Source organism: Vanellus vanellus (genome assembly GCF_965231255.1).
Source record: "Vanellus vanellus genome assembly, chromosome: 12".
Lineage (NCBI taxonomy): Eukaryota > Metazoa > Chordata > Aves > Charadriiformes > Charadriidae > Vanellus > Vanellus vanellus.
Genome location: NC_138917.1, coordinates 9,207,715 through 9,275,951, shown reverse-complemented (window position 1 = coordinate 9,275,951; position 68,237 = coordinate 9,207,715). Strand labels below are relative to the sequence as shown.

The window sequence follows — 68,237 nt, the reverse complement described above, 5'->3', positions numbered from 1 at the left end:
CCCTCCTGCCCACAGCTGCTGGGAAAAGCTTATTGGGATGAGGGTCAGTGACTCATTTTGGCTCTTCCAAGCTCCGGGGCTTGCAGAGAGAGAAGCAAACCTTCTGCTCCCCGCTGCCCGACCTCCGCCACGGCTTTATTTCACCTTTCCAAGTGGCTCTGAGGTGGGCTGGCAGCTGCCGGCAAGGGGAAGCGGGAATTTGCCATCGCTGGTTTTAATTCTGCAATTTTTTATCAGCTCCCCCCAGACAGACCCCCCTGAGCCGTGACCTCCCCGTGTCTGGGGAGCTGTGCCAGGGCCGGGAGCGGAGCCCCCCCCCCAAGGACCCCCACTTTGCAGCTATTGCGGCGGCTGCCTAAATATCAAGAAACCAGTTTTGAGGCCAGTTCCCTGGTTTTTGGCACCTGCTGGTGGCTCACACCACCAGGCGCCCCAGCTGCTCAGGGCTGGAGAAGGGTTGTGCTGGGGAGACCCGGTCCCACGGTGCAGAGTGGGGGGGGTCTCCTTTGGGACCAGACCCCCATGGCCAAGCCCTTGCAGGTGACAGCAGCCCCCTCCCCGCCGCCACTGGCCCTTAGCCCCTCATCCTTGCTGTGGCCAAGGACCAGCACCCCTTCCTCGCAGCACCGGGAGAGACGCTTGGGCAGAGAAATCCCTCCCCGCCCCCCCACCATCAGCGTTCCAGCACACGCCACCATGAAGGATTTCTGGTGACCGGTGATGGGGCTTCAACTTTGCTCCCGTGCCGGCACCGGGCCAAGAAGGATTTGCATTCCCGACGAGTTCACGCTCCAAAAACCCCCAGACACTCATCGCAGGCGTCACCAGAGCTGCGGCGGAGGGGGGATGCTCAGCCGGAGTGCGGGGCTGGGGGGGAGCCGGGGAGGGGGAGTGGGGTCGAAGCCAGCCGCGGTGCTCCGAGGGGGTGACACTTACCCAATCCCGGGAGCCGGAGGCACGATGCCCGCCGTTGCATCCCACCTCCCCACCGTGCCCGGCTGCTCTCGGATGCGGGAGGGAAGCGGGGGCGTGAGGCTGGGCGGGGGGTTCCCACTCAGGACCAGGCGTGCCCCGGGAGGGCAGGAGGAGATTGCAGCGAGGCGGCTTGGATTTTTTGCAAGGTTGGTTTCTAACCTGGTTAATCAGGTTAGTGTAGTCCCGGCTCCTCCCATCCATCCCCCCCCTCCAGCCCCATCCAAGCCCAGCAAAGCCCTTGGGTGATGAGGAAATGCTGCTTTACTCTCACCCCACTGCACAATCCTGCCTGGTGCTGAGAGAGAGGAGCAGGAGTACCCCTCGCCTGCACCTGAAGACCCTGCACCACCGAGCATCCCTACAAAGTGGTCAGAGGGGCTACCAAGTGCCTAGAAAAGCAAGTACCAGTTTGGTACGAGGGTCACACGCCCAGCTCTGGCAGAACCCATCGGCATCCCTGAGGTCCTAATATCTAGAGTGCAGCGATGCTCCCAGCCTCTGAGAGCATCTTCACCTTCTCCAGCTTTCAGAAAGGGTCCTTTCCCCCTCCTGCCTGACCTGCCAGCCCGAAAACTAGCCCGGCAGCGGGAACAACACCAGGCAGGGGGATTCTCACCACCCCCAGGGTGAGATCTCCAGGTTGGGTACCACCCTGCTGTGAGGATGCCCTGGAGAAGGCTCTGCCTCCGGAGCAGCCGCCTTCGCCTGCATTAAAAGCAGCCAGAGGCTTTTTCATGTTCACCTCCTCCGCAATTAAGAGGCGAGGCCCCGAGACAGCTCCTTTTCAGACAGAGCTGAAAAGCAGCGGTTCACATCCAGGGCGCCGGCGTGCGGGGAATACCGGCTGCACATTAAACGCCCCGCGGCCGCAGGCAGGAATGAAGGGAGAGCTTTGAACTTCGCCCGGAGATGGGAGCGAACCGATCTCAGGAGCTTGGGAGGTCTCCGGCAAGATCAGAGCCCCACGCACGAGACCAAGCCCTGCTGGGGTGGGCATAAAGGGGATCAGGGAGGGGAAACGAGTGGCTTTGCTCCGGTTTCTGCTGGCCTGGTACTGCCGCGTTTGATGGAAATCACAAATATGGAAAGGGCCGATTTCCTTCCTCATCTGGCTCCTCGGATTTATGGAATAACTGAGTTATTGCAAAGCTTCAAGCTCAGGAGCCGGGCAGATGGCACGGGGGAAAGGCTGCGGCCCCAGCTGCAGGCACCCGTCCCGGACACCAAGACCAGGGCAGAGGGGTTGTCAACCCGTGGCTCCAGTTTAGCCCCAGAAAAACAGACAAATTAAGTGGTGCCTGTGGTTTTTTTTTTTGCCTGTTCAGCTGCAAAGTCCGAGAGCTAGAGGACAAGGTCTGAGCCAGAGCCCGGCAAGCCTGGTCTTTCCCGACCCCATCCCAACCTCAGCCCACACGGCATCCCGCGGTGCCACGGACCCCTCGCCATCAGCCCGGACACTGCGGCACAAATCCAGCCTGAGCAGCAGAAATCCCCCCTCTGCTATAGCTATTTTGATGCCTCTCTCCAAAACAACCCGTTTAGCGCTGTCGGGTGAGAACAAACAGCCCCAAACCTGAGCGGGCTGGAATTAGCCTGGCCTGGAGCAGCAGTTGTTGCTAAAACCGTGAGAGCGATGGCTTGCTGCGGCAGGGAGGCAAACATAAACATCAGCCTGCTAAAATAACTGTGGTTAGCTCTGCGGGCTGCAGCACTGCTCCAGCTGGTGCGGCGACAACCTGATAGGCACAAACGCGGCGTCGCACACCCCTTCCTCTCCTCCCCGCGGGCTGGGAAGCAAAGACACCCTCGGGCAAGTTCACAGGGTGGGGGTTGGCCGCCTCGAGGTGGCTGGGTACAGCCCGCAGAGCCTCCGGTGTGGAACCCTGTTCATTACTGGAGAAAGCCCGCTCGATGACCGGCGTTAGGCAGATCTGAGTCCCAAGCATGGGAGCAACCCCGTGGACAAGACATGCCCTTTCCACGGGCACCGTGAGACCCTCGTGCAGCCTTGCCTCCACTCCACGCGCCCCACCAAGGAGCTCCCGGTGCCTGTGGCAGGGCCGGGTCAGGGACATGCTCAGCATGGCATCAGGGCAACTGGCCAAACCCCACCAAGAGCCAGCAGGCCAGAAGAGATGAGAGGGTGGGCTCCTAAAGCTTCCTTGGTGGGTCGCTAAGGAGCCGGCTGACCTCTCCGGGTGAGGATTTGTCTCTCCAGCCCAGGCAACCACCCTGGGTGGTCCTCTGATGTGGCTGGTGACTGGTTTCCAATTCTGGCTGTGGCCCTTTGGCAGCCAGGCTGCTCTTCTTGCTGGGCTCAGCGCTCCTGAACCCACCGGCCCCATCCTGCCCTGGTACAGAGGAGGGCGGTGGGGGATGAAGCATCGATGGAGGGGGGGGAGGACTGAGGGCAACCTCATAACTTCACTGGAAGAGGAAGGGCAGGGTGAGCTCACGGCTTCCCAGACGCCAGAGGAACCGCAGGGAGAAGGATGTGTTTTGCAAACGCCGGCCACAAGAAAAGCTTTGGCTGGAGATCCCGGTCGAGCCGAGCCCGGAGAGCCCACCGCGGAGCTGCTCCGCTGGCTCCCTTCAATGGAGCTGCTCCTGCAAACACCAGCTGGGCTCGTTTTAGAAAGAAGGGATGAGAAGCAGCTTTCTGGGTCATGGAGACCCAGGGTCTGCTAACGCAGGCGACACGTCACCCTGGCTCCGCACTAACAGAGGGACGAGGCAGCCTGCTCCCCCCTTCCGCCCCGGGTCGCTTCTGGCCCAGGCAGGGGAAAGGGGTGGTCCCAGCCTGGCTCCGAAATCGCCCTAGAAATGGGGCTGCAGGGCCATTGCATGGGACTTGCCGAAGCTGGAGGTGGCAACAAGGCAGTAGGTGCTGGGAAGGGAAAAGAAACTCCATTGCAGAGCCCCGTGCCGGGGGGAGGCTCGCAGCCATCCAGGGCGGGTGAGCGGTACCCGGAGGGGATGCCAGGCGTGGGAAGGGAGGAGGATGTCATGAGGAAGCAGCTGAAGATGTAGGCTCTGGGGAAACTGGAGCAGCTCCAGCATTTCCCAAGCACGGGCTCTTGGCAGGACCGGCAGACCGAACAACCGGCAGGAACCGTGCAGGCAGAAAACACCCCCCGAAGAAAAATCCACGGGGCCGTGGCAGCGGCCCTCGCAAGCAAGCCAGGAGCTGCTGCGGCGGTGGGTAGGAAGCAAAGTGGAAAGCAAGCACATACCTGAAGCACAAAACCAGAGCGTGCCGGGCTCTCCTGCCAGACCTGCATCCAGAGCAAACCGCCTCCCTGCCGGGCATGGATTCAGCGGGCGGCTGGGAGGCCGTGGCTGGGAATTGGCTTAGGGACCTGGCCACGGCTGCCGCGCTTCTCGGCTCGCCGAGCTCCACATTTAATCTCGGCCCAGCTTTCCCTTTTATCCCCTGGTACAACCTCGATACATTTTTTCAATTAAGTCCATCTTTTAAGCTCCGGAGCGCATTTCTAGGAAGGGCTGCGTTGTTTCTCTTGGCCCTCGTGGGCTGATGCTGCGCAGACCGGGACATCCCTGGCACCGGTCCTGCCCGCATCCAGCTAAAGTGCTGCCACGCTGCAGCCGGTGCGGCGCTGCCTGGAAGCACTCAAGGAGTTACCCGTTACCCCCAGCCCACCTACCGGGTATTGTTAAGAGCAGCCTTCCCTGCCTCCCTCATCACAGCTCCGGCAGATTGCAAAGCGCCGAGCTCACCGCACGGCCACGCGGGAGCACGGACCGCTTTCACCTTTCTTGTGGTCCCCTTATCGGACACCCCCTCCTCCCCCCGCCAGTGACCTGCCTCTGTCCTCTCCCAATCCGCGTCTGCCGCCTTTCGCAGGGCGACGGCTGAAAACCAAAGGAAAATATGCAGCCAGGGTGTACTTTCGGATGAGAAGGCTGGGTGAAAATGTGGTCTAAAAGCGACAGTAAAAAAAACCTAAATAAATCGATAAGGTCCTCAGCGGATACTTCGGCAAAGCGAAATCGCTGCCTTCTGCGGGAGGGCTGGTTGCAGGGCGATGGGTAAAGCAAACGAGGGTTTGCAGCGCAGGAGTACGATGCGTTGAGATGTTTAACTTGAGTCGGGAGTACCGGGAGCCTGGGCAGGATGGGAAGGAAGCAGCTTGCCCAGCTTGGTATGCCCGATCCCGGACCAGCTCGCTGCAGCTCCTACAGGCAAGGGTGGGCGACCCAGCTCTGAATTAAAAACACAAAACTAGAAGCGCAGCTCGCAAATGCACGCTGAGCGCATTTCCCCTCGAGGCCATTTTCCAAGCTGCAGTCAACCGCAAGTCCACCCCACTAACAGCCTCCTCCATTAGCATTCGCAGGCTCTTTCCATACGGGTAATGCCCTCCGCCCGAGCATCTCGAGACGTTTTACAAATAGCAGCAGCAGCAGAGTGCAGCGATTAGGCCTCGAGCCAGGGAGCAAAGAGACCCGGGTTTGCTTCCTGCATCTGTCACTGTCACCTCTCCTCGGCGTGCATCTCTGCCACTTAGATAAGAGATTCTTGAGGGCAGGGGGCCATCTCTCACGGCGCATCCCCGCAGCGCCGTGCAGAGCAGGGCTGGGCTCTGCACATCTGTCTACCCCCGGCTCCAGCTGTGCCAGGCAAAGAGGTTGCGGCTCCTCTGTCCTGCCAGCTGAACCGCTCGTCTGCTTCCCGCACCCACATCGGCTCTAATGAGCTGAAACAGGTTATGCGGTCGGTCTTTGCTCGTGTTCACGCTGACACAGGCGAGGGAACATCTCATGAGCGGCTCAGCCGGCAGATGGGAGGGGAGGAGGGGGAAAAACTCCAGCGGCAGACTGCTTCACTTGCTGAATGAAGAAGAAAAACCCCAAAGCCCTCATATACACACAGAGCAACGAGCTCAGAGAGAACATGGCACCAGTGCGTTCCCCGGGAACAGGTATCTCACTTGTGAGTGTGAACAGCTGATCAAAGACGTCCCTCGGATCTTGCCATCCATCTGCTCTTCCCACTCGTGATGCCACACAAGCCAGGACGAGCAGAGACCATTCCCGACGTGCACTCAGCCCCAAACAGCCACCGATTCTCTGAGCGACTTTAAGGCTGTCACATTTCTCAGTGAAAATAATGCCTACGGGCCCCCCAAACTCTCTGCTCCCTTCTGGGTTTCTCAAGTTGGATCTGCACATGGAGTTTTTGACCGCAGCTGGAAGAGCCCTGAGGACATGCCTCCTGGCTGCCTGGGTCCCAGGTCACTGGGATCCTTAATTTCAAACCGAATGGGTGCTTGAAGCAACGCATGTTCAAGGCTCTTTGTTCTCCTCCTTGCAACTAAAGGATTCAAGGTGAGCACTCACATGGATCCAAGAAAGAGTAGTGTTTGTCCTCCCACTCAGAAACCCAAGCACTTTGTACTGGTATTTTCAGATACTTGCTTGGTTTGTTTGTTACCGTTTTGAAATATTAAGGTTGAGAGCAGGAAAAAGAATCCCACATGGGAATAATTTTGTACTTCCAAGTGCTTGAGGTCCTACGGATGAGGTAAAGAGCTGGGAGTTAAACACCTGAGCAGGCAAATGCCAAATCTCCAAATCTTGGTGAATAGGGGGGGAAAAAAAATAAAATCCTGGATGTCATTAATTGCTAACAAAACAAAAAAGAGCGAGATGCCCATTCGCAGTGCTGCCTTCCCACCTATCATGAGGGCTCCAGCAACAGAGACAAAGATGCCTTCCCCAAGATTTCTTCCCCCAGAAGTTTTAAAAGGGGTTACCTTGAATTCCCCCGATGAATCCAGCTGATCGGCCAGCCACGAAACGAGCATTTGCTCCTGCAGCTAGGTTTGGTACATCAGCAGGAAAGGGGAACACAGCCTTCGCCGAGCCCAGCAGCTTCCTCATTCTTTCACAAGAGCCACCCGTGGCTGCAGCCTGCCTCGCTTTATGAAATTGCTGCCTTTTGTCCAGCCTTCAATGCAAACAGGACAGGTGAGATAAGATCTGAGCACTGCGGGTGCTCGTCCTTTTTGCTTAAAGCCAGCCTGGGCTTCTCCTGGTGGCAAAACACTCAAAAGACGTCATTTAAAAGCAAACAGAAGATTAAAAAAAAAAAAAAGAAGGGAAAGATAAGGCATTAAAAGCTGCTCCCGTTCCAGCAACCTGTCTCAATGGTTAGTCACAGGGAGAGTTTCCACCAGGTTGCGGACTGATGATATACCTTTTGCTTTGTCTTATGAGGGTGAGGGGAGAGTACACGCAAGGAGAAATTAGACTGTATCAGCATATATACAATCAAAGCTTGATTATGACATCTAGTTACAAAGAATAAGAAATACATTTCCTGTGGCTCAGGAGACATACCAGCTTACAGGGCAGCGCTGGCTGACAATCTCACATAACTAACGTAACATGTCTTGCAAAGATAACATCTGCCTTGGGAACAATAGGATAGATTTCATGAGGTGATTGTACAAAGCACAACAATCCTCTTCCTGCAGCGTGTGCGATTTGCAGAGCCTACTCCAAACACACGTTGCCGGAGCATCGCTGTTTCCAGGATATCTTTTCATACAACCGTGGATGTGTAGTAAAACAGGCACTGGAACGTGTTTATCTTGCTGTTTGTGAGATAGACACATGTTTTCATTGAACAAGTGAAAACATTTTCCTTTCCTGCAAGTGTATCTGACTCATGCTTAGGAAAGGCTATTGACTAAGTGCCAATCTCTTTTGTAACGCCCATCACACCTACTACTGCACAGCAGGGAGACAAACCGAACCGTTGGAGTCTTCATCTCCTCCTTGGACAGGGAGCTGATCCTCAGACCTTGCCTCGTGGCTTTGTGAAACCTGAACTGCAGGGAACCCCACAGCGGGACCGACTGGAGGCATTCTGGTTCTATTCACTGCTTCAGAACGGGATTTTAGCCTTATCCCATCTTTCACCAAGACCAAGAAGAAAAATTGTGCTTATTTAAATAGAAGCAGAGGTACACCAAGAGGTTTTGACAATCCCACCCCTCATCTTTTAAAATAAGGACACTAAGGAAAAAGCAGCAACTTGGAGAGAGGCCAATCACTTGGTGGACGTTTAGATCTTCCTTGTAAAAACATTTTTGGGTAGGAAGAGAAGGAAATCTAGGGAAACCGTTGCAAGTTGATGCTATGTTTAACTACAGTTTGACAAAAAAACATGAGGAGTAAGGCAATAAGACTTACAAAGAACTGTAGTAGTCTGATATAAAGCTTCATTGCCCAATAAACTTATTCTTAGAAACAAAGATGAATTGGAAAGACGGACAGAAGCAGAACTAGACTGTATCTAGGCTCCTTGATTCAATGTACCCAGATTGCTTGCCTTCAACTTGGAGGGATACATTTTAGACGTACTTAAATGGACACTCAGTTGAAAATGAGATCTGTTCATAAAATCCAAAAAGACTGCAAAAAATTAATAAGGTATTTCACTCGCCTCTTTTTTTGTACACTCAAACCTATTTTAGAACTTTCATTCAAATTCATTAGTGTACTTCCAGTCCTTTTTACAAATCATTACATGAATTTGGTTTTACCTTGGGTTTAACATATTCAATCAAGCAATAACTGTGGTTGTATGCCCACGGAGAGCAGGAATCACCGTAGCATTTGGGAATGCTGCTTTAACATGTTCCCCGTGGCTGTGTCATGCTAAACCACTGCAAAACAAGTGACACATGAGCATCATCCTCAGCAGTTCACATTTTACTGTGCCGACAGAATGACATTTCCAAAACAGGCCAAAAGAAATGGTTAACCTTACATTTTATGTATTTGACCTTAAAATTGCTCATCCGAGGACAAGACTGATTTTTTTGAAAGGTATTTCCATAAATTGTTAAAAAGTAATCTTTCTAAAGATTAGAAAAGCTTAGTCAAAACTTTGCAATACGAACAGTAGGGACAAGCAGAAGTAGTTCTCGTTTCGAAGGAATAGCAACATTCACTACAACTGGGATGGCATCCACGAGGACAGCTGTAACTGACAGTTTGCAGTTCTTCCAAGGAATCTCACAAAAAAAGATGGCTTACGGACACATCACTCTTTGCAATGTGACATGCCACTCCTTTTTAATCAGTCGGGTTTCCACACAAAGTACTGAATGTTATTCTATTTACATTCAAAAATAGCATTTTTCTCTCTTCAGTATGTAGTGGGAATGCCCATAAATTAGTCAGTAGAAACCCCTCTTAACACAGGTGAAGGACAGCTTTGTTGATCTCTGGGTTTGTCCAGTCGTTCCGGATATCATCCAGGTGATTATCAAAATCTACAAGCGTCTCGTAGGACTTGCTGTCCAAGAGAGATGCAGCGATCCTCTGGGCTTCGGTCCAATCTTCACAAAAATCACTAGGACGTAAAATAACCAGGAATTAAAAGTAATCACAAAGAAAATCTCCACCACCTCCTCTACTCTGGAAATCAAACCACACTCTCAGCAATGTGGTCATGGCGCTCGTATACCACTGCCTGGCCACAGAAGCCGGCTGTTCTCTCTCACTACAGCAAAAACCAGCATTAAAAGCACTGTCAGGTACACCCACTGCCCTTACACTGCCACTCATCACAATCAAAGTTTTGCCTTACTACCCGAACACAAACTCTGAAGTTTACTCACACGTGTGGGTCCTTGCACCTCCACTTGTTCTCATGAAGCTCATACACGTGAATGGCAGGTTCTACGCACTCTGTTGTAAACTTGGTGTTATCAACCTGTTGTGCAACAGAAAACCACCACCTTAGTCTCCTCCTCAAGATCCCAAGTAAAGGGATGAAATAAAAAAAAAAAAGTCAGTTTTTACAAACAGGGCACCTTACACTAACTTGTCCACTGTCCTACCTTCAAACGAGCCAAATTTTACATGTTTAAACTGCCAGCATCCTTTGTCACTGCAGCAAGGAGGCAAAGCATCATTTGGTTCACACAAGACAAGAGTTTAAGTGACATAAGGGGGTCAAAAGTCACAGATACACTGCCTTCACTCAAGCCTCACAAGCAGAGAAGGCCTCCACTTCCTTTGAGACGGCAGAGAGCTAACCACAGTCTCTCTGTAGGTTTACTACAGAGGTTACAGGTCATTGCATCTCTTCCCCAGAGCATTTGGAGGGAAAGAGAAACTTATTAAAGGATGCAGAGAACGGCATTTAAACGGTTAGTCCAACACCAAAGTCATAACATTAACAAAACAGAAAGGGGGGGTTAAATGAAGTAGTTTACCATTATGAGCGCTGTATCGTTAAAGCCCTCTGCGATTCTGGATGCCACCTTTTCCGCAACCTGGTTTGGACTGCAGCAGAAGGTAAAAGTAACTGCGTTATTTGAACCATGACATTTCAGCTGAAACCAGCAGGAAATATGCTTAAAGAGATGTGAAAATTACACTGCGTGCTTACAAACAGGAACAAGATTATCAAGCTGATGCTACATTTGATTGAAGTCAGAAGGCCAAGAAAACCCCAGCTCTACTCTTCAGCTCATGATCTGGATCTTAGCTACGCTTAGGGCAATGGGTTGTTGAACAGCAAAACACTCACTGCAGACTTTATATGGAATCAACATTTTGTGGCCTCTTACCTTCTCCCACCAAACCAAAGACCGCAGCCACCTTTGCCCTGGCAGGCATTTAAAAAAGAAACTGACTTTGCTCCCCAGTCTGCATTTGAACCCACTCACTGCCCAGCTTCTCTACCGAAATCAGATAACCTTTTAAAGAAAAACCTTTACCACGTTTCAAAGATGACAATCTCTTCGTGGTGCCAGTTATCTTCATAAATAAAATTGGAGTTTAAAAAAAAAAAAAAAAAAGGCCTGTGATATTCTTTCAAACCTCAAATGGACCAGACAAACTGTATCTTCTCCTTAAAAGTGTCTCCAGCAGATTTATTTCCCTTGTAAGGAAAGGAAAATTAATGCCCTTATCCCTGTTAGACACCTTAGTCAGTCAGTCAGTCACAAGTATTACTTAAAAAACATACTTGAGACTGAAGGATATACATGGACAAAATAACTGGGGGACAGCATAGTATTTTAAACAAGCTGTTCATATTTATTTTAAATGCAAGTATGATGTACTCTCATTAGTCCTGATACCGGATTTATCTAATAGATATGGGGAAACTACTTGATACACATATCTAAACCTATATTGTGGCTCCACAGCAAGGCTCCCTTATTGCTTATTGAGTAATTTGAGTTAGCTAGCAGGGAAAAAAATGACTAATCCTGGGGAAAATAAGTGAAAAAACCAGATCTCTGCTTGACTGACATCATCTTCCATTTCAAAAGTGTTCCTTTACCACGTAAAAAAATGCTTCAATAAAACTTGGAGACAATCAAGTAGTTTAGTAAGAATTCGGTCACTTCTGAAATACTTTCCGAAAGACACTCGGAGTCATTCGAGTTTACAAGATATGTACTGCACAAGCAAACGCGCCTGCAAATTTTGGCTATTTCCCTGACAACTGTAATTAAACTGGTTGGCAGTCATTCAAAGACTGGCCTTTTATAGTATCCACTAAAGAGGAGTGATTCTGGAAAGACTGGGGTTTCTGCACCTGAACAAAGGCCATATCCACCAGCACCAAGAAGACAATGTGAAACCAGATGACAGTTGTCAAAGTTAATCAACACGCACGATTTATGTCGATGATTTTTGTTGGCAGAGTACAAAGTACAACATAAAAGAGCAAACAGAAGGAAATATTGCACCAACACACCTGGCATCTTTCACGCGTTCATTTGCCTGGTAATATCCAGCTATCACGTAGCTATTCTCTTTGCACCAAGAGTCAATCTGAAAAAGTAATTGGAACAATTAAGCCCAGGAAAAAAAAAAAGAAAAAACCCACAAAACTAAGGAACACTCATGTCTGTCATACAAATAAAACGGCAATCGAAGCATTACAATACCTTTACCAATTGGTTCTTTAATGTATACATATTTTATATATATATATATAAAATCTATGTGTGCACTCACATGCAGAGTTTGGCCAATTTAACTAGAACAGAGAAACCAAATTGAACATTTGGAGAACGATGGAAAACATTAACCAAATGGAGCAAAACAACAAAAAGTTATCTCAGTCAAAGCCTGGCCTAAATTTGAATGACAGGACTAGTAAAGAACCTCAGCAACGCTGCCTGGGAGAGGAGTCTAGGTCTTACCTCCTGCCACTTGTGGCTCTTTTCTGTTAGTGTTCATTTGACAGAGAGACATTAGAAATTCACCATGTGGATATGTGACAGTACTGTCATTTCAAAAAGAGCTTGTTGATTTTACTTCTGATGAAACATTTCTAAGCTAAAGTGGAAGCATTTTTTACCTTAATTAACAAATAAAGCTTGACGCGAAAGGTAAATGCAAGGCAAAAAAAGTTTGTCCCATTTACCATTTTTTCAGCCCACTCCGTTACAAAAAGGTTTTTGCAATAAAATTTTTTTTCTTTGAGAGTTCACCTGCAGGGTAACTAACTGCTGAGGCAACCTATCAAACAACGTGGGTGGATTCTCCACTCTTTAAAATCTTTCAATCAAACCTGAAAACATTTCTAAAAATGCTCTCCAGCTCAGCCACAAGATCAGGGCTTGAAGAAAGAACTATTGGCAAAAATTCTCTCATCTCTGTTACAGACATGGTCAGACCAGGCAGCTCCTCCTTATTTAACACTCGTATGTAAATATTTTAACATAGGCATTTATTTGCATACAATTTACACAACTTTTGCGTTACACAAGTACAAAATTTTATGTAATTTTATAAGTGCAGTTTCAGCATGCGTACATTGCTGTTCTTTCTGCTTTATGCTGGATCTGAATTCCTCCTGCTGAGTCTGTCTTGCTTTGAAAAGAAACCCAACATATATATGATGTTTCTCCTTATAACTGAGGATATCAAGTCAGCTTAATACATGGCCCTAAAAGACAGAAGTGGAGAAAGCAGCTAGAATTTTCCTTTGCAGTCCCTAGAGAGCATGCATCAAAAAAAACCTCAACAGCTATATTAAAATGGAGTCCAAAAATACATCTGATGCTGACCTGTCACATGCTGTAGATCAAATCAATCTCATTTTTAGCAATAATTATAGTATTAGACTGCAAAAACAAAAAAAAGCCACGTGAATAATCCCTCCTGTACAAGGGATGACATGGATCTATGTCATAAAAAAAAAAAATAAAAGGCCATGTAGCCCTGCTATAGCTGAGGGCCAACTGCTGTTTCAATTACAAACCCATTTTGAGGGCTTAGGACTACGGCTTCAATTGTTAGTGGCTTGAAAGCTTGACATTAAAGCCAGAAGCCCAGACACTAAAATTAATAATAATAAAAAAGTCCATCAATTAAAAAATTAAAAACCTTGGTTCTAAATCAATTTTTGTTGTGTAACGAAAATGGTCTTAAAAAAAAAAATATGATTTTTAAGTTCTCAGTTCCCTAAGTGGTAATTAAAAATTACTTCTGTTAAAAAAAAAAAAAAGGAAGGAAAAAAAAAATCTTTTTGGAATGAAAGCTGTTTCCACCTGCAATTTCCAAACACTCTCTAACTGTGGCACTGTCACCACAGGTAGTCTTAGCATCGATTAGCCCCTGATATTTTTAGTCATGTCCAGCCCTGACAAGGGCAAACCAACAGGGGACAAATTGTGTCTCGCTTCCACATGGCGCATCACCCCTGAAAAATCAAAAGTGAGCCTGCCCTCTGATCTGCTGCAGCCACCAAAGGCAGGTGGCAGAGGGGTTTAGAAGAGCCCTGGGAGGCGAAAGGCTGTAACCTACTGCCATCGGAGCGGCTGTTCCAGGCGGTGGGGAGTCAGCCATGCGAATTGAGGGGGAAGTCCTGCTTGGTTTTTTTTTTTTTGTTGTTTTTTTTTTTTTTTTGAGAAGATGTGGTTGCAAAACCACATCAATTAGCTGAGAAATTCAAAGGCACAAAAAAACTCATGTGAAACTTAATTCACTTTTTCTTTAATGACTCCATTTTTGAAAGGGATTTCAAACCGTCAAGCCAAAGTGCAAATTAAACGCAGGCGCTTCTGCTCTCTCCTCCAGAGCTACAGACCTTCAAGCACTGCTGCGTGTTTACTAAAATCTAATTTTGTTAATTCCTTGTACCCAGGCTGCTGCTAAAGCACTGCTCGCAATTTTTAGACATTACCACACGGACAAGCGTGTTTGAAAGCATACCCTCTATATTCAGATTAAACCTGGAGACCATTGCTCCCATTTGATGTTTGTGGGATAACTCAGGTCAGAGAAGAGGAAGTGAAACTTGGTGGCTGGTTCTAGAAAACCCTCGCGCTTATGACCAGTCCACAGGCTTGACCAAGAATCAGCAGTAATTGAACTGGAAGAGAAACAGATCCCATCAAAACCCGCCAAAGCTTCAAAATCCTTTAGAAACAGACGCTTCGCTACAAACATTGAGTTTCAACCATACTAATCTTGCTGATTTATTCAGTGACCACATGTTATATTGTACAGAACAGGTGAGAGCGCCCTCCTTTTAAACATTACAACAATAAAATCCAACTTTCATAGCTGCCGTGCCAGTATTTATTGACACCTTTGCTTTTGTTTAAACAACAACAAAAAAAATTGAGCAAAAGGTCTTGGGCTCTTGACAAACACTGTGTTTTAAAGCTGCCAAGTAGCACAGAAATCATCAAATGGGATTGTAAACCACAATACATCTTAGCAAGTCCTAATTAATGTGGGAAATGCGAGGGGGTTCCAATCCTTAACTTTTTGTATCAAAAAAACAAGAGCAAATATGTAAGACTATTTCTTTGGTTCTGTAATGATTTGCTTACTGTAGATGTGGCAAGATATTTCAGATGTTACATGAAACAGCATTTATTTCCTAATAATCTGATCCAGTAGCAAGAGCTACACCAGAACTACACTGAAGGCTTTAAGTTCAGGAAAATTCACTGCCACCGACCCTGTAGAAAGACATCTAATCCCGATTTAAAGACAAACCTTACACATACTTTAAATATATTATATATGTTATTCTGTACCTCACTAGCAACTTCCACTTACTCATTCCCAGAGGAAAAACAAATTACTGTGGTTCAAAAAGGTAAAGTCAAAGCCCTGCCTACAGTAAAGCAATTGCAAACGGTATTATTACATTTTCCCAAGCAGCAACATGAGGAAAACCATAAGCAGAAAATGATAACACTAGCAGCACACATTTTTGTCTTACTCCTATGCTGTTATACTGGTGTAAATACACTTAAAAGACTGACAAATTTTATGTGCTCCACAGCAGTATGGCAAACCTAAATGGCCAGGGCTCAGGCTTAGCCCCTGTTCTATCCCTCTGGCTGGATTTCGTCATATCCAGACTTCAGACATTCCCATGGCATCATCTCAACTGGAGAAAACTGGAATGTATTTATTTTTTTTTTTTAAGAAGCAATCTATTAAACTGAGGGAAACATTTAGGCCAAGAAGTCTAGAAGAACTAGAAATTAGTTATTTTTACAGATATCAAAAAGCAATGGATTTTTTCCTGTTAATAATGACAAGTCTTTAAATGGACAGAAAACTCCACAGCTCATATCACATCCACATCTCACTTTAGTGACAGCTACATCTACCATGAAGGTGCCAAAGCACTTCTTTCCCTCCAGATTTGCACCAGGCCACTCTGACTCCCTATTACAATAAAATCCAAGCATGTTTCACTCCTTCCGTCTTCTGGTTTTGACAAAGGGACTGTCCCCAAATGCCAGGCAGAAAGATGCCATGGCCCAATGCAAGATGGCTCCTGGTTTTCTGACGAGGGTGTTGAGACTGGAAAGCACTGGCCCTACAGTCCTGACACTGTTCTCATCCTGCCTATGTGATGACAGGGGGGAAACAAGATTATCCCACAGTGACTTACTGCTCTTCCACAACAGCAGGCAAAGGAGGGGATATCGTAACAGGGAATGCTTGGCTGCCCCTGGTTATCCCATGACTAACTAACCAACAGTGAGCTTGCAATACACCAAGTGAGATTTAAAACTCAAGCCAGACCTGCAGTATGAAGGGACTTTATTTTTTTTCCTATTTAGGCCAATAGCTTCCATAAATGGGAAAATACACCAAAATGAATTAAGAAATACATACTTATAAGCATCTATACACTCTCATGTGGAGACAAGCATGCCCTTTACCAATTAGCTGATACTGCTTTGAAGTGCCTTAAAGGTAAGCTGGGAAAAGGTCTTTTTGCTGTAGAATAAGGACATTCCCTCTGGGAGTTATTCGGGGATAATAACACCAATATAAATAGCAATGTTTCCACACTGGAAAAGAAATTAGAGAAAACTATGTGGCTCTGTAGTTTGCTGCTGCTTCCCCAGCAGAAAGCTGTACAGCAGATGGGCCTCGGGGGGGGGGTGTGTGTGTTCCACTCTAGAAACACTCTGTTCACCGCACAGATTTGGCTGCCGCTAGCACAGGGCTAGCAGAGCTACCCCAGCGCCCCAAGTCCCCTCAGCACCAGCCCTTCCTCGCCCCGGCCGCACCCCCGAGCTCTGCCAGGGCCTGGAAACGACACACCACCGCCACCAGCCCCTCGCTCCCGGGCCTAGAGAAAGGCCTAGGGCCTTACCAGGGTGAGAGCCACCTCCAGCATAGGCGCCAGGGCCAGGGTACCGTGGAAGAGCGGGATACAGTCGACGAAGAGCGATGGGGGCCCGGACTGGTCACGGCGCGGGGCGCCCGACGGCCGCTCGGCCACCAGCAGCCCGTTCACGGCGCAGTGCGGGTACTTGGCGCCATGCAGCACCATTTTGCAGTAGGCCTGCGTGGTCAGCTTCATCCTGCCGCGGCAGACAGCCCCGCGGCCACCGCGCACCGGTCCCGTTCACGGTCTCGGCCCCACCACCTCCCCTCAGACCGCCCGTCGCCAAGCGTCGCCGGCGCTGTCGTAAAAAGCGGGCGACGGTCCTCCCGCATCCCGTCAGCCCCTGGGGCGGGAGCCGCTCCTTTGCGGCTTCTCGCTCGCCTGCGTCTCCCGGCGTGCACCGCGCTTCCGCTCGGCGGCTCCTTCCGGTCGCAGCCCGGCGTAGAGGACGGTCGCCAGGTCGTCGGGCCGCGGCGGGCGGTGGGGCCGGGAGGGGGGGTACGGTGGCTGCCCGCTCCCTGTCGCCGGCAGGGCGGGTCCTCCCCGCCACCTTCACCCGTCCTGGGGGGCGGCGGGCGGCTGGGGCAGTCCCGATTGGGGAGGGGGGAAGCGCTGCGGCTTTCCCCTCGCTTTGATGGGACCTCCGCGCTTTTCTGTGCCGGTGTGGCATCATATCGCGGGTGTTACGTGGTGTCGGGCGGGCGTGAGGCGTCACCGCCGTGGGTGATACCGTGGGGGGGAGGCGCCTCCCCGCGCCGTGAGCCCCACGACAAGGTCAGGCGTGGGCCGCGGACTCCGCGGTCGCATCGCGGAGGGGTCGTGGGTTTTTTAGCTGAGATCAGGGGCCCGTGAGAAACCCCTGTCCTGGAGCCGAAGCACCGCACCCGGCGAGACCTTGCATGGGCACCCGGGTCTGTGGGAGAAACCGTTAGCTGGGTGTCTGCCCTTCCTCGGACGTGTTGGCATTGTTCACTGCTGGAACGTTTCTTCAGTGCATGTGAGATGTGTTTAGACTGAGCTTGTGTAGGGCTCCTGGCTTGCACCCAGTAACGATTTGTTACCAAGTGAAACTCTCCCGGAAGGCTGACTTGAATAAGGGAATGCCTTTGAGTTCAAATACAGGAGGCCATGGGGGAAAAAGGGGAGAGAGGAAAAACTCATCTAAGTTGTGCTAGTGGAGGTATGTCCCCAAAAAGCTGGGAACGCTTTGGTGCAATGTGCTGCTCTTCAGAGAAGGGACAGAAAGCCTCTAGGCTGGTCTTTTCGTGTTGGCTTGTTGTTTTTTTTTTTGTTTTGTTTTGTTTGCTTTTCTTTTTTTTTTATAGACTAGTGGAAAATGGTGTTATTTCACCTTTGTACACTTGGTGTTTTCGCCTGACCCTGGCTTACTTGCTGTTGTTTTGTCCCGACAGGATGTTGGCTTCAAGGGCATTCAGCCTTATTGGGAAGAGAGCCATTTCCACCTCCATCTGTGTGAGAGCGCACGGACATGGTAGGTGGCAACTGCTTCATGTTTTTAGTAAGGATGATAAATTGAGCACTTTAGAGGAAGATCACAAAAAGCTACAGCTGAGGTTTGGGTAACAAAGGAATCAGGATAGAGGGGGGGTTGGCTAGGCTGTTGCCTTGCCTGGTGGCAGGAGATCTGAGCAGGCTGTGCCAGCAGATGGCATTGTGGAGGTGCCGGCAGGGCTGGCTGCTTCTAGGGAGGTGGCTGGAGCTGAGGGCCAGGCAGAAACGAAGATGGAAAAGGTGTAGAGGGCTTCTAGGTATTTGGTAGGGGAAGGGGTCGGTGTGACAGCTGCAGACAGAGATGGCCGAGACAGTAATAGAATGATAGAATTGTCATTTTGGCCATCATAAAGTCATTTTGGCTATTACCTTTTATGTAGATCCCCCTTCTGCTTTATTCTTAAGCTCTTAATATAGCACCCATTTAAAATGCTTCATCTGGAAGTCTTTTCCTCCTGGATTCCTTAACTGTCATCACCCTTTTGACTGAGCTGTTGTTCTTTTGTATTGTAACCAGTAAGAAATGTTTGCACAAGAGTCAGAAGCTTGAATGGGTGTCTCTTGTGTTCCCATGTGCAGCTGGTGTTGTCAAAGCAGAGGATTTCAGCCTCCCAGCCTATGTTGACCGTCGTGACGTTCCGCTGCCTGAAGTGGCCTTTGTAAGGGATCTCTCTGCTCAGCAGAAGGCGCTGAAAGAGAAGGAAAAGGCGTCTTGGACTGCTCTGTCTGTTGATGAGAAAGTTGAATGTAGGTAGCGGGGGCTTTAAGTAACCTTACAGCTATCAATGATGTGATGTAATCCGTTGCATGTTCATTATTGACAACTTTTATTAGAAAGACCACCACAGACAGTGTCTGTTAGGGCAGCTGTTAAACCCTGCTCTTTCCAATCGCTCTGCGAGCAAAGCCGTGAGCTGTGAAGGAGCTTTGTTAATTATGATAGAGCTCCTCGTGTGTACGGAAGCAGAGACCAGTAGTTTGTGTTCCTGGGATCCTTGGTGCTGTTTCAAAACGTTAGAAGCACTGGCTGTGGTGTCTCTTGGGTGCCTGGAGTCAAGTTCAGCAATTTCTCCTTCCTCCAGAAAACAGATAATAATTATATTTGTTTTTTGATTACCACCTGCTTTCAGCAAGCCAGAAAAAAATCTCTTCCGTATAACAATATGCAATTGTTAGTCCAGCTGAGTAAAATTAAGCCTGTGTATGTGAATATTGATGACCACTGACCTTAGAATCACCAAATTTCAGGTAATTAAAGTGCTAAACAGGTGTTTTGACTTGCAAATAAAACTGCATCATCTTCTCTAACTGCCATCATGGTATGTAAGTGAGAACCTGATCTGTGAACACTGCTCCGTCCACCTGTGTCACAGTGAGAAGGTGTAAAACACTTTTGGGAACTGCTCAAATATTTATAAGGACTCTCCAAATCTTTTGCTGTTTTGAACTTCAAAATCTTGTGGGCCTTAGTGGCAAAGCTGAGGGAAGCCTTCAGAGATGCAAGCGTTCCCACTAGAATTATTTGTGCGGGGAAGTTTTGTGGCCAATAACTACTGGGAATTGGAGGGAAGGAAGGAATGTGCCATTTCTCCTCCTGTCAGGCCTGTAATGCAATTTTTTCACAAGTTTACACTAATCCATAAAATGGAGACTAGCAGACAGACCTGGTTGGGGATGAAACACGTAAGGGGATGGTGAAATACAACTCATTTACTTTGGCACAAGTCTTGGCATGGCAGAGGCCAACTAATTCAGAAGCTATTTTAACATCCTTTTCTGTTTGGTCAGCTTTAGGCTTTGGTCACCTCCCTCTGGAGAGGGGCATGTTGCCTGCAATTTGCAGGAAAAGGGAAAGAAATTATTTGATGCTTTAACTTTTTTTTTTTTTTCAGTGTATCGTATCAAATTTAACGAGACCTATGCAGAGATGAACAAAGGAACAAACGAATGGAAGACCGTCCTTGGTGGAGTACTGTTCTTTCTTGGTGTAACTGGTCTCATTCTTATTTGGCAGAAGCATTATAGTAAGTATATGCCATATGGTGTTAACTCTTAATTTAAAGAGAGAGATCAATTGATACCTAACGGGGAATTAGACAATTCTCTGTAAACTGCTCCGGGGTTCAGAATGGTGTATCCAGCAACCGTTTCGGTGACCTCCTGGCAGTTGCTATTTGTTAGTCTCTGAAAACTCAGTTCTGGAGTTGTAACTTCATGGAGATCAGTGGGTACATAGTGTAAACATTCAGTAGAATATTTACAGACTTATAGAAAGGTGAAGGTGGTGGAGAGAGCTTCAGTGGGAGGAGAGAAAAGGGAGGGTAAGAGTGGTGATACACTAATGATCCCGGAGCTTCCCCTTTCTGTGAAACCTGCTGTTGCAAAAGCTTATTGCCGCCTTGGTAGTAAACATTTGGGTTTCTGCCATGTTTGGCTTCCTTCCCAGCTAACGATCCTACCTCGAGGGAGCCCTCCAGCTGCTGTGAGGCAGAGCATGCAGTTAAACGAGCTGCTCTCCATCTTGAGGCTTCATCTACTCACAGTGGAAGTTGCGGAGAAGGCTGTTGTCTTTGTACAAGCCTTTACTGATGAACAAAACTGTTAGAGAATCAATGCGGGAACGTGGTCTGAGCTAAATGCTTCAAAAATGGGATTTAGGGAATATAGGTTTGAACAGGTGATGGCGTGCACGTGATCACCATCGGTGGCTTCAAGGGGAAAAAAGCTTTTCATTAGCTAAACTTTTACCTCTGTTCCCAACTTGCTCATTTTGTATCACGATGTAATTCCACCTGCTGTTGCATTGCAGTGTACGGCCCTATTCCGCACACCTTCTCTGACGAGTGGCTGTCAACGCAGACAAAGAGAATGTTGGACATGCGGATTAATCCCGTGGAGGGCATCTCTGCCCAGTGGGATTTTGAGAAGAACGAGTGGAAGAAATGAAGCAACTCAGTGGAACCTGCTCTGCTTGAATATGAAATGATTCCATCACCTGTGTGTGACCTCGTTGCTTATTTACTGGAACAACCTCTCCACCTACATAGATGCTAATAAATGTCTGGTTAACTTGAAAGTTTCCTTTTATTGGTCTTCAAATGCGTTTGTTGTGATGATAGTCTGTTGTGCAGGTGGAGGGGCAAAGCCTTCCCAGATAGTCTTGTCGTGGTTGGTACCCAATCAGTTAAAGGGGATGTTTCTGGGGCACAGCCAGCACTCCCGCTGCGCAGAGGTCTGAGCTACATGTAAGGTCAGCAGATCCCAGCTCCTGCGGAGGCTCTGCATCCCATAACCACTCCAAAAATAGTGTGTCAGCACTCCAAAAGGCAGTGGTGTGGGTGAAACTGCGCAGGTTGGGTGGTGGGGTGTCAACGCTGCTCCATCTGTCTGTCCTCCTTGTGAAGGGAATGTGTTCTCAGCAGCACAGGCGGGCTGCAGACCTCGCTCCAGTATCCCATACAGACTGGAGTGAGGAAGAGAGAGAATCAGTAGATCTATTCAGCCAGGAACAGGTTTAGGTGGAACCCTGAAGCGTGTTTCATGCCTTGCCTCTCGTGTGAGGTGACAGTTCGAGGGGATCGCTGCAGCTGGGGGAGGGAAAGAAATGCTGTGTTTAGTGGGAGTATCTCAGAAATTTTAAGTGCAGCAGTCTGAACGAGTTCTGGTTTGTGGCTTAAGTGTTTTTGGTGCCTGAGCTATGAAAGCTCACGCCTTTGCTTTGCTCTGCTATAGCTGCCAAATTTCTCCCTTCAGCTAATCTGGTGTGTCCCCTAGGCTTTGTGCAGGCAAGTGTCTGCCTTCGGTTTAAAAACAACCCTCCAAAGACCAAAACTACCAAAAGCGAGTTTCAACTTTGTTTTTTGCTGTTTTTCCCCATTACGAGACTGATGTGGTTTTAAATCCATGTGTATATTTAGCGCCTGTGATGGGAAGCCTGGGGCTGTCTCAGCCGCTTGTGAGGGCCTGCTGTGCTGGGGGCTGGCCAGCCTTGCCCTTCCAGCCAGCGAAATTCGGGGAGGGTTTTTAAGGTGAGATGATCTGATGGGAGTTAAGCGATATGCCTCCCCTTCCTGCGTCGGAAAGGTCCCTGGGTTAAATCTTTGTCTCCGGGGTGCTGCCAAGGATGTTACGAGGACAACAGAATCGCGGACTGGCGATGGCTGTGGGTTTTTCCTTATACGTGCAGTTTGTTTTTTCTCTGCTTTTTGTGCAGCTCGTGCCTCCGGCAGGCTGACAGCACCGAGCTGGGAGGGGGGCAGCGAGCTGCTCGGTGTATCTGCTTTGAAAATTGATGTTTTGAAGCATGTGCTGGAATTGCAGTGCTGCTTTACAGCTCCTCTCATCTCCCAGGAGGGAGGGGAAGACGGGCTTATCCCCAGTGCTCCGTCAGCTGCACGTCGCTCGTGTCACGCTCTGGTTTTCGAGGTGAGTGCCTTATTCCGAATTCTGCTCTCGTTGCTGTGATTGGGAGGAATTAGCACGAATGGGAGGCAAATCCTGCTGAGTTCAGGGCTTGTACCAGAATGAAGCCCAGTGAGTGTCGCTGGGATGAGGGAGTCATTCCTCCTAGCCGTCCTCCTCTTCACCCTCCCCAAAAGGCTGCGAAAGCCCCAGGGAGCCTGGGAGAGAAACCTGAGCCTCGCCACAGCCCCTGATCCTTATTTCATCCTCCCCTGCCTGGCACCAGCCACTCTCCTCTATCCCCTTCACCCATCAGCACAGCGGCAGAGACCTGCCGGAACAGCCTGCCGCCGGTAAGTGAGCTGAGTTTGCCGGGGCTCTGCACGCTCCCCTCCTGGCACGTGCTCTCCCTTCCTCCTGCTCTTGGCAGAGGAATGCACCGTTGGAGGAACGGGGCAGGGCAAATCTCACTGTTCTGTCCGGGATTTTCGGGTGTTTATTTGCAGATAGCCTTGGATACGGAGAAGCCAGCCGATTCCTGACCCTGGGGAGAGAAAAAGCATGGGGAGTGGAATGAGTAAGGTACTGGGGGGACGGCAGGGTGGTGGCCAGCATGTCCTCCTTGGGCCAGGACCTTTCTCCTCCAGACCAGGTGGATGCTTGTTCCCAGACCACCACGATGCCCTAAATATACCCGTTTGCACCTTCCCGTTCTCATTCCCCTTTGAAACTTCAAGCGCTTAAGAAAGGGACTTAAAAAAGCAATCTGTTCCCCAGATTTATACGCAAGGTGATGAGCGAAGTGCCTGCGGCTTTTAGAAAAGTGGCTTTAGATGCTCGTCCCTTGGGCGGTAAGGCCGTGGCGTTAGCATCCTCGAGGCTGACAGGGGGTCCCCGCAGGGAAATTTCCTCCCCTTGCCACCCCCAGGACGCGTCCGTGCCTGGCAGCCACGCGTGGCGAAGGGGGAAGTGGGGCTTTACTGCTGCTTGTTGCTCAGCTGAACTCCGGGGCTGGCAGAGGGGATTGATTTCTGTTTGTGTCCTTAAATAACCGCTTGGTATGTGCATTATCCAGTTTAAAATTAGACTCCGGGACAGCAACGGAGAGACCAGATGAGGGCAAACTCTCTCTGAGCGGCTCTGGTGCGATTTAACACCGCCTGTGGATGCAGCCCGACCTGCAAAGTGCCTTTTACAGCCTCCCTGGTTCCACCAAGCCCTCTCGGGGAGCCCGGGCTGCCTTTGCCGGGGGCTGGGTTGGGGCAGACACGTTTGTGTTGCAGGATCTGGCTCTGACTTGATGAAGCGCGGGGCTCAGCGTCCCCCTTCTAGCGGTGACAGCTTTGCTGTGCTGGGCACAGATGTTTGCTCAGCACAGATGTTTGCTCAGTCCAGGTGTTTGCACCCCAGGAGCGGGCTGGGGTTCAGCTGAATGGTAGAGGTGGGCTGGATGTGACCCAGAGGTGTTGAAACCCCTTTCTACAGCCTCTCAAACCGGGTGTCTTCTGCCAGATGGGTGCAAATGAGTGCAACTGGGAACCAGCTCGTCCTCTCTGTGTCCCTGGAAACTGTTCTGGCAGGTTCTTACACCCCCTAACTACTCTGAGCTGTCCCTTTTTCTCCTTCATAACCCTGCAGCAGCGAGTTGGAGACCAAATTTACATACTTGATGGCACTCACTGCAATGTCCTGGCCAGAAAAATATTATAAATAGCCTGTGCCTTTGCCAGTCCATCCCCAGCTGGCAGAGGTAACCTTTGAAACTATTTGCAGGAGGTGGTTGCTATAGAAAAGCAAAATAAAACCGAGCTGCAGTGGGGCTGGCCTGCCTCTGGGAGCCGGGAAGATGGGGGGTCCCCGCTGGAGCCCCACCTTGAAGGAGGAGGTTGGGGCGGGCTGAGCTGTTTGGGGAATCCAGTCCCCAGCACTGCCTTTCCCATAGCAATAGGACCCCGTGCAAGCCCCTTCCATTTGTGTGCTGAGTTTTCCTGAGCTCTGCGCTCCTGGAGGGGTTTGGGCTGGTGGTTTGAGTGGGCTGTTCGTTAATGAAGATGGTTCACTGATTAGATGCTTGGTTTATCATTGCCTGGGGAGCGTGGTGCCAGATGCCCTGGTCCTGCCGGTACCACGCATGCAGCATGATGCTCCTGCCACGTCGGATGCACGTTGTGCCCGGTGCTGTCTGAAATGTCTCTCCTTTTTGTCACCTCCCAGGTTGTCAAAGGCCTCTATCTCGGGAACATCCGTGGTGAGTGCTTTTCCCTGCTCTGCCTCCGCATTGCTGTGGGATCCCTGGGCAGCTGGTGGGGCTGGAGGAGACCCTCTCCTCGGGGGATCCCTGTGCCTGTTCCCAGCTGGGGACCTCAGCATCTTCCAGAAATCCAAAGTCCCCCAAAAGCCCCATCCCAATTCCAAGTGGTCCTGTGCAGCTCTAGCCCAGGAAAGGGACATCCACGGGGAGCTGTGGTTACCAGCCATGCCAGAGCACCGAGGAACCCCTGGCATGGCTGGAAACCTCCTCAGGTTTGCTGAGACAATATTTAGAGTGGGCCGACACCTGGCTTTCTCACTGGGGCCTCTGGCCCCACGGGGAGCAGGGTGAAGCTTGGGTTTCACCCAGCAGCGACGTCACAACAGCCTTTTCCAAATTAGCAGTATAATTTCTGATGCTGGGGGTGGTTTTGGGAGCCTGCTGAATACCCATCGCATCCAAGGGGGATTTTGCTCTGATGGAGGTGAGAGGCAGCAGGAAGGGCTGGCACGGGGGTCAAGGGGCCAGGGGGTGATGGATACGGGTTGCTGGTGGGCGCTTGGTCCAGCAGATCTCCCAGGAGGGCAGGCGACTCACCTGCTGCCTCTCCTTCCAGACTCCGAGGACCGGGAAAACCTGCTGAGGAACGGGGTGACGCACATCCTTTCCGTCCACAACAGGGCCAAGCCGGTGTTGGAGGTGAGAGCCCGGGCAGGGGGCTTGGGGGGACTACCCCGGGGGGGGGGGGGGGGGGGGGGGGGGAGGGAAGGTGCAGATGGGGGACACAGGCTGTTTTCCTGGCGTGGGGCAGAGAGGGGAGCAGCAATGCTGGATTTGCACCGTGCCGCGCTGAATTGCACCCGAAGAGGCTCAGCGCTGGCTTTCGGAGTGTGTGTGTGTGTGTGGAGAGTGGGATGTTTTGGGGGGGACACAGCCACCCCCCCGGTGGTTTTTAGGGTGAAGGTTGTGTAGCCGCAGCGCTGGCGGGGCCGGGACCCGGTGCTGCCGCGGGGAGAACCGCGAGAGGGCGGCGGCGCCCCGCGGATGGCAGCGCCGGGGCCGCATCCAGCCCCGACCGGGGGTGGTGGTGGTGGGGAAACGACGCCCGGAGCACACCCCCCATCCTTCCAGGACAGGGGTCCCGGGACGCCTTGGCTTTGCCTGCCCTGTTCCCCTACCCCCCCCCCCGCCCCCCCCCCCGACCCCTGTCGGACCCCGGAGCACTGCGGACCCCTCGGGCTGTGGGGTGGGGAAACTGAGGCAGGAGGGAGCTGCCTGGTGTGTTGATGCCGGAGGTGCTGGACAGGTCTTTCGTGCACAAATCCTGCCTGCGTGGACCTGTGGGGTGGGTGGACCCTGCAGCAGAAGCAGCAGCCCCGTGTGGGGGTCCGTTTGTGGGATGCTCTGACCAAGCTGCTCATCCTGCAGCCGATGGCCGCATGCAACTTGCACTTCATCCCGGTGCCGGACCCGTTGCCGGCTCTCAAATCCCGGGATGCTGCAGAAGGTGAAGGGGACTGCTTGGACCCCTCGTCCTTTGGGGCCACGATGGTCAGGGACCCTCGGCAAAATGCCAACTGGAGCCTTTTCCCCGCTAAGGCATTGAGTAACGTGGAAGGGGGGAAAGAGAGAAGGAAGGAGCCTGAATAAAATCGGTGCAGAGAAACGGCTCGTGGCTGGAGAAGGGGCAGCAGCTGGGGCTGGCAGGGCTCGGGGCACGGCCAGACGGGTAGCAAACCACACGGGGAGCTTACAACATGGAGCAAGCCGCTGGGCTGGTGGAAAGGGGAACCGGAAAGGCATGGTGGGTTGAGCAATGTGTCAATCACAGCCTTGGGTTGGGAACCGCAAACCCCAGCACCAGTCCCATGTGTGGCCCAGCTCTCCGAGGCGGGATGGGGGCACCCAGCCCCGTGGGGAAGGGGAAGCTGCTGGGAGCCCGGCAGTTAATCTAGGATCAGGGTGCGGGTCGGGGTTTAAGGAGGAGTGGGGTGGCTTTGGCTGCTCCACTGGTTGGCCCACGTGGCTTTGCCAGTAGGGTGGCTCTCCTTGCACTGGGGAGGTTGGGCTGGTGCCGGGCATGGCAGGGCACAGCCAGGTTTTAGGAAGCCGCAGCCCATCATGGCTCATCCCACAAAACCTGCTGGCGTTTGCTTGCTGGTCCCCATGCCCCTGCCTGGCGCATGGTCCTCTTCCACCCACTGAGGTCCTGCCTGCCCCCGCCATCCCCTGCGTGCCGGGGAGCCGTGGTTTGGCCAGGGATGTGGATGAGGAACCCACCAGCTCCATTTCCCTCCCAGCCTCTCTGGCAACATCTCCGGGCAGGGAGCAGCCGACTGGCACACCATGAGGAGCCGGCAAGCGGCACATCACTGTGGCACCTTGTCCCCATCCTGCAAGAGGCTGCAGGATGGTGAGGCTGAGTGTGGGATGGGGCTGGGGAGGATGGATGGGATGGAGAGGTGATGCACAGGAAAGCCCGCCTGCGCTCATCCTCGCGACATGGGTCTTTCCAGCGTGGGAATATCCCTATGGCTGTCCCACTCTGTCCCTTCCCTCCTTAAATAATCAGCTTTTTCCAGCCTCCCGATCTGCCCTATGCTGGAGGGAAGTGAGGGTGGTCTGTGGAGTTGGGCTGCATCAGCCCAGGGGGGGCCTTTCAGCAACGATGCCACAAGGAGCTGATGGAGATGGGGCAATCCCTGGTGCTTGGCCGTTTCAGCTCTGGCTGGCAGGATTTCCACCCATTTCGCTAAGAAAGTTTAAGAAAAAAAAAAACAAACAAACCTCAGATGAAAAGGATCTAATTTTAACTCAGAACAGGGAGGATCGAGGAAGCGATGTTTTAAAGAAAGGAAAGTAATCTGACCTACGTCAACATGCGGCAGGATGATTTATTGTGTATTAAAAGGACTGGGAGGAAATAACTCATTGATGAGAGTGACTTCATCAGTGTGTGTTCGCACACGTCTTCCTGATGGCATTCGCCAGCCGGGGCCCCAGGAAAGGGGTGGCTCAGTTTTGGGGGCGTCCTGAGCATTGTAGCAGTTCCCCGCAGCCTGACCTCTCCTCTGGGCTGAAATGGAGGGGAAACAGCCCAGGGTGGGATGGATGCGACCCTTCATGGTTCTCCCTACCCATGTGGAGCAGGGTGATGGCACCCAAAAGCAGATTGTGGCTTTCCCCTCACTGAAGGGTCAGCTGGGGAGAGGGAAAAGAGAGAAACAGGAGGTTTTGTGTTTCTCAGAGGTATCTTATTACTGCAACCATCTTTGTATTGCAGGACATGACCTATCTCTGTATTTCGGCCTCGGATTCATCCAGTCAAAACCTGTAAGTCGTTTGCCATCCTTTTGTCTCCCAGCATCGCGCGTTGGTAGTCGGCGGTCAATAAAAATTCAGATTCTGCAGAATGAAAGTTCAGTTCATTCACGCTGCAGAAACTTGGTATCATTGCTGAGCTGGACAGAAGCTGTGCTTCATTCTCAGGCAGTAAATAGCATTTCTAGGGGGTAAAAACTGTTTCTGTGTGTGTTTGCAGTCAATAAGTTTAATTTAATTTTCCATCAGATTTCCGACTTGTTCTGCTGGGCAGGGTTGAAAATTGGAGCATCAGAAAGACATTGATTTTTGTCGGTCTTCTAGACATTTTCCTTGGAAAGAGAAAGAAAAGAGTTGTTAAAACCAAAGGTGTTCCCCCCCCCCCCAAAGCATAGATACTCATAAGTCTTTTAACAATGTTCTTGAGATGAAGCTGGTGAGGGATGCTGCAAGGAAGCCCCAGGATTTCATGGGACGTGGTGTTGGGGTGCAATGGGTGCAGGCGCTGCTGACACCGGGGGGGTGACAGCACCCGGCTGCTGCTTTGGGCATCCATAAACCATCTGTTGCAACCAGGAAATGGGTGACTCCGAGGGATTTTTCTCGTCAATCAAACCCTAAAAGGGATCGAAACTTTGTTCAGAGTGACGGGAGCGAAGCCCATTTGTGGAGGTGTTGGTTTTCCAGCACCCTTGGGAGCAGCCATGCCCGGGGGTGTGATTCTGCTTGCTCATGCTCCTGCTGAGCGGAAAGAGAAGCTTTACAAGAAAACCCTCCCTCAGCAAGAACTGGGTTTTTTTTGTTGTTATTTTTTCCCTTCTCTCATTTCTTTGCATTTGTGGCATGTCTACTGAAACGAAAAAACAAACAACAACAACAAAAAAAGGAGTAAAAAGGAGATAAGACTGGCTGCCGGAAGGAAGACTTATTCAAGGAACTATTTTCTGCTTGTCAGTTTATGCCTGGGATTTCTCAATCCTGATGTCCTGAAGAGGAGATGCTTGCAACTCAGGACCTCAGTGGCTCTCAGCATTACCAGGCTCCATGTCCTGATCCCACGCTTCGAGGCTGGAAAAGCACGGGGAGAGCTTTCCTCTGGCTGGCTACCTGGGGAAAAAACCACCCCGTGGAGTGGATGAGGATGGATGGGGCGGCAGAAGCGCTCACCTGCTTCCCTCCAGGATGAGTTGGGAGAGCGATGCTGCGTGCATGGAGCGGGCTGGAGGCTGGCAGCAAGTGTGCAGAGGCAGCTGGAGGCAAAAAGCATCACGTCCTTCCAAGCAAGGTGCATCCCTGCTGGTCCCAGCCCAGGGGCTGAAGTGGAGGACTGGGTTCTGGAGAGCTTGGACCTGTGTAGGCAGCACGTGCAGGCACTGGGGGATGCTGTCTGCTCTGCAAAGATAAGTAGGACGAGGCAAAATCCCCCGGGACAAGCTTTAGGCAGGGAAAGGCACTCCAAGGGGTGATGCTCTGTTTGCTACGGTGGTCAAGGAGTAGGCACGTCTGTAGCCCACGAGGAGCAATGGACTGACATCTCCTTCCAGGGCTGAGAGGCTCAATATTTTTAGTATGACCACAGCTTCAGAGACTCCCCCGTTTCTTCTCCTCTTCTTGGGCAGCAGAACCCCCTGCTGTTTGTATTCAAAACCAACCTTGGCTGGTTTCTTAGAAGGAGCCCTGCCCTTCCAGGGAAGGGTGAAGAGCAGCATCCCCTTCGATCCCCCTTCTGGGGCAGGGGGAAGAGCATCCCCTTCCATGGGCTGGCAGGGATGGATTTTAGAGGCTTCTGCCTTGTCCCCTTAGGGAAGCCAGCTTCGAGGGAGGGAGGATGCGCTGGGAGCGAGCCCTCGGCGAGGGGCACGGGGGGGGAATAACTCTGCGGTAGCCTCATGCCTTGGCTTCTGAGAAATCAGGAAGGCTGTGCAGGCGCACGCCCGCCCCATCACGCGGAGGCAGAGGAAGTCCGGCGCCGGGGCAGAGGCGCTGCTGGATCCCACACTCGCTGCTCAGCGGCTCTGGCTTAGCTGCGCCAGAGGGACCCTTTTCTCTTCCCGAAAAAGCCAGGGCTGTGTGGTCAGGGAGTCCACCAGCAGCCCAAGTTACTCAAAAATCAGGTTTTCTGCCTCAAAACTACCCCAAGGCTCGGTGCAGCTGCGAGGGTGAGCAGCGATGGGCAGAATTTATTGCAAATATGTACCAAGGAGCCGAATACCTGGCTCGGCGTGGGCTCTTGGAGATGCCCACTGTCTTCGGGAGCGATTGGCAGTGGCTTGCAGCATCCCATGCAGTGATGAGCAGGAGGGATGTGTCTCCCGTGAACACCCACCTCTATCTCATCAGTACGTATGGAGTTATTTATCCTGTTTTCTATGTCTCCATCCTTCAAAAAGATGGGTGTTGCTCAGGCTGAGAGTTGGTGTTGTTCAGCCTGGAGAAGAGAAGGCTCTGAGGAGACCTTATAGCGGCCTTCCAGTACCTGAATGGGGCCAGCAGGAGAGCTGGAGTGGGACTTTTTACAAGGGCATGTAGCGATAGGATGAGGGGTAATGGCTTCAAACTGGAAGAGGGGAGATTTAGAATAGGAAGAAATTTTTCACTGTCAGGGTGGTGAGACCCTGGAACAGGTTGCCCAGAGGAGCTGTGGCTGCCCCATCCCTGGAGGTGGCCAAGACCGGGTGGGATGGGGCTTTGAGCATCCTGGTCTGGTGGGAGATGTCCCTGCCCATGGCAGGGGTGTTGGAATGAGATGATCTTCAAGGTCCCTTCCAACCCGAACCATTCTATGATTCATTTGGCTGAGCATGCAGGTCAGGAGAAAAGCACCATAGTGTGTTGCAGCTGAGCCACCAGAAAGCCCCGACTCCCTGACCTTGGGGTTAACGGGCTCCCTCTGCTTTGACGGCAGTTACTGGTTGTGCTCTCAGGAATGCAGCTATCTGGGGACAAGCCCGTGTTGTTGCTGGCAGCTCTGCCTCCCTGGCACGGGCACCTCTCCGTGCCTGCTCTGGGATGGGAAGGGGCTGGAGGGGCTGCTTGGGGTGAGGAGGGAAAGGGAGTTGCACCATTTTGGGACCTGCAGGCAAAACACCATGGGAGCCACCTTCTCCCTGCTTTCTTCCCTGCTGGCACCTTTCCCTCGGAGGAAACTGGGTGGTTTTTGGCATGGTTTGGGAATTAGGGGTGAGCCGACGGCTCAGGAGAACCTCTGACATGGTCCCTGGGCAGAAGATGACACCTTGCCTGCAGGTTGTCTCCCTGGGGTCCCCCCCCTGAGCTGGTTTGGCTGACGGCATCACCCTGTTCCTGATGCCTTGGGAGCAGGAAATCCCCTGGAAAGTCTCCCAGGTCATTTCCTTCCTGGTACATGAAGATCAGCCCCTCTGCCTTTGCTGGGCAGAGGAAGGACCGCTGCTCCCACCCCACGCCGGTGGCCCCAGAGTGGTGGGAAGTCCTTGGTGGGGGGACGTGACTGCTGGCGTGGCCAGGCGCCTTGCAGGGGTGGGCAGCCCTCCTGTCCTCACCTTCCTGCCTCTCTCCTTGCAGGCTGCAGCATTTTAAGGAGTGCATCAAGTTCATCCACGAGTGCCGGCTTGGTGGGGGAGGCTGCCTCGTCCATTGGTGAGAGCTGCTGTCACCGCCTTGCATCCCCAGTTCGTGTTGGTCATGTAGGAGGTGGGGATGGGCTCCCAAAAAGTGTCCTCAACATTGAACGTCACTTGTGGTGGGGAGGAAGAAGAGAAGACAAGGAACAGTAGGAAGGTGACAGGGGAAGGTCTCCACTGCTGAGACCCGTGGGGATGGGTGGTCTGTGCACTGAAAACCTGAGCATCCAAAGAGGTGGGACAGCCTGGAGGAGGGGACGAGGGGAAGTCACCTGCCTGGAGCCACCAGCAGTGGATCCCTGTTCATGTGGCTCCTTATCCCCGCCCAACACACGGCGGGGGAACCCTGCTAACACCCCAGTGAGAAGGGATCCCCATGGGAAGACGCATCCCATGAGTGTCCCTTGCTGTGGGGCCACACCAGCCTCGGTGGTGGGAATACCTCTACCTGACGCTGCTCCCTCGCGTTGTGCCAGCCTGGCCGGGGTCTCCCGCAGCACCACCATCCTGGTGGCTTACCTCATGACGGTGACCGAGCTCGGCTGGGAGGGCTGCCTGGCTGCCACCAAGGTCGTGCGGTCCTACGTCAGCCCCAACTTTGGCTTCGAGCAGCAGCTGCAGGAGTACGAGGCGACCTTGCTGCAGGAGGTACGTCCTGCGCCGACATCCCCTTATATATGTGTCTGCGGAGTTTGCAAACATGCACGACTCTTTTGCATGCAGCTCAGTGCAGGCGCCAGCTGTTTGCCCGAGCTGGCCTTTGTGCATGCTATTTATTACCTGGGGATTTTGGGTTTTGCATGCCAAAAAAAAAAAAAGAAAAAAAAAAAAAAAAAAAGAAGTGCCTAGGCATTATGCGAACGCACTTAAAAAAGCTCTTTAAAACCCCAGTGCTTCTCTCGAGAGTTCAGTTAGGACGTAGTGGGATGTACGGGTGAGCATCAAGTCCCCCGGGAGCCCCGGGAAGGGCGCCGAGCCTGTTCCTGGGAATGCAGCGCAGTGGGGGAGAGGGAGAGGGAGAGGGAGAGGGAGAGGGAGAGGGAGAGGGAGAGGGAGAGGGAGAGGAGAGGAGAGGAAGGCTCTTGCAAGTGGCTTCAGATGTCCGGGTGCACTTGGATCTGGCAGGACTTCCTCTGACAGCAAGTGCCCGGCTTTTAGAGGCAGGGGACAGAGAGAAGCAAGTGTTGATGGAGAAATTCGCCTCTTTCCTCCCCAAAATGACATGGAACAGCAGGTTTTAGGAGAGCTGGAGCCCTGGCTGGGTGGGTTCCCGTCCTGTGCGAGGGTGGGATGTTGTAGCTGAGCCGAGCCAGATGCCGGCAGCTGGGAGCGAGAGCAGCACATTAACCCGGGAGAACGCTAGTTGCAGAGATCAGAGCTGCACTTTTGACCCGGAAAGCCTTCAAAAGCAAAAGGAAAGGCCTTTAAAAGCACAGCTCCCGCGCAGCTCCCCAGCTGCCCTCCAGTCTCTCCCACGCCGAACCCTGTTCCTCTGCCCAGCCCCGGCCTCCGCAGCGGAGGACCGGGATCCAAAACTGCCCCGGGAGGGCACAGGGGCCACAGCTGGAATTCTGCAAGGAAGAAGTAACCCACAAGGCGATGTCCACAAGGAATCTTGCAGCCCAGGTCACCCCTAAACTTCGTCCCATCCCTGGAGGTGAGCGCCCCCCCATCCGCTGTAACCATGAGGATCACCCAGTGGCCCCATGGCACACAGCGACAGAGACCCGATGGTCCCTCCGGCTACATGGAGTGGTTTAAGGGGATTTCTCTCCTCCCAGGAGAGAGGCAGGGACAACATGTGACACTGGCCCAAATGTCAACCCCTTCCCCACTGCTGAGTTCCCTTCCCCGGGTGCCGGAGGGAGCGGGCAGTCGCTGTCACATGAGGGGCGCAGCCCTGCCCCGTTATCACCGGCTTGCAAAAACACCCACGGAGGAGGGCGGAAAATGGTCCAAAAGATTACAAAACACCCGCGGTGCTGGAGATTCCCTGTGGGGCTTCCCCTTGGCCGGGTCAGCTCTCCCCAACCCTTCCCACGCTCTGGCCGCGTCCCAGCACAAACCATGATGTGGGGTTGCTGTGTGCCCCCCCCCCCCCCCCCCTCCATCCCATCTATTCCTCCTGCTCCCCAAAATCCAGGCTGGGCTCAGCAGATGCTGGACTTTTCTTCCCTTTCCCTTCGATGCTGCTTTTTCATCACATTGAAGTTTGGCCGGGAGCTTTGCCAGCATTTCCCTGAAAATACCAAAGGCAGAGCCGAGGGCGGAGGCGCCTGGATGTGTTTTTCTGAGCTGCGGGCCTTAGCAAGAGCTGCCTTTTTAGGGGAAGGGGAAGAGCCAGGAGGGATGCTCCAACCTGACCGGCGATGCTCTGCTCCCAGCTCGCCCCTGCGCCCTCCACCTTTGCGAGAAGAAGGGACTTGTGGGTAGATCAGCCGAGGTGGAGGGTTGGGGGTCCCGCAGGATGGTGGGCACCATAGGCGTGTGCCTGCGTGGCCAAGAGCCCGTGGGACCCGGTGCCGTGTGGGTCCTGCACCTTGCTTCATGCCAAACAGCAGTTGGCTGGCTTACCTTGGCTGTGGGATGTCACACCTGGTTCCCCTTATGGCTTTGGGGTGGTTTTCCATGTGTGTAGGTAGGATGCAGGAGCAAGGGTATCATGACCTGAGCTTCAGCTCTTGCTGAGGATAGAAAAGAGGTTAAATGTCCCCATTTAGCCCAGCTGTCATCCCAGCAGGCAGCGATTTGGAAATGCAGCACTTGGGAGCAGGCGTGGATAAGGGCTGGGCAGGCTGCTCGGGAGGAAAAACCTAATTTCTTGTCGGCTAAAACCTGTGAGGGACAGCTCAGACCTCCCAGGAATCTCCTTCCCAGGGCTGCAGGTGAGCATCCCTCAGTGCCTTGGTTTCCTCCATGCAGAGCAGGGACCTGAGATGGGACGCAGGGACCTGAGATGGGACCCCGGGACGTAGAAACGGAGAAGCTGCTCTCCTGGACTGGCCAGCCGGCCCTTCGCTGCGGGAAGCGTGCCTCGAGCGCGCAGCTGTGGTTTTGAGCTGGCAAATGGTGCTTGTTGGGGCTAGATGGATGAAGAAGGAAGGAAGGGACCAAGAGCAGCAGCAGGATGACGGGTAAGGTTAGAAAAGGAAGTAAGGGAGCTCAGAGAAGACAGTATGGATGTGAGAGAGGGCACAGACGGGCATTCAGGTGACGGACCTGTCCCCCCCGTGGTGCTGGCATACCGTGACCAGGCTGCCTGCCCCCCCCTCCCCGGTGCTGTCCCAGATGGGACGTGTGCTCCGGGCCCTGGGAGAGAGGAGGAGGGCAGCGGGTTAGTGGTCAGCGCTGGAGGAAACAGGCTGTAACCACTTCTTGCTCTGGCTTTAAAAGGAAACGCCTGGCAGCAGCAGGGTGCTTCCCCCAGCCTCCCGCCGGCTCCTTCCCTCTTTCGCCGGACGGTGGGAGCCAGCTCGGAGGCTGGGGGGTGGGTGCTGAGCCTCGGCGGGTGCCAAGCCTTGGGGCTTCCCATGGAGCTTCATCCCTCCGGATGGTTTGCATGGGAGGGATGTTCCCCGCTATGAGCGGCTGGCATGGATGCTTGCCCCGAATCCTGTCCCAAATCCTTTGGAACGCACTTCCCAGGGGTTGTTTTCTAGCAAGGAAATCAGGTCTGGCTCTCGGGGTCCGCCCCGAACAAGGGGTCTTCCCGCTTGCGGGTGGTGAACGTGTAGCAGCCGTGGCGAGTCCTGCTGTCTGAGGGAGTGGATTTGGGGAATCCAGACATTCCCGCTGGAAATCCCCTCTGCCCGAGCTGACTTTCCCTGGCTGCCGGAGGGGGGATGCCACCAGGGTCAGTCTCAGACTTTATTCTCTTGTGGCTCGTGGTCCCCACGCCTGTGGCAGCCCCCGGCAGGACAGGGCTGAGCTGCCCGTCCCACTCTCCTGCATGCCTGAATTTGGCGGCTCCGGGCCGTGGAGTGCACCTCACCCTGGGGGTGCTGAGGCTGAGCAGCTCATGGGGGCTGCCTGCCCTCTCCCTCCAGTTCTTCTGGCTGCACCCATGCCTGTCCCAGTGCTTACCCCATGCCGGGGCTCCGATGCTCAGTCCCTCTCTGGACGCTTTGCACCCGCGGGCTTCGCATTCCCCTACTCCCTATCCTCCATCCTTTTCGTAAAGTGGTTGGTTATTGCTGGCCGTGCTCCTACCTCTCATCCCAGTAAGTCCTGCTTACTGGAGCTGCCGGTTCCCAGCTACTTTGGAAGACGGTGAAGCCCTGCCCGCTCCCCACGAGCACCGGCTATCTGCCACAGCAGATCCCGGCAGAGCTGCCCGTTCCTGCCCACGCCGTCGGGCGCTGCAGCCTGGACCTGTCTGGCCGTTTCTCATCCCGGCAGTAGCGGGAAACATTTCTACGGACCGTCTCTCTCGCTTCCTGGCCACCTCCGGACCTCCGCCTGCTGCCAGCTGGCCGCCGGCCATCCGCACGCTCCGTGCCGCCGGAGCAGCCTTTGCAGCGACGCGGGGAGGATGAGAGGCGCTCCCCGACTGCCCGGCGGCGAGCAAGACGCTCTGCAAATCAAACCTGCCTCGGCATGCGAGAGCCGCCTCGGCCGTGCAGCTTGCGGCAGCGGGTGTCCCCGCGCTGCCACGGCGGGGAGAAGGCACGGGGAGGCTTTTCTGACGGGAATTCGGGCACACAAGGAACAACAGCAGCTTCTTGGCAACGCTTGGTAAATAAAGCTGCCGTCCCGGCTGCAGCCGGGGTGAGAAGCTGAGGATGCTGCTGGTTCTCCGGGTCCGTCTGTGCCCGGCTGGGCACGCGGGAAGCGCTCGGTCGGGGCGGGGGGGAACCGTCGCATCTCTCCTGTGACGTGGCCGTGTCGCGTGGTGTGCGAGCTCCTGCGAAACTGGGACCATTCTGCTTGCCGGTTCTGACTGGGGAACCCCCGGCCTCGCCTGGGATGCAGCGGGCATTGCCCCCGCTCGGCTCGCTGCTTTCCGCCGGAGCTGTTGCAAGTCCCGGCTCACAAGCTGGGGATGTCTCAGCCCCCGGTGACTCTGACAACCTCTTTTGGCTTTATCTTGGCAGTACCGCACCTGGATCCGCCGCGACTATGGCAGGAACCCCTTCAAGGACCAGGAGGAGCTGCAGTGCCTGCTGGCCCAGCAGGAGCAGAGGCAGAAGGAGCAGCAGCTGGGGAGCAGGGATTGCTCCTGGCTCCACTCTCCAGCTCCCACCTACCCGCTCCCCGACCACGCAGGTGGCACCGGCAGAAGCAGATGGATGAACAGATAAGCCGCCGGCTGCTGGCAGGCAGACGTTGGCCCTGGGGCTTGGAAAACTCTGTATTCCCTCTGCCAAGCGCCCGAGGGGATTCATGTCTAGGGCAGAAAGCAGCCAGCGCCGGCCTCGGCTGTGGGCTCGAGGGTTGGAGCGAGGGAGTCGGGACTCGCAGACCCTCCCCGTGGCTGCCGGCTCCGTGTATACCTCTGGGCAAGTTAATTGATGACAGTGCCTTGCACTGTTCCGTTCCCCCATTCCCCAGTGGATCATAGAATCATAGAATGATTTGGGTTGGAGTTGGACCTTGAAGATCATCTCGTTCCAGCCCCCCTGCCCTGGGCAGGGACACCTCCCACCAGACCAGGTTGCTCAAAGCCCCATCCAGTCTGGCCTTGGACATCTCCAGGGATGGGGCAGCCACAGCTTCTCTGGGCAACCTGGGCCAGGGTCTCACCACCCTCAGAGTGAAAAATTTCTTCCTGGTGTTTAATCATGGCCATGTTTCCATCACCCAGGGCAGCAGCAAGCCCTGTCCCTCTCTCCAGCAGCGTGGCACCCGGACACTCCTGCAGCAAGGCGTGGAGATGCCGATACAGACCTTGGAAAGCTAGGGTGGGATGGGATGGGGAGAGGCCACCTTTTATTCTGCTTTGCAGTGAAGCTGGAGGCTGATGCAGCCTGCGAGGCTGCCCCGAGGAGGGAGGGATGGGTCCCGGGGCGTGGGTGTGCTGCCGAGCCCGGCTGTCACCCCGTGGGATGGGGAGAGGGGCCGGAGGCTCCTGGGGCTGCAGATGCCCCTTGCCACGCTTAGACTTTCCCGGTCCAGCCTGTCCTTGGCAGATGTCTGTCTGGCATTTTCCTTCACCCACTGCCCCCAGGGAGGGGGGAAACCCAGCTGTGCCGGAGTCTGCCTGTCCCCACCGCCTCCATCCCTGGAGCCAGAGTGGTTTTGGGTTTCCCCTGCCGCCCGATCTGAATGTCCCCGGTTGCAAAAGCAGCCAATTGCTCGATTTGACTCGGTTGACCGGCAGACCAATTTAACGCTGTCCTTCTCCAACAGCCTCTTTAATATTGAAAGATTGTGACTACGTCCCTTTTTACATCCCAAACTCGTACACCGCGTTTCCAAAGCACGGCCTCGCTGCCTTCCTTTGCCAGGACTCCCCACATCCGTCCTACAACGGGGATCCCAATCCATCGACACAGCCCTTCTACTTTTAAACCTTCAAACCTTCCATGCCAGCTTGGCCTTTTACTATAAATACCTTGCCTGGCTTCTCAAAAATATCTGTTCTGCAATCCATTCTGCAGAAAAAAAAAAAAAAAAAAAAAAAGTGCTTAAAATATTTCTAGGAATTCCCTTAATGAAAATTTCTGGGTACTCCAAGTGTGACGGTACTGGGGGTTACTTGCCCAGCTCCTTATAAAGAGGAGAGTGATTAAAACCGTGAGGATGGCTGGTCTTGATTGGCAGTTTTCCTGGTGGGAATGGAGGGATGGACTGACATGACCACTCCACTGCTGTGTCCTCATTTTCTTGATGAGAACCATCAGCAAAATTAAAAGTTTTAAAGATGCAGTGTTTAGCCATAATGTATAGGATCGATCCCGGGGGGGGGGGGGGGGGGGGCTTTTCCTTGTCTTTTTAGGTTGAGAAAATGGTCCCTTTGGCTGTTATTCTCCATGGAAGTACGTGGTGGTTCGTGCCTGCAGCATACTCTGCGTGGGGAAGCGCCCCAAGCAATTAATGAGTTTAAGGACCATAAATGCTGTTGATGGAGTGGACTGAAGGGAAGTTGAGCAAACCGGGTCGATATTGTATTTAATGCCTCAGTTATCATTTTAGGAAGCAGAAAAATGGAACTTGTGCACAGGAAAAAAAAAAAAAGAAAAAAAGAAGAAAGTTGGTTTCTGGTGTTAATAGGAAGTCATCGGAGATCTGTGATAAGCAGAGATTAGATTTGCAGTAGGTGTGATAATCTCTGCGGAGCGCTGCTGTCCTGTCACATGTGCAAGCCCGGGTGGCCGTGCCCTCTCCTGTCCCACAGCTGAGCATCCCGGGATTCAAACGTACCCCAAGGAACTGTGGCACCAAAGCAGCTGTTATCCCTGGAAAAATCCCCCTGATCTGGGGACTCACAAGGGATGCTCCCCATAAGGTGCAGCATCACCCACGCTTGGCATCACAGCAACAACCATTGCCCAAATAGCGTCTCCCAAGCCCAATTTCCTTGAATCTGAGGCATGTCCCAGGTGGCTACATATATTTTTCCACTCTGGCCTTCATCAGTGGGACCTGTTGGCGACTTTGGGACCTCTGGCCACTGGAAGACAAGCCCTGAAGCAGGGAAAACCGGGCTGGTTTCCACTTCTTTCTACATCGCTGAAGTGTGAACGAGCTTCCCGGGATGCTGCTCCCCCCACACACACACACGGGGAAATAGCTTGCAAGAAATTCCCAGCCGGGCTGTTCGCCCCAGGCTGTGTTTTGCGTTGTCCCTTGCCATCCATCGGCATCTCGCTCCCTTCCAGCCCGCTGCTGCCAGGACCGTGAGCGGCTGAAACCCCCATTTTAAGGGGTTTATTATTTTATCCTCCTCCCGTTGGGATCCCCCTCACCCCAGGGAACTGAGATTTTGCCTTTCCAGGATTTTTCCAGGCTGCCCGTGAAGTTGAGGAGCCCAAATGAAGCCAAGAGGTGATGGAATCACCCTGCCGGTAACACGGTTGCAATTAGCTCCTTGGGCTGCAGGGGGGACAAGGGGATGGAGAGACTTGATTTAAAATATCCCGAATTTGCCAGACCTTGTACAAAGGAAACAATTTTTTACTGAGGTGGGTCTTCGGCTGGTGCGGGCGGGCAGGACTGGTGCTGCGGGGGTTGGTGATGCAAACTCCCTCTGCAAAGCTTAACTTGTTTCTCTGTAAAAAAAAAAAAAAAACAACAACAATAAAAACACCAAAACCCCCAGAAATAACCCTCCTAACCGCATCTGATTGCAAAAGAGGTTTTTGGCTCTCCCTAAATCTCACAGGGGGAATCTGATTAGGATCAGTCGGGTGTTTAAAAACAAGGGCTATTACAGCCATTATTTATTAGAAATGACAGTAAAGGTTGTGTACCTTAGATCATTATTTTTATTATACCATCTGTGCAGCTCCATACATTTCCCATTTCTCTGTATTACCCACATGGGAGTGATTATGGTTTTCTTCCAAGAAATGTGCGTGTAATCTGGTAATCCCAAAAAACCCCTCTGAAGTCAGGCTGCAGATGGTCCTTTACGCTCTGCTACGGCCGGCGGCCCCAGCTGGGTACGTCCGGGCTGGACTGGGGCTGCTGGACACTGCAGGGACAGCGGTGATGGCGGGGGGACAGTGGCACTGCCAGGGTGGCGAGGGAGAGACAGATCCGGGGAGCCGGGGATGATCCGGGAGGGGATTGGGAACTGCCCGGGCATGGACTGATCCGGCACTGGGGAGACTGGTCTGGGACTGGGGAGACTGATCTGGGACTGGGGATGGACCAGTCTGGGACTGGGGACACTGATCTGAGGCTGGAAAGACTGATATGGGTCTGGGGATGGACTGATCTGGGATGGGACAAACTGGTCTGGGGCTGTGGACACTGGTCTGAAACCGGGGGTGGACTGATCTGGGGCTGGGGACACTGGTCTGGGACTAGGGATAGATTGATCTGGGACTGGGGAGGCTGATCTCGGACTGGGGATGGACAGATCTGGGACAGGGGACACTAGTTGGTAACTGGGGATGGACTGGTCTGGCACTGGGGAAGCTGGGTTGGGGCTGGGGAGAGACTGGGCTGGGGCTGGGGATGGACTGACCTGGGATTGGGAAGAGACCGGTCTGGGACTGGGGAGCCTGATCTGGGACTGAGGATGGACAGATCTGGGACAGGGGACACTAGCTGGTAACTGGGGATGGACTGGTCTGGCACTGGGGATGCTGGGTTGGTGCTGGGGAGAGACTGGTCTGGGGCTGGGTCTGGACTGACCTGGGATTGGGAAGAGACCGGTCTGGGACTGGGGACACTGACCTGGGACTGGGAATGGACCAGTCTGGGACTGGGGACACTGGTCTGGGGATGGACTGATCTGGGACTACGGAGAGACTGGTCTGGGAATGGGCTGATCTGATATTGGGAGGAGACTGGTCGGTAACTGGGGATGGACCGGTCCGGCACTGAAGAAACTGGTCAGTAACTGGGGGTGGACTGGTTTGGGACCGGGGAGACCCACCTGGGCGGTTCCCATCCGGCCCCGCCCTCGCCCCGCCCCCTGCCCCGCCCCCTGCCCCGCCGCCTGATTTCCCGGAAAGACGCGCCCTTCAGAGAAAGCGGCGCCGGCTACACGCGCCCCACTGAGCGGCTCTCCATTGGGCGGCCGGAGACAGGGTCGTCTCCCCATTGGGCGGGGCGGGCACGGAGGGGGCGGCTGGCTATTGGCGGGGCGTGGGCGTGGGCGTGGACGTTGGCGGCCCCGCCCCATGAGCAGCTATAAAAGGCAGGCGCGGTGGGCGGTGCGGGCAGCAGTGCGGAGCGGCGCGGAGCGCAGGTACGGGCGGTTCGCGTTGTCCCCGTGTCCCGCGCTGCCTGTATGGCGCTGGAGGGCAGGTGGAGTAGGGGCAGAGGGGACCCAGGACCCTCGGGATGCGGGATGAAGCCATCCCGGTACCCACGGCCCCGTGCGTGCAGGGAGGGAGGGAAGCAGCAAGGGCTGATCCCGCTTGATGCTGAGCAGCGCTGGGGTCGCGGGAAGTGCTGCCCACCTTTGCTTCAAGGCAGATCCTAGGACGGATGGATGGATGGGGTGGGACAGGGGAGAGCTCAGTGGTGGCTTGGAGCTGGAGGGTGATGGGCTGCAGGGTGATGGTGCGGTGCTGCCTCTGCCAGCCAAGTTTTTCTGGCTGCTTGTTCCTCCTGGTGTGAGGTTGGTGCTCAGCTTGCTGCGTGGGAAGGACTCCTTGGCTGTGTCCTGTCCCTGCTCGTTGGCTTGTGTTGCGAGTGGCAGCCTGGAGGGCTTTGCTTAACTTTTTGTGGAGGAGAAACGGAGCTCTGGCCTCAGCCAGTGGCGGGAACAGGCGCTCTAGAAAATGAGCTGCCTTAGGAGGGAGTCCCATTTCAGGGAGTGTTTCTGAGGCTCTTCATGTTGGTGTAACTGAGGCGCAGGAGCCTGCGGAGGTGCTGTGTGTAACCCCCATCCCTCTGGGGAAATGCTCCAGCAGGTGCTTTGGGGCATCCTGCTCTGTGATGGCAACTGGGATCCAGAGCTGTGCTCTCCATGTTCTTTTGGCTGTTGATGTTAGCTGTGGCCACCCCTAAGAGCAGGGGATGTGCTGTGGGTGGCCAGAGAGGTCTGTGTGTCCTGCTGCGCAGTAGTAGGGCAAGGGAGAAGAGAGAGAAGTTGGTGGCACTGAGCTGGTGTGAGCCCGTGGCAAAGCAGGGGCCATCAGGTTTTAGGCTGTGCTGGGAGCATCCTCGTCTTCTCCCCAAAACCTTCCCATGGGGCAGTAAATAAAAAAGGCATGAGGGTGAGGCAGTCTGGTGAAACTTGGAGGAGCGCTGTAAGCCCGAAAGGCATGGAAGGCTGATCCTGGGGCTGCTGGTCACTTCTGCCAGGCCACCAACTCCTGAAGTCCCTGTAGGTCTTGCCGTGGAGGTGACAGGAGATGCTGGGAGAGTTGAGCCTGGCACTCTGCTTCCAGCTGGGCAGGAGAAGTTTTCTCCTGGGTCCTCCATGGACTCACCCAGCAGTTTTAGCTAAAAATGACCCAAGGTCCTCGGGCAAGCGTGACTTCATTTCACCCCACTCCATCCTAGTGTTGGCTTTCTGTTCAAGAGGATTGGTTGTGTGGCCTCCAGCCCTGCTGTGGCTCTGGGTGCTGCCGGGACTGGTGACTGCTCCCCAAATAGGCAGTGCCTGGTGAGAGGGGCAGACCCTTGTGCCAAGACCAGCCGGGGAAAGCATTTGGCTACCATCTCCCACAGATGCTAATGGGTCTCTGCCCTGGGATGGCCTGTCCAGTGTCACTTGCTCAGGTGACAGCACGACCGGGCACTTTAATCCACATCCATCTGCTTCCTATGTGACTTATCCCACAGCCCAAAAAAAAAAAAAGGAGCAAGCAGAGCACGAAGTCAGCCTGTCTTGGTGAGCAGAGCTTTGATAGAGCTGGAGGAAGAATTTGTAGTAACTCACAGAAAATTGCCTTGATTTTTAATTAAAAAAGAAGTGTGTGGGGGGGGGGAACGACATTTTAACGTACAGATGTTGGCATGTGGGACTTGCAGGGCTCCCGAAAGAGGTTTGTCTCTGCAGGCAGTGCCACTATCAGCTGTGCACATGGCAAACCAGAGCATGGTGTGATCCCTTGTACCCCAGTTGTGGTGGGACGGTGCTGGGGGAGCTAATGGGGCTTGGATCTCTTGCTCCATCCAGGATGTGTGACCGCAACGGCGGGCGACGGCTCCGGCAGTGGCTGATCGAGCAGATCGACAGCGAGCTGTACCCGGGGCTCATCTGGGAGAATGAGGAGAAAAACATGTTCCGCATCCCGTGGAAACACGCTGGGAAGCAGGACTATAACCAGGAGGTGGATGCTTCTATTTTCAAGGTAGGGACAGATGGTTAATGCCTTTTTCTCGATGGTTCCTGGGCTCAGCAATGCTGTGGTTTTGGGTTTTTTTTTTTGTTTTTTTTCCCCCTCGCTGACAATCTTGGTGGTGGGAGAAGCCCACGTTGCCTGTGGGTTTTGCATCTCTAACCCCTGCAGGAGATGCTTCCCCTGCAATTGGTCTCCCAGGGTTTTGGGGGAGTATTTGTTCCTCTTTGCCAAATGTTGGTACCAGTTTTAGGTTTGTTTTCAGCACATTTGAATCCTGGTGTGACATGAGAAGGAGCTGGATGTGTTCCATTTGACGTGCTCTAAACTTCTGACCAGGCTATTCTTGATAAAAGGCTGGATTTACAAAAAAAAAAAAACCCAAACCAAAAAAAACCAACCTTGCAGAAGGGAAGGAAGTTTTGAATTTGACTCAAGTTGGGGGGGTTTTCCAGTTTTGGGGGAAAAACTGGAAAATTCCATCCTAAACTGAAAAGGTTAGTTTTTTTCCCCAGGAATTCCCTTTCCTCTGTCCCTGCTTCCAAATATCTGTACCAGTGAGCAAGTTCACTTCCAGGGCAGTGACAGTAGGTTAGAGCTGATCGAGCACTGAGTTATGAGGGTGGTGTTGAATTCAGCCATCTGAAAACATATTTTTTTTAAAGCTATGTATTTATTTTGTATATAATTATAACATATTTTGCAATCTCCATTCGGTGGTAAAACGTATTCTCCCACCAAAAGCATAACCGATTCTGATTTTTAAGAAGAAACCAGCTTTTGTTTATTAGTCATGAGCTGGAAAAGGAAGTTTAATTTGATCTTTAACTGAGGTGTTACCAGGTCGTTAGGCACATCACTGCTTCAGTAGCGATTCCTGGCATCTCCAGCCGCTCCGGACCTATTGGTGCAGAGATGATGCCACACATTATGACCTTGACCTCTGCTTTTTTTTTTTTTTTTTTTTTTTTTCTTTGAAATGTGGGTGCTGCAGCCCTCCCTGCGCCCGGGTGCGTGGCTGGGGCAGGTGGTGCTGCTCTGCACCCAGATACCCGTCCCCACGTGCGTGGCGGCTGCGCACGTGTCCGCAGTCTAGGAGCGAAACGGCGAACGCGCATGGGGTGGTTGAGAAGGGTGCAAGGGGCAGAGAGGCGGGGAGAGAGCAAAATGCAAAACGTTCTCTTGCAGCCCCAGCTCCTTTGCCCTGGGGGTTGAGGGGCTCTGCAGAGCTCATATGGAGGGTTTTTGGTTTGTGTTTTTTTTTTTTCTTGCTTTGTTTTAGGCTTGGGCTGTTTTCAAAGGCAAGTTCAAAGAAGGTGACAAAGCGGAGCCGGCCACATGGAAGACGCGTCTGCGCTGTGCTTTGAACAAGAGCCCCGACTTCGAGGAGGTGACGGACAGGTCCCAGCTGGACATCTCCGAGCCTTACAAGGTCTACAGGATCGTGCCAGAGGAGGAACAGAAATGTGAGTGCCCCGATAAGGGACTGACACCCCCCCCCCCCCCCCCCCCCGGTGCAGGTCAGTCTGGCGAGTAACCGCGGGCTCGTGCCACTGACCTACATCTGAGCGGGGCTTCCTGGCCAGACGCTGCTCTTGAGTCGTGACGCTTTGCTTGTCCTGTGTTGCGGAAGATGTCCCCTACGTCACTGCGGTGGCAGGGAGAGGAGGGAGGACAGGCTTCTCTTCTCTCCCTCCAAACCATAGGAAATGGGGGTCAATTGCAGCATTGCACGACCTTCCATCCTATAAGGATGCTGTGGGGGCCAATTCAAAATCCTTCCCCCACCTCAGGGGGGTGGAATTGAGCCTCATCCCTTTGTCCTCCCAACGCCCACCCTGGGCGGGTGGCAGGGAGTTGCAATAAATCCCTTTTCTCTTGCCGGCAGTGATTAGAGTAGCAGTAGTTTCACAGAGAGCAGTTGCTGCTGCGATGTCCGGTGCGGTACAGGTCGCACTAAGTATATCTCTGTTTGTGGTTAGGCGTGTGTGTGCTTTTTCCTTTTTTTTTTTAAAGTGAAAAAAAAAAAAACCCTTGCAAAAAGAAAAAAAAAATAATAATCATCTTGCTGTCAGGAAATGTGCCTTTTAGCATCTTGGTCTCCTCCAGCCGTGTTCACACGGGGGGCGCGCTGCCGCTATGCAAATGGCACTGCAGGTTCCCACCGGCAGCACCGCTGCGCTCGGGGCAGCGGGCGGAAAAAGGAGAAGCAGCAGCCGCCCCGGTCTCTGGGGTACTCAGGAGGAAAAAAAAAAAAAAAAAAGCCAAAACCAACCCTCTGCTCTAGCTCTGCCTGTGCTACCGGCCAGATTTTTGATTTGCCTTGTTCCTGGTCCCCGTGCATTGGGACAATGGGTTGCAAACTGGGTTTTGGCCCTGAAAAGCAGCTCTGGGTGGAGCTGGAGGGGGCTGGGAGCTCCCCAACCCCCCCCAGAGGTGCTGTTACGTGGCTCTGCTGTGGTTCTCGGTTTCATAACTTTCACGGGGTGAAGGGTTTCTAGAACCCGGTGGAGAGGCGAGCTGCGGCGAGGGGGCGGATGTGCTCACTGCATCCCGGCCTCTCCTTCCAGGCAAAGCGGGCATCGCCAACGGGAGCAGCCTCAATGACATCACGGAGATGGACTGCAGTTCCTCTGCAATCGATGACCTCATTAAAGAGGTAAGCCTTTGCTGTGGCTGCCGGTCACCTTGGCTGGAGGTGGACGGAGGGCGGGAGCTGGCTAAAAAAGCGTTGCCTTCCTAAAATTCATTCTGCAAAGCTTTGGGAGTTGGCCTGGCGAGCAGCGCTGTGTTCTTGCAGCTCATCCAAGTGAGCCAGCGCTGGGATGGGGCTGCTGATGGACGGCTCCCGCTCTAGATTTGCATCTGGCGAGACCTTCGCCGAGGGACAGAGGCTGTTTTACAGCTCTGTTTCCCTCCTTGTCTGCATCACCTCGGGCTGCTTCTGCTCAGTAGCTCCAGAGGGTGTTATCTAAACGTACAGCCCCGGGAATGCCAAACTCGCTCTTTGTAACCAAAAAAAAAAAAAAGTTCTCTGGCATCCTGTTGGCACTGCCATTTGGACCTGCTCTGAGCACTGCAGGCGTCTCTGCGCAGGGCAGCGGCTGCCCAAGGCATCAAACCCGCTCTGATCTCCGTGTCTGGTGCCCCACAGCCCCCCTGCGTAGATGAATACCTGGGGATCATCAAGAGAAGCCCCTCACCCCCTCAGGAGACCTGCAGAAACCCCCTGATACCCGACTGGTGGGTGCAGCAGCCCAGCCCCGGTGAGTAGGTGACAGCGTGTCCAGTCTTTAACAGGACTGAGGGTTTTCTTTGTCCAGAGCAGAAGAAAATTACTCTACAGAAATAGATAATAGACAACAGTTGTATTTTATCTTCCTTATTAAGAATGCTTAAAACGCCAATTATGAACACTGGTTGGTAGCAGGCACCCAAGAGTGTATTGCACAAGATGAAATCCACCTGGGAGTGTTTTCTGGCATCTCCAGTGTGGGAGCTGGGAAGCCTGGTGTGCCTGGGAGGGCGAACTGGGGGGGCTGGTGGAGAGGAGAGGAGGGGACTGGTGTTTGAGAGCTGGGCACAGAGGCACAACTCCGCTTTCTGTCTTCTCACAGCGTTGCCCCTGATGAACGGATACTCTGGCTACGAGCAGCATCATTCGGGTAAGGCGCCTCCCCTGCTCAGTTGTGGACTGTGGCTATCAAAAGCCCCTCTGGGGCTTGGCCTTGTATGTGTGGTGGCAGAAGGTGGCTCCGACTCTGCTCCCTGCCTTGGGGGAGGCTTTGCTCTCAGCTTGGGAGGTCCTGTGCCCTCCTGAGTGTCCACAGGGTTTGCATGCTGAGCAGGGACGCATCCTGCTTGTTGTCCTGTGGCCGTGGCCCTGGCATGGGGGGCTCTCCCAGTGATGGTGGTATCAGACATGCCTTTAGCATGGGGAGATTTGCCCGCAGCAAGGGAAGTGTGGAGCAAAGGCAGGAGGGAAGGGGTTCAGTGTTGGGAGCTCTTGCTGATCAGTGCTGCTACCAGGCTGAGTGCTGGAGGAGACTTCTCCAGCAAGTACGTCTCATCCATCAAGTGAGACTTGCTTCTGGAAATTTTGCTGCTGTCATGGAGCTTGGGCATCGTAGTGAAGAGCAGGCAGGACTTGTCTTCTCCTGATGGGTGGTATATGTGCCCATTCCCTCCCAGGTTACTCCCAGATGGTCATCAACTTCTACTACAGCGGGAGGCTGGTGGGCCACATCACCACTTCGTGCACTGAGGGCTGCCGGATCTCACTCAGCCAGCCCTCCAGCCATGGTGAGAAGCTGTATGCCCCAGATGCCCTGGAGCACGTGCATTTCCCCTCAGCTGACGCCATCCAGAATGACCGCCAGAAGCAGATCACCAGGAAGCTCTTTGGGCACCTGGAGAGGGGTGTCCTGCTGCACAGCAACAGGCAGGGCATCTTCATCAAGAGGCTGTGCCAGGGCAGGGTCTTCTGGAACGGGAACAACGTGGTCTACAAGGACAGGCCCAACAAACTGGACCGTGATGAGGTGGTGAAGATCTTTGACACCAACTTGTTCTTCAGAGGTTTGTAGGAGCATTTCCCTCTTTCTCTTTATCTGCTTGGTGGGGTTGAAATGGTGGAGCCCTTGGCCTTGCAGCACTTTGGAGTCATCACTGATGGGTTCCTTGAGTGCTCTGGATGACTAGCTGATGCTACCAGATCTAGGAAGGAATAACCCGGTGTCTTGTGTCACTACCAAACTCCTCCTGGTTGGAGGCTTTGCACAGCAAAGCTGCCTTCTCTTGAGCCCACGGCTTTCTTCCATGACAGGGTGCTTGATCACGAAGCTGTGTAGCAATGGCTGGCAGCTTGTGGCAGGCAGCCTCCGACTGTGCCCCTCTCCTTGCAGAGTTGCAGCAGTATTACAACAACCAGGGCCGCTTTCCGGACAGCAGGGTCATGCTGTGCTTTGGAGAGGAGTTCCCGGATGCGGTGCCACTGCGGTGTAAGCTCATCCTTGTCCAGGTATGGAAGGCTGCCCTTTGGAACTCTGCTGCTGAATTTCCCCCTCTTTTTCCAGACCATATTGCCCTTTTTCTCCCCACAAGTAGGGCTCTAGCTTCAACCCCTGGAGCCACAGACCCCTGGGGTGCCCGAGTTGGTTGGGTGGCAGGTGTGGCATGAATTATGGCTTATCCACAGCCTCCTGAGAGGTGCTTGGGCTGTTGCTTGTCAGACTCCTTTATCTGGGTAGATCGTGTTTGCGAACAAAGCTCCCAAATGGCAGAAGCTTTTCTAAACCGCTAAGAAATCTGTTCTCTTCCTCCCGTTCCTGCCTCTTGGCACTGGGGCCTCTCTTCTCTCCTGTGGGAAAGAGGGGGGGAATAAATACCTGGAGTGGTTGTGTTAAGGGATGGCCTCAAGCCAAGCAGCCAACGGATGTGGTGAACAGCCATGGTGGACAGCAGCGGGGCTGGGAAACGCTTGGGAGGGTGAAGGAGAGGATGGGATGAGAGGGGGCAATCCCCATGGGTCTGGCCAGAAATATCTCCCTGGAGAAGCCAAAGCAAGTCTGGGAGCCCAAAGCTTTGGGGCAACATATAGGGTCTTTCTGGAGCCTGCACGCAGTGTGGGACCCCCTTGGGCCAACAAGGCTGTGGCAGCAGGGATGTGGCATGGAGGGTACAGGGAGGGTGTTGCAGCCACCCTTAGGCAAGTGGAGACACACCAAGTCTGTGAGGCCCTGGAGGGGATTGTACAAGTGCAGAGACTGGTCCTACACCTCCCTGCACAACTTTCTGACCTGGTCACCTCTTCTTGCCTTGGGTGCCTTCACTAGAGGGTCACTCTGCATGTGCTGGGACATCCTGCAGCTTGTCCTCAACTCCCTATAGCTCTGCTGGGAGAGGAGCTCTTGTGACTGCTCCTTCTGTCCTAGAGGTGCTCGTGCCAACATGGCTTGTGGAGTTGGACCTGTTGGCCTGGCTGGACCTGGTTACCTGGGTCTGTTGGGCACAACTGTGTCTCTCCCACCCCATTCCCTGCTGCTTGGGCTGGTAGGGGTGGATGGCAGCAGTAGGAGATGCCCAAAGAGATTCCACTTCATCCAGGGTCTTCATGACTTTTCTTTTTGCGTAGGTGGAGCAGCTGTGTGTCAGGCAGGTGGTGGAGGAGGCTGGGAAAACATGCAGCAGCAGCCCCATGCTCCCCGTAGCTGATGAGACGCAGCATGACCAGGTGTACAGGATCTTCCAGGACATCTGCGCAACGCACCAGCGGCCGCTCTTCAGAGAAAACCAACAGATTGCAGTCTGAGCCTCCTTCTCCGCAGACCTAGCGTGGTGATTTGGGCTGATCTAGACCCAGTTTGGTCCCGTTAGTGCCTAAATTCCCCTTTTGGAAAGTTGGTTTTTGTTCTTTGCTGTTTCCAGTCCAGAGTCTGTATAAATAGAGCAGTGAAAAATCCCATGGCGAAGTAGGTTGGATGCTCAGTGGGTGTCCTACAGACCTTTTACTGATAAAAAGGTACCAAGCAGGGTAGAGCATGTAGTGTCATTGTCTATAGCTAATGGCAGGGGAAGGAGGGAGCGTCCGAGCTGTGCGGGAAGGTCGGGGCTGGCAGTGCTCTGTGTTGCCTTTGTTAATGGCCAATCAAGCAGAACCGAAAATCAACAGCTGTAGTGACCTGCCCCAGCGGTCTGTGACTCAAACCTTGCTGAGAATAGCGATTTGGTCAGAAGTGACTCTTGGAAAAGCCTTAAAATCATCAAACGTAGGAAATTCTTTCCAAAAATCATTCCCCCCCATCCCAAAGAGTCCTGCTGATGAAGGATAGGATATACCTTCCACGGAGAACCTTCTCAAATTCCTTTTTATTTTTGCTATAATGTTTATATGTCTATCTACCGAAGTATTTTGAAACTTGGAAAGCAACGCAGAGATTATATGTGTAAATGTTGAATATAAGAACTTAGGAATCTTAACTTTTTTCCTAACTAGAGACAGAGTTTATATAAATATATATAATATCTTTAATTTTTAAAGATCGCAGCACGGTGTGAATAGGTTGGCTTCACCCTCACAAATACACGTGTTGGTCTCTCCCAAGCGTGACCAGGCAGCGGCATCCATGTGTGAATCCTCATTAACTTTGTGTGTGCGCTGAGCACCGGGGAGCTGCTTGGGCACGGGGCTTGTGCTTTGCAGCTCACACGAACCAGGACTGCACGTGTCTGGGTGCTTCTAAGCTGCCTATTTATTTTGTGCCTGAGGTTTATTAATTTTTTTTTGTAATTTTTTTTATCTTCCTGCAATTAAAGTGCTATATTTTGTATTTCTCTTGCGATGTGGTTTTTGGTTGCACTGAATCGGGTGGGGAGAGCCTGGTGTTGCTGACTTGCTCCTGTCCTGGTCTTCCTTGCCGTGGAGTCTATGTTAAGCCTCTGCTGTCACCTCTCTCCTGCTCCGTAACTGCCTGGCTTCATCTCTGGGGCAGGAGAGAAGTGAGCCAAGGTGCTGTAATATGATGGAGGGAGGAGAAGGGTATCACTTGTAGGGCCTTCATTCCAGGGAGCGTAAAGATGGGTCACTGCTCATCTGTCACAGCATTGACCTGGGCTGTGATGCTCCAAGGTTATGGAGTGGGGATTGGGGGTGTGTGGTGTGTGTGGGCAGTTATTTATGGTCCTGCTATATGGTTCCTCCCCCCCTTCATTGCCTGATGGGGAAAGGCTCCACTGTCTTCTCCATCCACCTTTCTTGTGGGGCCTGGTCTAGTGGAGGTGGGCATTGTTTGGGGAGAACCACGAGCGAAAAGGGAGCATCTGTCTGGATGAAACAAGGAGGTCAGTGTTGCAACAGGGGAGGCTAAGCATCTGCGCCCTCACCTGCCTTCATCTCAAGCCTGTGTCTGGGGCCAAAACCTCAAGAGGCTCTGGAAGGCTGTAAAGGCCATGTTTGATCTGTCGCTTTGCCCACTGTGAAGGACAAACATGAGCTCCAGCTCCTTCCCCACAGCAGGCTCTGGCTCAGACCCGCCAAGGGGTGCAGGCAGGGGAATCCAACCTTCACGGAGTGACCCTGGTACACGAGGTACTGGGGATGTAGGCACTTGTGGAGGGGATGCCTGGAGATCCAGGCAGCTGGAGGCTGAGTATCCTTGGGAGATGCGGAGGACATGGATGCAAAGCTGCCCTTCCTGTTTGGGTATCAAAGCAGATCGGCCCCTTTTTGCTGATCTGCCTTTTTATTAACGATGGTGACCTTCATCAATCACAGTCAAGTTATGAGGACCCAGACCTGGGTTGAGTTGACCTCAGCTCACTTCTGTTGGCAGGATCGCTAGCTGTTTTGGGGTGAGTAACTCAGTGTTTCTAACAAAGCCTCCCTAAATGTTCAGCTCCTGTGGGATTTTAAGATGCCCCTCCCCTGCATCCCTCCAGGGTAAGCAGTTACAGCCTCCGTCTCAAAGAGCAGTAGGTGCACAGTGGACAATGCACAAATTATAGCACCCAAAACATGCTCTGAGATGGGAGACCCAGCTGAAACTTTGTGGTTATACAGTAGGATTAAGGGAGGCCCTGCAGCCCAAGCTATTTACACCCTGAGCTCCCCACTCTATGGCTAAGTTGTTCTCCATGCCCCAGCCATGTTGGTGGGATGCTGTGGTCCTGTCTATGCCTTTGTGCACATCCCTTGCAGGCGTTACGGCATGTGACTTTGGTGCTTGTAAGCAGAGGTGGCTGCAGATTAAGATTTTTGAGGCTGCACCAGGATCCTAGGTGCAATGAAGTCCCCAACTCCTGTAGGCGCCTATGGGATGCTTGGTCATGGAGGTGGGGATTGCACAGTGCAGGTGCCATCGCCATTCACCCCCAGTCTTTCCCTGCTCCTGCTGAGGACCATCATGGTGTTCCCCTTGGGTTTTAATCCTGTTCCAGTCCTTGGTGCTCCCTCAGAGCCTGAGGCAGACTCACCTCCCTGTGGGTGAGGTGCCTGGAGGGGGGAGGTGGTGGAAGGGAGGTGGGAGCAAGGCAGCCACTGCGGTCTGCGCTGGAACAACACGTGCCCACTTGTGAAACACATGATGGGCTGCAGGCTGGGACACCATAAACACCATTTGCGGTTTCCCCAGATGTCCTGGTGCAAGTCCTTCCTCAGAAACCACCATCTTGTGCTTGCCTGGAGCCACCTGCTATGTATTCAGGGCTCTTTCAATTTCCACCCCAAGACCGCGGAAGAGCGGTGGGGAGCAGAGGTACCTTTATTGGACCCGGTTGCACCGTTTATTTTTAGTGTTACCATCGTGCCTTGGAGCCCAGAGCTTGGTTTGGGACCATGCAGCACAGCTCCTGTCCTGAATGGCTTCCAAGACAACTGATGGGTGTGGATGGACTGGGAAAGAAACCATGGGATACGGTCCTATGGCAGAGGTGGGATGCAAGAAGGATAAGGCAGTGGGGTACATGCTTGTGGGCAGGGGTCCCCTTTTTGCTCAGGGTCCAGGTAGGTCTCGCAGTTGGGTTTGTGCCTAATGCCTCGCCCAAGCTGGGCTTCCCCAGCTCTGTCCCACCCCCAAAATCCAACACCAGAGAAGCCCCTGTGGTCCGAAGCTCACTCACAGACAAAAAAACAGATGCTCTGGCAGACGGGAGCAGGTTTCGAGGTAACTGTGCCAGATTGCATTAAGGGAGTTGGTGTTGGTGGTGTCCAGGAGCACCCTGACCCAGAGGCGGTACCTGCATCTTGGACACCCGTCCCTGCACCTTGCCTGGCCTCCGGCAGCTCCGGTGAGCTGCTCGGTGCAGCTGCACCAAATCTTAGTGGTTTTGGGTGATCGGAGACTCAAATACTTTCGTTGGTTTCTGTTCACTTGGGTTCTTCTCTATGGCCTCACTGAAGTGAAACCTTGGCGCCTGGTGTCGGCTCTTCTTTGTCAATGGCTTATGTGTTGGTGAGTCTGAACAGTAGCCCATGTCTTCAGTTGAGGGTCCCATTCCCAAATCCCAGGGATGCAGTACCCACTGCATATAGCATACATGGCACAGGCTACATCAACTCCAATGAATGATCCCCACTGGCATAGCAGGATTGTGGGTGGCATGAATAAGAAGCTCAAAGGCTGTCCTCCCCAAAATTCTTGCTGCTTGTCCAAATGTGGTTTCCCACACCTTGAACATACATTTGAGTTGGAGCAGCAATGCCATCAAACTCCCACCTGATGTGGAGATATTTCCTTGCTTCCCACGAAGGCCAACCCGGGTACCGGGTCCTGCTGCTCTTCTGGAGAGGGCTGCAATCCCTGCAGGCACGGGAAGGTCCTTTCTGGGAGATGCCCATGCTAAACCTGCCTTCAGGAGCAGAAGGCCAGAGTGAAGGTTTCACATGGGAAGGAGAGGAGCTTTGCTTCCATGGAGGAAGACTCATCTTTCCTTGCATGCTTCTCCTCAAGTGTGTTTGGGAAGCAGCAGTGTGCTTACCCGATCCTCATATCGGCCAGGTCAGACAATGTGAGGTAATTTTCTATTGACCCTTTCTCTAAGGTCTTCCAACATAAAGACGTCTACTCCACAATGTACACTTGAACGCTTTGATTTCTAGGAGCTGCAAAGGACTTGATAAACATTGCAGCCCCCCCACACTGTTTTGCTCACCGACTTGGGGTGTTATTTGGGTTCAAAGCCAACCTTATTCCTGAGATTTGTCACGGCTGGAAGGCAGTCTTGCCACTGGGAAGCATTTTCCTTAGGAGAAAATGGGCCTGGTTATATCCTGAAGTGTTGTAATTCTTGTTCCTTAATGGGCTTTGGTAGTTTCCCATGATGTGCCCTTCAACAAATGCAAAAAGGACCACTGCATGTGGCTCCAAGAGTATAATTCAGTGTCTATGATGACAATCAGCTTCTACCCAGCCCTACTAAGTGCTTGAAATACAGCGTGAGGAGTTACCTGGTGACAAATCTCCTGCATGGGGAACATGCTCATTGGACTGAGGAAAAGGAAGGTGATGTTTGGATCCAGAGCTCCAGTCCAGCTAAAGCTCCTGACATTTAGCCCATCCCAACCTGGAGAAACAGGAAAAGCTCTGCAGCCATCTCCATCCAGGTCTGGAGGCCAAGTGCTCTGCACAGAGAGACGACCACAAGTCAATCGCAGGTCCCAGCTCACAGTTGAACTGCTCAGGAATACAGCATAAAACAGCTACAGCTGCTTCCTCCGACCTGCTGCCGCTTGCTGTGGGCCCCCACCGGCCCCTATAGGCGTTAGAAAACAAACAGTCACTTTTTATTTCTAGACACCAGGGTTTTCAACTGGTTTGATTGCTCAATGCCCCGTTTCAGCACAGCAGCCTGTCCACGATGAGCATCTCTGGGTTCTTCTTGTGAGCGTGTTGTAATATGGGAAGCACCCTCCTTCGCATGGTCACCAGCAGCAGGATATCTCCTCTCTGCCCTCAGGAACGCAGGAGAGCTGCGTGGGACTTTGTACCTCCCTCTCCAAGGAGTTTGTACCCCCTTGGCTGGTCTTAACACCAAGGACACCTCAGGGATGCCTTGTGAAGGAAGCCTGGCAGGACAGCCCACCTGGAGTCGTCTTTGGTGGGGCTCAAAGAACATACACTGTTGTGTGAGGTGAGACTGCTCTGTGCTCAAACTGGTGTTATGTGGCACGTCCAACTCGTGCTTTTGGATGGTCACCCTACATGGCTGGTGGGACTTGGTTCACGCATGAAACCACACTTCTTATAAAGTCAGACCTGTGCAGGCAATGGGAGGGATGGTCTGAAGGTGTCTCATCAGCTCTGGGCACCTCTCAGCTCTGTCAGGGCTGGCCGAGAAGAAGGAAGAGGAGGTGGTGGAAAGAGCCGAGGGCGAGGAGGCTGAAGTCACAGGATCTGAGCCCGGGGAGTCAGCCAACCTGCCAGTTTCCTCAAGTGAGACTTGGCTGCAGAAATGTCTCACGCAGAGGAAAGGAGATCCCGAGCTCCAGCAAGCATGACAGCCACTTATTTTTCCTGATGACCTCTTCCTCCTGTGAGTCTTTGCTGTAACACCAGATACAAGGTCATGAAAACAGGCTCCACCCAAGCCACAGCTGCAAAAATACACAGGGACAAGAAGAAATATGGCGATACTTGTTTTGTTTTGTCAGAACTTTGGGTTTATTATGAGACCGAGTCTGTGAAACCAAGGTCCAGGCTGAAATCCCCTCCCTTCCCCCCGAGTTTGCATGCACCTAGATGTCGTGTCCTGCTCTGAGCCTATTTTTGGTGCACCCGATTTGCTTGCAATAACGCAAACACCCTGATGCACTGAGGTGGCTGGAACCATAAAATACAGTCAGATAGCTTTTTGTGTGAGTCACAGCCCACCCAGACACCAGGTAACCTGGGCCTCTGTTGCTCATGGGAAGAGTACCGTGGAATTGCTTGGACTCAGCCCTAAAACGCTCATGAAAGTGGGAAGAAGCGAAAGGGCATTTCAGGCTGTCGCAGAAAGAGACCTTTGTAACGTGGCAATTAAAAAAGTACTCCAAGCTGGAGAAACGTTCCTTTTCCTTCCCCCCCCCCCCCCCCCCCAATGCGTTAGAGTAGCTGGATGTTCAGAAGAGTTGCTCCTGCTCTTGCTGAGACTCCAATTCTCATTGCTTCTGTAAAACTTCCTTACATGTGCTGGATGCCTTACAGGGAACCACAAATGATAACGTGGTTTTGAGTTTTGGAGCAAGTAGGCTGCGGATTTCAATAATATTGGTCTCAAGCGTGCTGCGCGCCCCGGTTCTTCTTCCCACGGGCTTCCAAGGGAGCTTTGCCCCAATTCATCTCCTGCAATGAGCCAAGAAAAAAGTTGCCGGAGGAAAGCGCGTGGGTGCGGGAGCTGCCGCCGAGAATCCTGCACTGCTTTCACATATCTGCTGTTTTCTGCTGTAAGAATGGGTGTTGCTGAGCCAAATTGTGAGCTCAGCTACCGTAAAAAAACCCCGTAGCCTGTATCTTGTAACCCAAGGCTGAGGGAGAGCGGATGGCAGCGACAGTCTCCATTACACTGGAGAGCAAAGCGTGTGGACGGGACTTCTGTTTTCCCTCACCCGCAAGCCGAGCGCCGCGAGAGGCAGCTGTGCCGTGCAGATGCCTGCAGGGACGTTGTATTTGGGCAGGGAGAGGTGTGTGGAGCAACACTTGGAGGGTGAGGTCAGTGATGTCCCTCAAACAGCAGTGGCAGGGCAGCCTCCAGCCCATCGGAACGTGGCGCTTGGATCTGGCTGTGATCGAGGATTGCATCTACCTCTTCTTAGCATGGTACTGAGCTCCAGCTCAGAAACTGGGGTTGTAATTGGGTAATAACCTGTGTGCTCACCGAGGCCGTAAAGTAAACGCGCATTTCCTTCACATCAGCCTCGGTGCGCCGGAGCTAGGTCTCCATCCATGCCACACCGCAGCGGCCATGTCCAGAGGCCACCAAACGTCACCTTGGTCTCTCCATGCCAGCAAAGTCACCTCCACTGGTTAATCCAAGGATGCCCTTCTCCTCGTTCAACCCTGGTCTGCTCCCGCATCCAACACCCCCTTCCCTGCCTAGCCTTGCAGCTTAGGAAAATGCCATGCAAATCCACCCTGGGACCCGTAACTTCTTGAGGCTCCTGGTAAAGTTCCTACCAAAATCAGCGTTTCCCCGTTTTTTGCACGGTGATGGCAGAGCGGGTCCCCCCTCAGCCAGGCGCTGCAGCCCCCGGGGCAGGCGTGGGGTGAGGGGACCGAGGTATGTGGAAGCAGCACGGTGGTTCGAAACAAGTGATTCCCTCGTCTGGATCTTTCTGTTCTGTATTTCTCTTCAGAAGTAACCACTTCTCCCCGAGATAAATCTGGCTCATGGACACGTCCGCAGGGCACAACAGGCACTGCGTCTGCAGGTTGGTCTTCCCAGCAAGCACGGCTAGAAAATAGTGAGAGGGATCAGTCTGGGGAATGTTTTTACACCTGTCACCAGAAAAGATAGTCTGGTTTTATTTTGGAGGAGGTTCTGGGCATCTCTTTCATAAAAATCCCAAATATTTAGAATTTGCCAGTTTGCTTTGCTGTTTCTACCTAAGTTCCTGCTCTGGGTTTTTCTCTGTTTGCTCCTAAGTCCTCACTGCCACTGCAACCTTCTGTCCTTCCCTGGGGTGCTGCTGAGGTCCGGAAGAGACCCATTCCACAAGGAAATGGTCAAAGCCTCACAGCTCTGTCTCCTGGTGCAGTGTGCTTTCAGGTGGAGGAGGGCAGGGACCACTTGGTTGCATTTAAAGCAAGGAAGGAAAAAGCAGTGGGAAATATTTCTTCACGGTGCCACCAGCAAGAGCAAGGAGAGGCTGGAGAAAGGAGTCTCGTGGATGGGAAGCTGGGGAGGTGGCCTGTGGTGTTCACCACCAAGCAGGAGATCGAAAAGAGGGGGAAAGTGAGGGATGAGGACAGATGGAGGGAAAGATCCATTACTGAGGCAGCAAAGGAGAAGCTGGTGGAAGGAAGTCAACAGAGAAGGGTGAACATCTGCCATACCAAGGCCTGCCAAATGTCCACCCAGCCCAGGTCCTACACCCAACATCAGTCAAAAGATCTCCGGGAGAGGAAGCAGCAAGCCTGCCAGATGAATCTTGCCGTGCTGAACCCAAAAAACAGTGGCTGAGGGACAGCCCGGACTACAGGTTATGCCTGCAATGTCGTGGGTCATAGTCCCCAGCACAGTTCTTCTCCATGGACATCTTTAACGCCCTTAACCCGCTCATGGCTGTGGTGGCCAGCCCCTACGAAGTGATGGCCAAGGGGTGAACTATGCGGAGACGGGAGGGGAGAGGAGAGAGGGAGTCATCCCTCATGGGCAGGACGTGACACTGGTTGTTTCTGGAAAAGGAGGCATCTCCTGGGTTCCTCCTGATGAGCCTGAGAGCATCTCCGGTGCACGGTGATGCTTTGGTTCCTCTTTCCTGGCCGCGGCAAGCGACAGTGCTGAGTCTCCTTTCATGGGGCTGAGACAACTCGGGAAGCCAGCGTCAGGCCGAGCACGTGGGGAAAATGAACCTGCTGTGCCCAGGCTGTATGGCTCTGCCCTCGGGGTGGATGTGGGAAACTCTCGGTCTTTACAAGAGACTGGAAATTCTGGTATAATAATAGCCTCGCCGTGGGTTGTGAGAAACCAAGGGGCTTTACAGGTTGCCGTGCCGGGCAGTCAAAGTCACGGTATGCAACTCCCCCAGGAGAAACATCGAGCCCCAGCTGAACTGCGGTGTGGAGCGGGGCAGGATCGGTGCGAGCCATCCGGGACAGCCATCAGCCACCCCTCGGAAACCCCTTCCTCTGGCTGTGCAGCCTTTCTGCCTGGGGGCTGCGTCCTCGGATGAAATGCATAGTAGTGATGGGTTGGAGGAAATTGGTTTTCAAGGAGGGCAATGGTTTGGGGTGTTTGGAAAAAGCACTGGAAGGTGTGCTGCAGGGCGGTTGTGAATGGAGAACCCCATCTTCTTAATTTTCCTCCTCTCAGCCTTTCTGGGTGAAGTTTCTTCTCACCCTGAGGACGAGCCAGAAAGCCAAGAGCTGTTGTTGCAGGAAGGTTTTGAGTAGCAGGCGGGCATCTGTCTGGGCTGGTTTGCTAGCATCCCTCCTGGCTCGGAGTTCTTATTGCCGCGAGTTTGAAAATGCCCTTCAACGTAGGGGTCTCACGCTGCAGGTTTGCAGCCCTCCGTGTGAAAGCAGGAGCATGAAAGCAAAACCTTGCCGTGTTGGTTTGTTTTTTTTTTTTTGGCCTTGTTCAGAAATTACTTCGAATTTGTAGTAAAGTGACAGCATCAATTATTGCTGCTGGAGGAAGGGAGGTGGCTGTATTCATTGCTGCATGGGCTGCTGTGTCTTTTCTGGTCCTCCCTCCTAACTTTGTCTCTTGAGTAGTTTAAATACGTAAGCACGATAGCGGAAAACTGAGGATTTCACCCTAATTTTTATGAAACCGATAGAGTTTATAGCAGCCTATTTCTAAAGTGACAAATAATAGAAATGCTAGAAAAGATGACTGCAGCCAGCAGAGATTTTTTTTGCACAGCAGCATCAGCCCCAAGTGCAGGAGGACCGATGAAAACCTTGCCCGTGCGTGAAGGTTTGTTTGCCGAAGGCTGAATCATCCGGGGCCGCTCGTGCTGGTTATCATCTTGCACCACCATGATTTCATTCATCTCCAAACAACCAGGAGTCATTCAGCAGGAGCTCATGCATCATGACCCAGTTCTTGAGATATCACATGCCTTATCATCCCCAGAGGACGACCGGTGGAGGTAAGGCTGGAAATGAACCCAGTGAATTTAATAACTCGCTCTCGGTTTGCGTGGGTGTCACTGATGGATGCTGAGGTCCTGCCAGAGAGGTGACCTGGTGTTCAGGGCAGCGGCAGATTTTAAAACAGGAGGACGGAAATGAATCGTAACGTTTGTTTTCTCTTTTATTGGCACGCTGTAAATGTTCACGTCCAGCCTGGGCCACCAGCTGGGCATGACGTGGCAATCCTGACTTTCCGGTAATCGTGCCCGTGGTGGCCCATGGACCCGCCGCTCTACCCTTCACCCCCATCTGAGCTGACTTTAGCACACCCTTCTTTTTTCTTGAGATGAGAAATATTTGTGAGCCGGTCATCTCTTTCCCATTCCTTTATTTTCTGCAATTTTAGCCATTTTATTATTTTGGGGGGCCAGAAGAGGATGCTGGTGGGGTCAGGCGTGCTTTCAGCCAGCCCCGCTGCCCTGTACATTCAACCAGCTTTTCTCCGGGTGGTTTTGGGACAGACCCAATTCTTCCCCAAACCAGCATCTTCGCGTCACACGCTTCAGCTTCTGAGGCTGCAGGTGCGGCTATTTCTTCTGGCTCCGAAATAACCCCGCTGCCTATGAAAGATGAGCGTTTAAGCTTTGAAAATCCACAAAGCTAAAAAAATAAAATAAAATAAAAAAATAATAAAAAAAAATCCCCAGCCTCTTTGTCCCCCCCAACGCCGAGAGCTGCTCTCGGTTTTATACGCTGGCAAAACCTTGGAGTTTCACTGAAACGAGCTGCGAAAATGCCTCCCCGGTCCTGTAACCCCTGCCCTTTTTGCGGCTATTTATCGTGTGCTTTAGTTACAATCTCCTCCCGTATCTTGACTTAAAGAGGGATTCTGGCTTAAGACCAAATTTTGGAAAGCAAACAGAGAAAAATTAAACAAACGCGCGCCGGTGCACAAAACCCGTGTGCAGCACAGAAAACTGAAATTCACTGAATAAATATTTATTTTGCTCGACTGTGGCTCCCTGAAGAGGCAGGGAGGACTTTTCCTGCTGGAATGAGCCACATCCCTGGGACGAGATTCCTTCCCTCTGATGACAAAATGAGCCCTGGGTCTGAATTTGGACTTTGGCCTCTGCCGGGAATTAATTAAGCTGCATCACGCTGCTCTTACCGAGATTTCAGCTCTTCGGTTTCCCACCGTGGGACGCTGAGCCCCGGGGGTGCCCCTGCTTTAAAAATCAGAAATTCTGGCAGAAAAAGTGACTCGATGAGACCTGGTGACTGAGGGTGCCGGGCTCGGTGCCGGGCTGGCGGCCTCGGGGCTCATTTACATCTCGTCGAGAGAGAAGTCGGGCGTGAGCCACTTTCCTGTCAGCACCCAGCTCGACCCAAAACCCCTCCGTTTGCTTTGCCTTTCTCAGGGCTGGCAGCGAGACCTCAGAGGGCAAAAAGCCCCGTGAGGTCTCAAGCCTCTTTTCCTCATGGGTGGATTCTCTGGTGTCTAGTATTGGGGTTGAGCATGTGCTTTGGCCTCCTTGTCATCGCCTCTATTGTTATAGCTGCTATTTCCACGAGGTTTCCAGGAACTCAGCATTTTTGAGGCTGCTAAAATCAGGTAGAGCTGAGGCATCGAGGTAGATGCACAGATGTGATCGCACGCATCCCCTGCTTTAGGAAACGGGGCTGCAAACCCCCAGGGCTCGCTGTGCAGAGACACCTCCTCCTCCTTTCCCCAGGCTGTCACCGACCCTGATGCTGATGCTCGCAGCTCGTACCTGTCCCGCTGTTATTTCTGGCCGCTGAGCCGCCGCGGGCTTCGAGGGGCTCCCGGTGCCGCGGGCGGCGTGACGGCGAGGAAGCACCTGCCAGCTCTCTGCTCAGGAAGCCGGCAGCGTCCCGCGGCCTCGGTGTGTGCCGGGCTCCCGCACGTGCTGTACCCCTCCCCCAGGGGCTCCGAGCAACAGGACCCCAAAGGGACCCCCGTCTCAGCCCTGCGTGTCAGCTAGAGATGTCCCTCCTCCTGGAAGGCTGCCTGGTTTTGGGGCACCGCTGGCAGCAGCTCACCCTCTCCCCAGCGGTCACCTCAAAGAATTTAACAGGAATTACGTGTCCCACGGCCATTGCCAAGTGATAAGGGCATCCTTAGGACTCCCAGGGGCTCTGGGGACCTCTCCAGGACTGGCCAGATAAATTGTCCCCACTCCGTTGGGTTGGTGCAATGCATTGGTTGTGCCAAGCTGCATCCGTCGTGGTGTCCCGCTGCGGGTCCCCCTCCTTCCAGGGGAGTTAGAGATGCTCCGAGAAGAGAGCCCAGCCTGGGCATTGGGCTTGCAAGGCATCGGCTTGCTGCAAAACTCCTTAGCGGGGGACTAAGTGGGTCCCCAGTTTCGAGGGAGCGTTGCAGCTCGTTCCGTGCCATTCCACGTGGCGGGGGCGCCTGCAAAATAGTTGCATTGCAACCCCGAGCAGGCTGGTTGCTTAACACCGCCGGGATTCATGCTGCTTTTTTGTTGGGTTGGTTTTTTTTTTTTTTTTTCCTCCCCTGCAAGGGCTGGATTGCTCAGAAGTGGCAGAAATGTAGCTGGAGAGGAAATCGAGTGTTTGCAGCCTCATGCATCCGTCTGCATGCAATAGCACCCCTGGTTGCACGGTGAGATGGGAGGCAAGAGGAGGTACTGGAAAGAGAAACTGGGTATCGGCTCCAGGACGTACCCTCCCATGGGATGCAGGCTAAGAGTGATCAAAGGATTCACGCGTCTTTGTCCGTTCAAAATTCAGAATAAAAAGTGAAGATAACTTTCTCCTCAGTTCTGCAGTATTCAAACGCTGCCCATCCCCGACAAAACTCAAAAAGGCCCTTTGCCCAAACGTCGATCTTTGGGCCTGGAGGAAATAAAAGCTCTCCGATGGAGGGCAGCTGGTATTCCAGCTGTGATGCTGCTTGCCGGCAGCACGGATTCCCTTGGCCTGAGCCTGGGATGCTGCAGGTGGCCGTGCTCCGCGCCTCCTCAGCCCTGACCTGCCGGACAGCAGGACCCATCTCCGTGCTTAATAGAGTTAGCAGTTAACGAAGGAGCTTCCCTTGCATCCCGCACTTTGCTTATTTGAGAAATACTACACCAGACAAGCTGCAGGGCTGGGCAGGAGGGCTTTATCCTGCCATATTGGGTACACCGGTGAATGAGAAATGTATTTCCTTTTTTCTGCTGTTATTAATGCCATTGGGCTCCTTGTCCCCCTTTTTTTTCACCCATTTTCTGATGCAGGAGGTTGCAGGTGGGATGGAACATTGACCCTTGTGCTCCTGCCCTGTCCTTGTACTTGCACTGGGGTGGTGAGGCAGAGCCGGGTGTCCCCTTTAGGGCAAAAGGGCGTTTTACAGGGATAAGCGATTAAAAGAGGGAGAAAACCAGGTCAGAGACGAATCCAGGCCTCGGGGGGTTTGCAAAATAGCTGGAAATCTCACAAGGCCAAGCTGCGTCTCATGAGATTTCTGATACTTCCCACTTCTGGCTGGGCCAGAAATACCGCAAGAACAACGCTGCATCATCATTCTTGGCTCTGGCTTTGCTCTTCCCACACTCCCGGCAGGGATTATCCTCCCAAACATCCTCCAGGCTACGGATCCGCCGGCGCTGGCTGCAGCTCCCAGGGCAGCATCGCTGAACGGCGCCCGGCGCAGACGGCGTCCGGCTCTTCCTTTAAGACCCATGCGCCGAGTAGGAAGATATTTTTGGTCAAGAAATCAAATGACTCATATGTGGATCCCAAGAACTATTTTGGGACAGAGCGTGCGCCTCCCCAGCGCAGTCCCATGCCGACGCTTGCAGCTGATGGTTTGCTGGGGATCTTAAACTACCCCAGGTAGGCGGGTGCGGGAAGGACATCGCACCCCCAGCCTCCCGGATCGCCCCCCGGATTACCAACCCCAGCGCCCGCCGGTGGCCAGGGATGTTGTGCAATCCCACTGTACGCGTTTCAGTTCGGTCCTTACCCTTTCCGCCCTCCGGCCGGGTTTGTTATACAGAGGAAGCTTGTTAGGAGCCTCGACAAACAGACAGGAAACCAAGGCTTTCGCTGCGCGTACACATTGTCTGCCGGGGGCTAATTTTGAACAGAAAAAGGCCTTATTTATTTCTTTTATTTATAAATCCTGAGCCTTGCGCTTTGAAGACAAGCACACGCTTTTGTTGGGCTAGGAAATGTGAGGGAGAGGGCAAAGGGAAGAGATGCCGTCGCGGCATGGAGCGGCCGTAGGAAAGTCTGGCTCCACCGCACACAGCAGGGTCACGGCAGGCTTGGATGCCGCGTGAGATGGCGTGGGGTGATGTCCACGGAGTAATGACCAGCAGAGGTGGTGCAAAAACCAGGACTCGGGCTGGACAGCTCTGGGTGATGACTGCTCTTGGGGTGGAGACTCCAACAAAGACCTCATGGGCATCCCCTGGGTCAATGATGGTGAAGATGATGGTGAAGATGATGCCAGGCTGCAACACACATCACCCTCTGGGTGCTAAAGTCCCAGGCAGCTGCACACCCCCATGGAGGCTTGGGTGATGGGGAAGCAACGCCAGCGAGATTGGGTGGCCGCTGCTCAGGTCCATGGCTGGAGGCATCACTGCTGGCTTTGGCCAGCACCTCTGGAGAAGCCGCTCAGGTCCCCACCATCATCAGAGACGGGGCGAGGGCTGCTTTGCACCCACCCTGCTGGCCCCCAGGGACTCTGGTGAGACCTTCAGGGAAGTCAGAGGCTCCTTTGGAGATTTTTTTTTTTTTATTTTTCCGTGTACCGGTGGGTATTTCCAGGGCAAGGTAATGTGATATGGGCAGGGAGATATTAGTCACTGCAGCAGACTTTAAAAAGTGAAAACACGAAGTTGAAAGCTACCGAACCTGTGGCAACTTCCCAAATCCCATCCAAAAAGTAGAAAAGCTCACCTAAAAAGGCACAAAAAAAGTAAAAGTTCCAGCATTGCTTTTTTTGGGTTTGTTTTTTTTTTTGTTGTTGTTGTTGCTGTTGTTTTTGGAGAAACATCATGCTTTATTCTGAGAAAGGGGAAGCACTGGGGCCATCGGCTCTGTGGGGCTGTGCATCTCCCATGGGTGCCCTCTCGGGAGACCAAGTTGGGGGGTGTGTGTGTGTGAGCCCCCCAACACCCCGGGTTGCATCAGGGCGTGGGCAATGCAACAGCGATGCTGAGGTTTCTGCGGCAGGGCCAGGAGGTGCAGGATGAGACACGCGGGTGATAACGATGAGGAGAAGCCTCCCCTTATCATCACCCTCTGCCCCATTAGGGCTCTGCATAGATGGGTTTGGGAACGGGGCTGCTCCGTCGCTCCCCCTCCTACATAGCCACATCCCACAGGCGAGCTCAGTCTCAGCTGCACCCAAAAAGACACACCGGCCATAGCGGCTCTTTTCTTTATTTAACCCTCCCCGACCCCAGGATCGAGGAGCCACTTCCACATTCTCTGCTGGCCACGGCCAAAAAGCCCTGGAGCCGTTTCTGCTCCTCCTGCCCGGCTGGTCTCGCTTGCAGATGCTCAAACCACATGCGCCTTCGCCCAGCCTGGCCCGTCGCAGATGGACACGGCTAAAAATATGTAAAAACGCTGCCCGGCCGCAGGCGTCCTGCGAGGGTCTCACAGCCAGAGCAGCTGGGACCGAGAGGACGGGCTAAAAATAGGGGAGCGGTGCGAGTTTCAGAAGATCCCAAAACATAAGGTGAAACTCGGTCCGGGTTAACGGAAGAGCTGAGCTGAGCGTGTCAAAGGGCTTATTTCTGCTCAGGGAGGCTCAGCGGGAGAAATGTGGGAGCCTGGTAGCTCTTGTGTGTGGAGTTAGTGGGGCATCACCGTCACTTCCGTGCATCACCCGTGTTTGCTCTTTGGGGCTCACCACCCAGGCAAGGGGCCGCCTTCCTGGAGACCAGAAGTGCTAAACCTGTGCCGTACCCACAAATTTTCTTTTGGGGATGAAAACCTGGGGGTTTGGCCCTCTCGCCTCTTGTAGCATGTCCGGGCTTGCATCCGACCCAGCACCCCCCTATAATTGCACACCTCCCCGATAGCATCCGTGCAAATTTGTTGAGCCCCATCCTGCCCCGAGAGGATGCTCAGGCCCTCCGGCCTTTCATAAGGATGGCAGCTGGGGCAGGCGAAAATCTCTCTCTGACATTTCCAGCCACGAACCACGAGCTAGTGGCCGTGCCTGAAGGTGCGCAGTCCTGTCCAGGTCCCCTCGACCCGCCACCAAGCCCAGGGGAACCCGTCGTGGCTCCGTCCCTCCCACCTTGCACAACTCGCCGGTCCTTCTCCTTCCTCGCGCTGGGTGAAATCAGAGCTGTTATTTCAAAGAGCAGCTTGTGATTTATCGCTGTAATCTCAACCACAAGTTGAGCTGGCAGTAGTTAGGGGAGCCCACGAGGAGTAAGCGAAGGGTTAGCTATTAATTTCTGCATCCTCTATGCTCTTGAGGTTTTTATTTCTTCAATACAGAGCAAGGAAATATGGGTTTCTGCTGAGTAAAGAGGAGAAAATGAAAAGGAAAAAAAAATTTGCCTGGGATTTATGCTGAAGTAGCTCATGTTGGGCCATTTCTTTGCATACTGTTAAAAAAACAAAAAAAAACCCAACAAAAAAGCAGCTTTCTGAACTTTGAAAGCCAAGGTCATTGCAGAAGCGGGAGGCACCAGCCCTTTCTCAGCAAGGGCAACACCCTGGGAAGGAGAGCGGAGTTGTGCCGGCGGGTCCACGAGCAGAATTGAGGAGGGTTTCTTCTCCCTTTCCCCCTTTCTGCTTCTCCATAAGTCACTTTTACGGCTCTCAGCAGCCATTCCGGAAAGCGCAGCTTTGCGCTGATCTTAATGAGTCTTTAAATCAAAGGGGTGGCCGAAGGGTTGCATTGGCCAAATCGCGCATTTTGTCTCCTTCCAGAAAGGGCTGGGCTGGGGCTGCGCAGCCCAGGGGTGTCAGAGATGCAGAAAACTCCCAAACACCGACCGCCTGTGAAGTAACAGCATTTTCATCTTTATTACCTGATTTTTTTTCTCATTTTGATCTTTATTTACCTACAATTCTGTGGTTTATTTAAGGCTTTAAATTTTATTTTCCCCAGCTTTGCCTTGCTTTGAAGGACCTGGAAGCATATTTTTTTTTGCTAAATATCAGTGAGATGCACATTCTCTCATGTAATTTCAGACTCTGGAGATGTAATAAACCCCCCAAATTTCCCAACACCGGAGCCTGGTAAAGCCCTTTGCATCCAGGACTCTGAGCTCCCAATGTGCTCAGAAAAACATCAGTTTTTTACTTCTTTTCCTTGCTTTGCAGAAGAAAAGGCTATTTTCCAGGCTTGCTGCAGACCACGGAGGAGTCAGACAGTATTTTAACCCAGTCTGAGGAAATGACAAAGCATTAACTCCCCTGCAACGTACTGGAATAGTTTTCATTAAATACAATCTTTGCAAGAACCCCGCAGTTATTTTCCAAGCCAAAAAAAAAAAAAAAAAAAAAGAAAAAAAAAGTTTGTTCTTTCTTGGCCTTTCTGGTTTGCTAATCTACTTTGACATTTATTAGCAATTATTTATTTCCTTCCCCGTTGGCTGTTTATGGTGCAATTTTTCAACAAAATAAGCATTACTCAATAATAACCTCTGCAAAAAGGCAATTAGGAAATGTGAAGTGCGCTGCAGGGATGGCTTACAGAGATTGTGGCCCTTTTCCCATGGACCAAATCTCATTTTCTGGCTCAGACGGAGCTGAAGATGCTGCTCTGGGCAGCAGAGCCTGGCCAGGATCCGGGTCCAGAGCACCACAGCCTTCGCCCCATCCTTTCGGCAAAGGACCCAGCGGTTTGTCCCTGCTGTTCGCAGCCTTTGCAAGGACCGACAAGCTGAGAAACGCATATTTAGGAAGACACACCCCTCCCCCCCCCCCCCTTTCGCTGTCTCCTGGGTAATAATTTTCTTTCTTCCCTTTGGGTTTCGGTGAGGAGGAAGATCTGTAAGAAAACAGGATTCTTGTTCCTTAATGAAAACGCTCCGCGCCAAAGACGCTCCCACGAGTTCCCATAAAGCCACAAGGTAGTGCAAAACCGAAAAAACAAATAAATTAAAAAATAGCTCAACCTTTCAGTGCGGCATCTCGGGAGCGTTTCCCCATTCCCCCCCCCCCGCTCCTCCGTGGGGAGAGCACTACGCCACCCGCCTGCCCGCCATGCAAAATCCCCCCCCCCCCCCCGAGCGGCGGCTTTCCCGAGAAAGGGCTTCGCCGCGGGCTCTTGCGTGCGAGAAGCCACAGCAGGGGAAAGAAAAAGCTTTGCATTGAAAT

The 68,237-nt window shown here is 53.0% G+C and overlaps 4 protein-coding genes across 5 annotated transcripts; 3 read left to right on the top strand and 1 right to left on the bottom strand.

Annotated features, from left to right (window-relative positions):
• Nucleotides 1-8,139: 8,139 nt before the first annotated feature.
• EMC8 (ER membrane protein complex subunit 8) lies at nt 8,140-16,908 on the bottom strand. The gene is made up of 5 exons (XM_082489575.1): nt 16,622-16,908; nt 11,732-11,808; nt 10,233-10,302; nt 9,633-9,727; nt 8,140-9,364 (listed from the first exon to the last, which is right to left on the bottom strand). The coding sequence occupies exons 1-5, from the start codon at nt 16,829-16,831 to the stop codon at nt 9,205-9,207; spliced, it is 612 nt and encodes a 203-aa protein (XP_082345701.1). The 5' UTR covers nt 16,832-16,908; the 3' UTR covers nt 8,140-9,204.
• A 106-nt stretch (nt 16,909-17,014) lies between these two features.
• COX4I1 (cytochrome c oxidase subunit 4I1) lies at nt 17,015-21,224 on the top strand. 2 transcript variants are annotated; one of them, XM_082489350.1, is made up of 5 exons: nt 17,015-17,095; nt 18,049-18,128; nt 18,728-18,895; nt 20,041-20,172; nt 20,958-21,224. In XM_082489350.1, exons 2-5 carry the CDS (start codon nt 18,050-18,052, stop codon nt 21,092-21,094), a joined length of 516 nt encoding a protein of 171 aa, XP_082345476.1. In that variant the 5' UTR covers nt 17,015-17,095; nt 18,049; the 3' UTR covers nt 21,095-21,224. The 2 variants fall into 2 exon arrangements, with proteins under 2 accessions (XP_082345476.1, XP_082345475.1); XM_082489349.1 differs by lacking the exon at nt 17,015-17,095 and adding an exon at nt 17,502-17,633.
• Nucleotides 21,225-22,851: 1,627 nt separating this feature from the next.
• Nucleotides 22,852-38,619, top strand: LOC309676706 (dual specificity protein phosphatase 22-A-like). The gene is made up of 8 exons (XM_082489322.1): nt 22,852-22,902; nt 23,056-23,131; nt 24,764-24,797; nt 25,417-25,499; nt 28,084-28,133; nt 31,665-31,739; nt 32,200-32,371; nt 36,817-38,619. Exons 2-8 carry the CDS (start codon nt 23,111-23,113, stop codon nt 37,021-37,023), a joined length of 642 nt encoding a protein of 213 aa, XP_082345448.1. The 5' UTR covers nt 22,852-22,902; nt 23,056-23,110; the 3' UTR covers nt 37,024-38,619.
• A 4,828-nt stretch (nt 38,620-43,447) lies between these two features.
• Nucleotides 43,448-50,228, top strand: IRF8 (interferon regulatory factor 8). The gene is made up of 8 exons (XM_082489474.1): nt 43,448-43,644; nt 44,915-45,098; nt 46,203-46,291; nt 46,787-46,898; nt 47,250-47,297; nt 47,824-48,210; nt 48,537-48,652; nt 49,766-50,228. The coding sequence occupies exons 1-8, from the start codon at nt 43,471-43,473 to the stop codon at nt 49,940-49,942; spliced, it is 1,287 nt and encodes a 428-aa protein (XP_082345600.1). The 5' UTR covers nt 43,448-43,470; the 3' UTR covers nt 49,943-50,228.
• Nucleotides 50,229-68,237: the final 18,009 nt, after the last annotated feature.

Excerpts from the sequence above, each read along its gene's own strand:
- EMC8 (XM_082489575.1), bottom strand. The coding sequence starts at position 16,831 with ATGAAGCTGACCACGCAGGCCTACTGCAAAATGGTGCTGCATGGCGCC. Across the intron at positions 11,809-16,621 it reads TGGAGGTGGCTCTCACCCTG|ATTGACTCTTGGTGCAAAGA; the intron begins GTAAGGCCCTAG and ends TTACTTTTTCAG. Across the intron at positions 9,728-10,232 it reads ACGATACAGCGCTCATAATG|GTTGATAACACCAAGTTTAC; the intron begins GTAAACTACTTC and ends GTTGCACAACAG.
- COX4I1 (XM_082489349.1), top strand. Across the intron at positions 18,896-20,040 it reads TGTTGATGAGAAAGTTGAAT|TGTATCGTATCAAATTTAAC; the intron begins GTAGGTAGCGGG and ends TTTTTTTTTCAG. Across the intron at positions 20,173-20,957 it reads TATTTGGCAGAAGCATTATA|TGTACGGCCCTATTCCGCAC; the intron begins GTAAGTATATGC and ends GTTGCATTGCAG.
- LOC309676706 (XM_082489322.1), top strand. The coding sequence starts at position 23,111 with ATGGGGAGTGGAATGAGTAAG. Across the intron at positions 24,798-25,416 it reads CTATCTCGGGAACATCCGTG|ACTCCGAGGACCGGGAAAAC; the intron begins GTGAGTGCTTTT and ends CTCTCCTTCCAG. Across the intron at positions 25,500-28,083 it reads GGGCCAAGCCGGTGTTGGAG|GACATGACCTATCTCTGTAT; the intron begins GTGAGAGCCCGG and ends TTTGTATTGCAG.
- IRF8 (XM_082489474.1), top strand. The coding sequence starts at position 43,471 with ATGTGTGACCGCAACGGCGGGCGACGGCTCCGGCAGTGGCTGATCGAG. Across the intron at positions 46,899-47,249 it reads GGTGCAGCAGCCCAGCCCCG|CGTTGCCCCTGATGAACGGA; the intron begins GTGAGTAGGTGA and ends GTCTTCTCACAG. Across the intron at positions 48,653-49,765 it reads GTAAGCTCATCCTTGTCCAG|GTGGAGCAGCTGTGTGTCAG; the intron begins GTATGGAAGGCT and ends CTTTTTGCGTAG.